The sequence below is a fragment of the Lepidochelys olivacea genome, assembly GCF_965140295.1.
Source record: "Lepidochelys olivacea isolate rLepOli2 genome assembly, chromosome: 21".
Taxonomy (NCBI): Eukaryota; Metazoa; Chordata; order Testudines; family Cheloniidae; genus Lepidochelys; species Lepidochelys olivacea.
In genome coordinates, this window is record NC_140431.1 from 13,141,139 (window position 1) to 13,212,865 (window position 71,727).

Here is a 71,727-nt window from a genome sequence, read left to right on the forward strand (position 1 = left end):
GCACGAAATTATGGCCACACTGTATCTAACCCAGAAGATTGCAAGGGAGAGGTACCCCTTGCCTGTGGTTGCTGAGTCATGTGACCTTACCTTGGAAAAGCCCCACGGGTGGCCTAGGGGAGAAGGCCCGATTTTTAGCACAGGGATAGGGAATCGGGTGTCATGGGTTCGATTCCCAGCAGTGCCACTGGTTCACATGGTAACCAAGGCCCAGTCTGTGCCTCAGTTTCCCCACCTGTAAAATGGCTACTCCGGGGCTCAATTAATGTCCTTGAAGTGCTTCCAGACCCTTGGATGACAGGTGCAATAGAAGGGCCAAGGGTTATTATTTAAAGGCTCACAGGTTGCATGAGGGAAGTCTCAAAAGAGATGGACCTATGGGTGGAAACAGTGCTAATGGAAACGAACGAAGCAGTGAAAAGCTCCGGGGCTTTTCACCCGTCCTTCAGTCTTCCCGTGTTTACCCAAGAGGGGATTGACTCTCAGCAGAGGGGAAAGCAAAGGATGAGAGGGGAGAAGGTCTCCCAGCCCTTGCAAGGACAAGGGGAGATCAGCCTGGCCTATGCGCTGGCATGAAATACCATCGAGCTGGCGCTAAGTACAACAGGCATAAGGAAAGGCAGGTTAAAAATGGACTAAGGTCTTTAAGATCTCAGTGAACTGGTTGGATGCCAGCAGTTTGCGAGCTGAAGAGACAGCAGCTTCACCTGTCCCAGAGGGAAACTGGAAACAGGATCAATAAAACTCGCTGCCCCATTGAGACCCACAAATGGATGTGGGTAATGACTCTCTCTGCTCCCAAGGAGACCCTGCCCATCAGGAGAGGCCCTCCCTGCCCCCAGATAGATCCTAACCTCCCTCAGATGGATGGGAGAGACCCACAATTACTGCCCCTATCCAAGCCCTAAGTCTCACAGATGGGTGTGACAGACAGGGATTCGCCACCAGAAATGCCAAGACCTGCCACTAACCTACAGGAGACTCCGTAACACAGAGTACACAGCTCAGCTGCTGCAAACTCGGCATGGAGCCTCTGAGCCAACTACACCCCTGCTGGAGGCCACTGACGTCTACGGAGATACACCGGGGAGGAATTTGGAGCCTTGCTGGTAGATGCATGGAAGAAACACACACAGTCAGCTTCCGTTACACCCAGATGACACCACTCTAAAGAAGGGCGGAATTTAGATCATGGAGGTCTATTTCCTCCAGAAGCTAGCCCAAGATTGTAATCCGAATCCAATAACCCCAGCTTCTCTCTACTCATCTCTGTGTCTAGGAGGGCTAGAGTATACCATTCACCAGGCCAGGGGGTTTCTTTCACACAGTGCATTGAAAATGAAAATCCTGGGGCTGGAGCTTGCTCACAGTTACCCAGCTGCAAATCAGGAACGACTCCAGGGGTCACTCCTGATCTACACCCGTGTAACCCTGCTCAAATTCTGGCCTATGGGCATGGCACATGCTCACACACCTGAAATCGTGGTTGCACCGGAGGTCCGGTGCCACTTGGGATGGAGTAACACTGTATAATAAGTGGGTGTGCTCATTGCAGCTCAGTTTAGAATGAGATCCCGCCCCGCCCCGCCCCGCCCCGACTCATGGGCATATTCCCCATGTGCGTCGAACCAACATCTATAGTAACACAACAGATACCAAAGGGTCAGCTCCTCGCTGCCGCTCACTGTAAAGCGTTGTCCACTCAAGATGCGTCTCCGCTGGGTAAGAAATGTCCACTAAAGCTGAGCTCTTTGGGTGTCTCCAGAGCTACAAAACCAAAGGACGTGCCACATTCACCACCCCAGCGGACACCCCATCAGGAGATGGCTGTCCATCGGGCTATGAACATGGGTGGTCCAATGTGATCAGTGGAGTAAGAGCCATCTCTTCTCCTAACTAGAGGAAAACGAGAGGAGGGGGAATAACTCCAGGTTATAAGAGGAAACGTCTTTGGCTGTCACCCCATTTTGTATCCCTTCTCTGAACTCCCGATGCTTGGAAACCAGGAGATGCTTGGTTTGGTCTCCAATTTTCTCTGTCTGGAACCACACCGATCAAATTTATTGCAGTGTCTTGTTTCTTGTTTTGGTTTTTGTTTTTGTTTTTCACAAGGGCAGCTGACAAGGGGTCCTGCCTTTTTGATTGGAGATTGCCGAGAGGGAAATCCGACGCCCTCCCACAACCCCTTTTTCCCAACCTTGGCAGGGAAATGGCTGCTTACTTGCTAACATTCTAGGAAGGGTTTCTTCTTTTTTTCTTTTTGCTCCACAAACGGACACGATCCATTCCCCAGTTGCCTCCTTTCCTAGGCGCTGGGGGTGGGGGTGGGCCGAGCGCTGGTGGGTGGCCATCACAGTTCAGATTCAGGGGTGCTGGCCAAGTGGTACCCACTCCCATAGCGTCCGTTGGGTGCACTGCTCATCTCCATTGGGGAAGCATTTCCCGGGCCCAGGTAGGAACGGTGCGTGGGCATCGGGGATGGGGTCTCGCTGGGCACTTTGCTCAAGATGAAGCGAGTCTCGTCATTGTCCTCCAGGTTGGAGATGTCCTTCATCATCCGGCCCTTCTTGTAGGTGACGGAGAGGGCGTTGGAGCCATCGGACACCAGGTGGAACTGACGGAGGATGAAGACCACGGGCAGTGGGAGGGTGGCCAGGATGATGAGAGAGATGAGGATGGCTACAGCCCACACTGGGTAATAGAGGAACTTCTCCGCAGCCTGGAAGAGAAACGGGCAGCATCACTACAGTGGACGTGAGTGGAGGCATAGAGGCACATAGGCAGATGACAGGAAGTTATCACTATGAAGTTAAGTCAGGCTCATAGAGGTCTTGGTCCTCCAGGTCCTAGAGAGGACCAGGACATGGTGTCTCGGGGAACTTAATAAAGGGAAGCAGGAGGCCACTGTCTAGCTCTCTGCCGATTCACCTGATGTCTGAGGGAAGGGGGTACAGAGAGATCCATCTACTGTAGGTGTGTTTATCACAAAGGAAAACTTTCCCAGAGTCTGGTTGTCCCTCACCCATCGTCTCCTGCCAACTGTGTGGTCTACACACGAAGGAAAGGGCAGTTCAGAGCTTCAGGGACAGAGGTGGAGGTAGCCAAGAAGTCAATTCCAAACACAGTGGAAGCGGAGAATTCCCAACTGCTAACCTGGAACCAAACCGTCACTCATTGTTTACCCAGGCATTACGCAGGCAGACTTCCCACGAGGAAGGTGAGGACCAAGTGCAAACTGAGTAAGGGCCTCAGGTTTGGAACTGTGGAAGAGGGGACTCACTAAGCGCTGGCGTTCCTGTACTCACCTCCTCTCTGATCCAAGCACTGTAGCCCGGTGGGTTGACTCCGAGCTGGATGATGCTGGCTGTCATTAGCACAGCCATGCAGAGGGGAGAGATGTACTTCCAGGTGTAGAAGTAGAAGATGTATGGCCGGAAGCCCAGCATTTCTGTCAGTTCCTGCATGAATCTGGAGAGAAGGGAGAGGAAACCCAAATGGATGGAGCACAAGAGTCCTGCCTTCTCCTTTCCCACCACTTCAGGTGGAAAACTCCTACCCAGTAACCTCCTTGGTGAACTAAGCATTGGGTGACCCTAGAAAAGGTCAGAAGTCAGCGGTCAGCTTAGGTCCAGAGATCCAAAAGCTTTCTTAGCTTTTTGAAGCTCTTGAGGCTGCAGAGCTGGCCTGGGAAAAGTCCACACAAGGGAAGCTGGCCTGGGAAAAGTCCACACAAGGGACTCCTGGCCAGTCCCCAGTCGCTCCCAGGAACAGCCACTTTGGGACTGCAGCGTTCCTGATTCTGGACCCGCCTCGAATCCTCAAGTGAAGGGAAACGAAAAGCAATGAAGACAAGTGGAACCAAACATTTCAGACAGGGTTTGGTTCCAGGGCGGGGGTTACGTTTTCCCAATTATTTTAGCCGTCGGTACACTTAGACCAAGTTCTAGATCCCCTCTTTATATCCGGGTGAAATGCTATGGCTTGCCTTATGTACAGGAGGTCAGAGCCCATGATCCTAATGGCCCCTTTCTGGCCTATGGGCCAGATTCTCAGTTGCCCTATGCCTTATGTACTGTTGTACACGAAGCTGCAGTGGGTGCAATGCACGACCATCCCGATCTGTACTTCTTTTGCATGGGTGAAGATGACTCTACCAATTGCAGGATCAGGTTGAATCTGGCCCTATGAGCTAGTGACTATCTGTCGACCCCTCCAGGGTTAGAACTCCTTGACGGGACCTCTACAAATGCCTTCAGGATTAGCCCATGCTCTGGTCCTAGCCCTGGAATTTGAGAGGGGGGTGGGAAATGTTGATCCCTGCCTCAAGCTTGCCTATCATTGCTCCTAACCTTGAGGTGCCACTTTGGGACAGAGATGGGTGGCTTGGAACTAACCCCTGTGCCGTTACAAATTTGGAGCAAGAGGTTAAAGGAGAAAGTTTAGGAATCCAGCCAGGCTAATAGAGGCAACGGTGAGATTATTGCCGTTGCATGAGTTCTTACTTCTTGGTGCCATAAATCCAAGCCACGGCAATGTTCTCCAGGATCACCACGACCATGAGCGGCAGCGTGGCGGAGTAATCATCAAACATGGTGACGAAGTAATTCCCCGAGTGCTGCACGAAGATCAAGCCTATCAGGAAGGCGAAGATGCAACAGCCAACTGCAAAGAGCACATGGTCACTGTCAGCATAGCTCCTGCAGGGGAACGCAGAACTCAGGGAGGGGGAACAACGGGGTTCTAACAACTCCCCCAGGCTAAATTCATGCAGCCTCAAACCTGCTGATGGAATAGTAAATAATAACAACAAGCATTACTTAGCATTGGTGAGTCTGGCAACCACCTGTGACTGGCCACAAACCCATGCTAATGCACCGGTCTCTACTGTTGCCTTGTCCTCCCATGGTTTGCCTCTTTTGTCACCTGGGCCCCTATCCTGAAAAGTCTTATGCACATGCTTAACTTTCAGCTCTGAGACCAGTCCCATTGCAATCAGTTGCAGGAGGAGGAAGGATGGTTCTGTGGTTCTCAGATAAAGATAGGAAGTTGATTATTATTATAATGATTTGCATTACAGCAGCACGTAGGAGCCCCGGCCATGATCAAGGTCCCCTTGTGCGAGGCACTGCACATACATATTGTTAGACAGCCCTGCCCTGAAGAATTTCTCAAAGACAAAGGGCAGAAAGGAAACTGAGGCACAGAGCAGTGACATGACTTGCCCAAGTGGCAAGAGCTAGTCAGTGGCAGAGCCAGGAATAGAACCCAGGTCTCCTATGCCCACTCTAGTGCCCTCCCCACAATTCATCTCCCTGTGCTTTGGGATTGCTAGGAACAGCAGGTGCTGTGTTAATATTAAATCATTAAATGCACTGAGGAGAGCTAGGGATGAAGGTGTATGTGACTTTGGTAGAAGGCACAGTGCGTGTGTCCAAAACACTCCGAAATGTTGAGGCCACTAAAGGTGCAGATCTAGATCTGGAACACCTCCAAAGTTTTGTGTCTGCAATTTCGGGTTCAGGCCCATCTTTGGTTATGACGTGACGCTTCAATGTTGTTTTGCAGTCATGGAGCCACAGCCTGGCCCTCCCAAGAGCAGAGGGAAGCAGGGTTCTTCCCACCTTCCATCATCTTTCCAACCCGCTCCCAACAACTGAACAGCCAATCCAGTGCCTAGGTAACCCTGGGCCTCACTAGATCCAGAGTTCCCTTCCTCCCCTCACCTCCCTCCCACCTTCAGCCCCCTCCACAACCAGGTTTTGCTCAGGATCCCTCTGGGAGCAAGCTCTGCTCCCCTGGTCCTGCTAACCTTGGGCCCTTCCTATAATGCAGACAGAGAGCTGAGGTACTGTGCACACTCCTAGGACATCCTAAGGTTCAACCCTGCTGGTGGAGAACCTGCGTCGAGCCTCCTGTGTGGGATCCGACCGGGCCTCACAAGCCAGCAGACACTGCAGTCTCCAACCCACCTTCTCAAGTCACCATGCCCACCCCAAGGAAATGGAGAACCCCCTGCCCCCAAGGCAGAGTAGCCGGAAAGAACCTCACCTGTGAAAACTTCCTTCCGCACCTTGAAGGTGTCAATGATAGGGGTGGTGATACCTGCCATGGTCCCAATCATGCTGCCAAGCCCCAGGTTTATCAGCATCAGGAAGAACATCACAGACCAGAAAGGAGAAGCTGGGAAATGGGTCATGGCTTCGGTGAAGGCGATGAAGGCCAGGCCGGTTCCCTGCACTGACTGCATGGGTGGGAGAAGAGGGACAGCTGTGTCAGACTTGGGAGAGAAATACACTGGGGACATGTGCATAAAAACAGAGACGCCTCTGCAGGCCCAACAGCCACACCTACACCTGACCCCCCACCCCTTGAGCTACCCCTGGCTCTGAAGCGAATGCAAAAGACCGTCCCCAGGCACCTTGTTGAGCTCATCCTCTAGCAGGCAGGCATCCAAGCCCAGCTCCTTGAAGTGATTCTCCTTCACCGTCGTGATCACTTGGTACATCTCGCTGTAGTCCTTGGCCGTGAGATGGGAGAAGTTCACGTGGGGCGGGATGAGGTCGTGGCTCAGGACGTGGCTGTTCAGGTATCCCAGGATCTTCTCAGTGTTCCTATGGGGAGCAAAGCCAGAGTCACCAAGGGAGCCCCCACCCTGCAACGGAGATGAGGTGGGATGTGATTGCCCCCTATGGGCCAGGCAGGGCACTGCGTGTGGAGGCGGGACGCTGGGAGCAAGGGGGAGCATCATCTGCAACATTCCCCCACAATGTAGGTGCACTGGGAGGCAACCCTGCCATCAAATGCACTGAGGGTGGTACACTCCCTGTCCTCCTGCAGCTGGCGCTAGCCTCCGGCTCTGCAGCACTCGCCGTGAGTACAGGGAGAAAAGCTATCTTGGCTACCAACTGTAGACCACAAAAAGAACAGGAGGACTTGTGGCACCTTGGAGACTAACATATTTCTTTGAGCATAAGCTTTCGTGGGCTACAGCTCACTTCATCGGATGCATTCCGTGGAAAATACAGTGGGGAGATTTTATATACACAGAGACCATGAAACAATGGGTGTTACCATAAACACTGTAACGAGAGCGATCAGGTAAGGTGAGCTATTCCCAGCAGGAGAGAAAAAAAACGTTTTGTTGTGATAATCAAGGTGGGCCATGTCCAGCAGTTGACAAGAATGTGTGAGGAACAGTACGGGGGGGAAATAAACAAGGGGAAATAGTTTTACTTTGTGTAAAGACCCATCCACTCCCAGGCTTTATCCAGTTTGCAAATTAATTCCAATTCAGCAGTCTCTCATTGGAGTCTGTTTCTGAAGTTTTTTTGTTGAAGAATTGCCACGTTTAGGTCTGTAATCAAGTGACCAGAGAGATTGAAGTGTTCTCCGACTGGGTTTTGAATGTTATAATTCTTGACATCTGATTTGTGTCCATTTATTCTTTTATGTAGAGACTGTCCAGTTTGGCCAATGTACATGGCAGAGGGGCATTACATGCATCCGATGAAGTGAGCTGTAGCTCACGAAAGCTTACGCTCAGATAAATTGGTTAGTCTCTAAGGTGCCACAAGTCCTCCTTTTCTTTTTGCGGATACAGACTGACACGGCTGCTACTCAAACTGTAGACCATGCCCTCTCCCCCACCCAGTGAGGGGCTGTAATCCTAGCCCCATCTCCAAGGCTCCAGCTCTGGGATCAACAAGAGTCAAACCAGCCTGTGCAGCAGTCCCCAGATGCCAGCACTGGTCCAACGCTTGCCACTCAGGTGCTCATCCAGAGATCCAAAAGCGCTGTGCACATTTTAGAAACTCGGTATCGAGCTCGCTTCACCCCACGCTGAAACTCAGCCACTTTTGTGGTCGAGCGCGGCAGCTCTTTAACATCACATAACTACGCACCAGTTGAGGACAGGACGTGAAAGAGAATCCCGTCTCCAGCTGAAATTGGAGGAGGAATTTAGAATGTAATTAGTCACGTTGGATTTGCCCACGACTGTCAGGTCAATACCTCAGCTTTAAGCTTGGATTTCCAACGGGACCTAAGGTCTTATTAGAAGCTGGTGGGAGATGGGCACTTAGGTCATGACTCAGAGAGAAAGAGCACCCTGCAGTGTGTCACCAGCAATACCCTAGACCAGGTTTCATTTATCCCCGTAACAATCTTTTCATCCCCATTGGGTCATGAGTGGAGACAGAACTGGGAGCTCCTGGACCTAAAAGCATGAGCTTTTAATGCATGCGCTAAAGGAATAGGGCCCAGATCCTCAGTGGCATTTAGGCACCTAACTCCCATTGAAATCAACCTTTGAGGACCTGGGCCTAGAAGATACTGAATATGCATCCCCATTTGTGGGGGTTCACCCCCTGGGCAGGAGACCAAGGTCAGGAGAAGGGCCCTGGGAAGTGAGAGAAATCCACACGTACTCCACCACACATTTCTCATTCATGATGTTGGCCTTGAACCCCAGCACGGCGAAGACCACCAGGGTGGCCAACACGGAGGTGAAGAAGTTGATGAAGGAGACGAGGGTGGCATCGAAGTGGCAGTTATTGTCCTGCTTGTTGTAGCTGGAGAAAGCGATGACACCTCCAAAGCCCAGGCCCAAGGCGAAGAAGACCTGAGTGGCCGCCTCTCGCCACACCTGGGGGTCCAGCATCTTGTCAAGCTGGGAGGGGAGAGAAAGGAGGAGGAGCCTGGTGAGTCTCCCTGTCTCCCTGTTCGTTCAGCCTGGCGGGTCCAGGGAAACCCAGCACACCCATCACTGGCTCCAAGCCAGTGACGTCCCTTATGATAATGAAGGCTCTATATGTAGAATCTTGGGCTCCATGTGCTAGCCAGGGCCGTGGGCTCATACCCACTGCACCCTGGACTGACCCTTGACCAGGGTTTTCGCATATGCATATGGACTTGGAGAAGCAAAGAATATAATTCCCTCCCAAACAAACACCCCTTCTAACGAGAGTAATGAGTCCATCGTGTTTATGTAGCCTATTCCACCCGCAGATCTCTAAGAGTTAGGGGGTCACCATCTCTAATTTACAGATGGGGAAACTGAGGCACCGAGAAGGGGGAATCGCCACACAGTGACACAGCTGGGAATAAGACCCCAGCTTGCTTGATGCCCGAGCCTGTCCGTGCTCCAACCACTAGACCCTTGTGCTTTTCATGGATTTCAAAGCCCCTTCAAAGCAAGTGTGGTTAGCTTCCTTTCGGAGATGGGGAAGCGACTGGCCCAGGGTCACTCATTGAGTCCGCAGAGCTGGGAAGAGCACCCAGATCTCCTGACGTTCACTCAGATCCCCCATCCACTAGACCGTCCTCTCTATGAGCTCCCTGTCTTTAATACCTTCCCTCCCCGTTACTATATAGTTAGACCCAGGCGCTCGCTTTCCGTGCATTCTGCAGCAAGCTCCAATCTTCCCATCAAGACCACTGGCTGCTGACTTGCCCCTTGACGACTATGCCATGTTTGCTACCATGGGACCTGGAGTGCTGCAGGTCCCCGCACTGTGTGGAGCGGGAGCTGGATGCTGAATTGCGGTGTGTTCATATCTGCAAAGCCGCCGGAAGATGCACAGAGCCATCTCTCTCTAGCTATTTAGAGCACACGTCTCCCCACGGTGCCTGAGTACCTTAGGAGTGCCCTAAGCATTAACATTAATTGAGAGCTAGTTGCCTGTGTGATTAGCCCAGTTTGTTTTCAATTCTCCCCCCATCACAGCTTCCCCTTTGTAATAAAAGCCAGAGCTGTAGGACTGGAGTGTCCGGGTATCTCTCATCAAGCTATCATCGTTAATATCTTGCATCCGCTTTGTGGGATGAGCTGATTTATCTACATCTCAGCTTCATTAATTCATTAGCTAGTGAATTACTCGATAGGTAAGACTGATGGCTGCCTAGGTTTGTAATTGTGGAGGTTTGTCTGCCAGCCAGCATCTGTCACAGGGGCAGCCCCATGAAGCCTTAAAATGTAGCCCATGTCAACAAGCAGAGAGACTGCAGGTGCCAACCAGCAATGCCCCACCTTGAGCTAAGAGACCTGCCCCCCAAAGCATTGCAGGCTGGGAGCTGTAGTTTCCTCGAGCTGCTGCCTCACTTGTGCAAGTTAGGTGTGGTCTTGGGGTTCCTGACTGTTTCAGTGGCACTGGGTTTAGGCACCCCGCTCTCCAGTAGGGGGCGTGTGTAGCACCGATTGTATGTGCATAGAGGGTTGTGTCAGGCTGTGTGCAGCTGCATTGCATGCATCTGTTTACTAGTGCGACGAGGCTGTATGTGTGTGATGGGGGAGGGGGAATCTGTTTCCTAGTGTGAACCAACTATATGTGTAAATGGGACTGGGTGCACAGGGCTGACTGCATGTGTGTAGATGTAATTGTATGTGTGTAGATGTGATTTTGTGTGTGTGTTGTATCAGTGTGCACCTGCCTCTGGTTGATAGAGGAAGCAGCCTGCTCCTTCCAGGGAAATGAAGGAGCAAGCCAGAAGGAATGGGAGCCTGTATCGTGATCATGGATCTCTGCCCCTATCGCCCATCCAAACTCATCATGAAATCAGCAGGGCAAGCAGCCGTGGGAAATGGCCCTGTCCCTCTCTGATCAGGCAGAGGGGCTGTACAGCGAGTGATGGTCACTTACCTTAGGAGTGAACATGTGCAGGATCCCATCTATCGCTCCCCTCAGGAGCAGCCCCCGCACCAGGAAGCAAAGGAGCACCACATACGGGAAGAGGGAGCTGAAGTACATCACCTGGGAGAGAGAAGACCCAATGTGACAAGGACCTGTGCATAGCTACCGCCTCCCACCCTGGCACTCAGGCAGGGCTCTTCCTCCGTTCCCCTCTGCACACAATCCCCCGACAGAAAAGGAGCAAGAGGGGGAGAGAATGCTACTCTGAAAGAGAAATATTGAGCCTCTATAAGTCAGCATGAAACACGTTGCAGCATTAAGGGGCATTGTGCTGCTGGAATATTGCCCTTCAGCACCTAAATGCCAGTTCTATCTGCCATGGCACCAGGGGGCACTGTGCTGCTCGGGATGCTGTCCTCCATAGCCTGAACCTATCCCCTTTATACCGTAGCATGATGTAACAAGCCCCGCACCCCCCGTACGGTCTCTCAAAAAGATTTGAACCTGCCACCTTTATCACTGACCTTGACCACTGGAACAGCCTCCATTGGGTTGTAGCAGTAGTAGGCTGTTATCCTCCATATGACCCGGCCACTAGGAAAGGGCGGGGATGCAACGCATACTTTACTAGTGCGCTCTAGTGGCACGAGGGGGCCCTCTGCGGCTAATGCCGACTCCCTGTGTAACCGGGGCCTATTTCACACTTAATCTGAGCAGGGAAGTTTGGCTGTTAACGCTCGGCTTTTGTTCTCCGCTTGCTGCAGAGCATCTGGTGCCTCTTTGTATTGCGGGGGTGGCTGCCAGGGGACCCACAGTCCTGTCTCACCTGTTGACATGCCAGAGGCTTCTACAGCAGAGTTATGGAGACACAGTGTGTTCCGGCATCTCCGCTGGGATTTTACCCTTCAGAACTCCCTTGCCTTGCTCAGCGAGGAGACGCAGCCTCCTTCACAGCGCCAGATGTGAACATCCTCTCAATGCTCATCGCAGCCTTCTCCCCAGGCCTCTGATCCAGCCCTGGTTGTCTCTGGTGCCTACCAATTCCCACTGGCGCTGCCTGCCAACCCAGGAAGACAAGCTGGGCGTTGTGGCAGCTTCCTTGGAGCAGAGTTTCCTCAGCAAAGCCAAGGGCAACGAACACAAAAGGCCAAACCTCGCTCTGGGCCCAAATCATCACACGTGGGTGCCCAATGTTTCACAGCCAGGTGCCTGGCCTGATTTTCACAGATGCAGAACACGCACAAGCCCCCCTGAAGTCACAGGGACACAGCCCTGGAAAGGACTTCCCAGGGCATCCATGCTATCATAGGCAACCCCATTCGTAAAGCTCCATCTTAAAACCAGCACAGGTGTTTGCCCCGCAATTCCTATTGGAAGCCTATTCTGAAACCTCACTCCTCCGATGGTTCTAATTCTAATCGCCAGCCTGTCCTTTTGCTTAAATAGCTCTTCTCCCTCTCGGGTGTGTACTCACCTGATGTGTTTAGAAAGAGCAGACAGAACCCCTCTAAGCTTTCTTTTACAAGGTCACACAAGTCAAGCTCTTTCAGTTTCCTCTCATGAGATCTGCTCCTGATTCCTCTGCTCGTCCTAGCAACCCTTCTCTGCACCTGCTCCCGTTTGAATTCATCTTTACTGAACAGGGGTGACGGGAATTAGACATAGTATTGAAGAGGTCTCACCAGTGCCTTGTACAGTGACGTTCATCCTTCCCTGTCTCGACTGGAAATACCTTGCCTGGTACATCCTGTGTTCGCCTTTTTCACAGCTGGTCAATGGGGAGTTGCTGGTGGCCAGAAACTCAGAACATGAGCTCATTTCCATTAGGGGACCTACAGGCTGAGGTCTTGACATGCTTGCAGAAGTTAATACCCTGTCACATACCAGGGGTATCTGCGAAGGCCAGTCATGATGGTTACATCAACAAGGCCACATTCCCAGCAAGAATAAACTCACCAGCCGTAGAAACCTCCTACCTCAAGGCACAAGCAGCAGCAAACATTCCTACCTTCTCGGACACTTCACAGCTACACTGCTACCCAGCTGCTCTTTTGCAGACACTCCCCAGCAGTGGTCGCATTTACTCCTACTATCCTTGGTGCACATAACATCACTTCAGCCACTGGCAGGAAACAAGACTTGTTGTGGCTCTGGCCACTGCGGACTCTCACCTTCCCTGAGGACTGAATTCCTTTGATCACGGCCAATCCCACGATGCTCCAGGCCGTCAGCAGGCACAGGGTCATCTTCCAGTTGAGCCCTCCGCTCTCTGAGATGGAGCTGGAAATCTCCAGAGCCTCGCAGTACCAGAAGTAGGTGGTTGCGGAGCTCTTCTCACATTCTGCCTCCACCACTGAAACAAACAAGGGTCACGAGAGTTTGGGTTGCTGGAAAGCACCCCCATCCCGTGAGGGTAACGTGTCATTAAGGACCTGCCTAAGTCCCAGGGCAGCCAGCCGTTTTACAAATGTCTGTACGGCACTTGGGGGATTGGACCTTGGTTCATTTTTAATAGCAAAGATGGGATAGAAAGATGCTAACAAATGAAAATAAGATGTTAAATAAATAAAATAAAATAAAATAAATAAATAAATAAAATAAAATGTTAAATGGTGCAATTTACACCTGCCATAAAATATTCCCAAGTGTACCAGGGAGATGTTTATATGCTACTAAATGCTCTATTAACTTAAACACGCTCTGTAATGGGCTCTCAGGAACCAGCTAGAGGAGCTCTCCAAATGCACTTACCAGCTGCCAACTCCATCTGCAATCCTGATAGCAGGCATGCCACAGTGGCTGTCCCCTTAGAGCAACCAGGCAATTCTGCCAAACATGTCCCAATACAACGCCATGTCCCACCAGTGGGGAAATACCCACAAAGAGGCAGCAATTGTCCCATACTCTGCCACATCCCAGCATCCCCTAACCACAAGCATCCCCATCCAGTGACAACTATCAGCAATGGAAACTACCCACAATCCCAGAAGCACCTCCCCAGATCCAATGCCGTGTCCCAGTAGCTGGAACCATTTTCAACCCTAATAGCTCTTGTCCACGTCCCGTCTCCCAGCACCTGCCGAGTTGGAGAGACAACGAAATCACTCACCGGCCATTGTGCCATTTTTAACAATGGGGCACTCGCTCCAGGGGAGCGGATACTGGAAGGATTTAAAAAAGTAAAAGATGCTCCAGCCGATGATCACGTTATAATAGAGACCGACAAAGAAGCAGACCTAGGGGAGGGAAAATAACACAGTGTTTAGTCCCTCACACAGACCTAACACTGACCAGGAAACCTTGGGACAACAAGGCACCTGGGGTGATGAGACGTGGTAATCTGGACCTGATCCCAAAGTCTAGTGATGTGACTGGAAAAACTCCCATTGACTACAATGGGCCAATGGATCAGACCTTTAGACTGTTCACTTCCAACAACCATGAGAGACCCAGAACTTTACTATGATGGACCTTCAGAAAAAGCTAATTTTAAGCTTGAATTCCAGTTCTTCAATCTCATTCTTCAATCCAAGGTCTAACATGGTCCACTGACTGGGAGCTGAAGCTAGACAAATTCAGACTAGAAACAAGATTCACAGGTTTAACAGTGAGGGGAATTAACGACTGGAACAACTTGCCAAGAGCTGTGGTGAATTCTCCAGCCCTGGCCATTTTGGAATCAGGATTGGATGTTTTTCTAAAAGATCTGCTCAAATTCAAACCGGAATTAATCCAGGGAAGTCTGACGGCCTGTATTATGCAGGCGGTCAGACCAGATGATTACAGTGGTCTCTTCTGGCTAGATAATCTATTCATTGCATCTTCCCCGAAGCGTTTGAAGTTTGTGCTGTGCAAGCTTATTAAATACGTGTTGTTGTCTTTTGCTCTTTATGCAACAGAAACAACGTGGAAAAACCACACAGGCACAGCTGGGTCCCAAATAACTGTGTTTACTAACTATACACATATAGAACAGGCCTGATCACAGACACATTGCTGCTTGTTTCTGGCACGTTCTAAGACACAGAACACATTGAGTGTCACTAGACAGTTGGCAAACCGTTTAAAGGGACACTACCTTATTTTCTGTATGCTACAATATGTGATCCAACCAGGGAACAGGCCCAACCCCACCCAACCCATGTAACTAACAGACACACAGCAATCCTTGGTGAAAATTCTTGCTGCATTATCCTCAGTTCAAGAATTAGTCAGAGAAGGAATTAGCAGAGAATTTCATCTAAACCGGTGTAATCACTTTGCTGTCTGCTCGCAAACTGGAAGCAAAGATGACATTGGCTGAATGAAAGATTCATCATGAATGAGTCGCTCGGCTGTAATTACATTCCAAACTTAATTCTGAATTGCCTGTGTAACCCACTGATCAGGATGTGTTGTGGGTGTCGTCCTCTGCACCTGATCTGTAGAGGACATGAGTCTGATACAGCCCTAATTTGAGAGGCTGGCTTTTTAGCTCACGCTGTAAAGACTCATGTTTTCAGCTCCCAGTTCAATCAATCAACGTGGCAGCTGTCTCATGTGTTTTTCAGTGAAGTTGCTTTTGACACGTAGTAGCCAAAGCTAAGAAATGAAAAGTTAAAGAAGAAGCCAACAGCTCGGGGCTGCATGTCTGGGGCTGTGCCTGGATTAACACAGTCTATAGTGGTATAATGAACATCACACCCTGATCTCAAACTCCTGCAAAACCCACGGGGAATTGCTAGGGATGGTAGTGCTGCGTGCTCTGGGAAAACCTGGAGCCGGGAGATCATGAGGCTAGAATGGGAGCCATTTATTACCTAGGCACCACTTTACAATTGCACCTGCTGCAATGCACCACAGCCAAATGCTCGGAACTCACCTGCAAGGGACTATCTCTGCTAGGGCAATCCAGGATGAACCCCCTCACCCCATCATGCCCTGGAACTAAGGTAAGAATCTCTATCCGTTCAGAGACTATCCAAGGGACTGATTCTGTGAGGGGCTGAGCATCTCCTAAGGTCCACAGGCTCCATTGAGGGCACTCAGTAGCTCCCAGGAGATGCCCAGTCCCTGGCTGGATGGGTCCCTGCTTGTACTGAACTTTTCCTCTTAGAAGCCCAGGTGAGACTTCCATGTTGAGCCCAGGTGGGACTTCCACGTTGAGCCCAGGTGGGACTTCCACGCTGAGCTCAGACTGAGGTGGAGTGCTGCACCCCAACACTCACCAGATTAATTCTGCAAATGACAACGCACTTGAATTTCTATGTATAGGAACGACCTCCCCTGCTACCAAAGTGCAGCCACCGCTGGGGTGGGACGTGGCAGCTGTTTAACGGCACTCATCACTGCCCAACAGGCCAGAGGTGAAGAAGACGATATCCATTAGCTAGGTAGTGGCCCACCCTGGCGTGTGACCAGGACATTGGGGCTAACACCCTGACTCTTGCAATAAGTGCCATGGGATTTTGGTGACCACAAGCGGGTACAACCCTGGTTTTACATCTCAACATCCTCAGACAAGTACCACTTCCCAGGCTCCAAGATGACTGAGGATGCCGCCAGGGCAGCTGGAAGTCTGTGTTGCTGTTGCTCCAGTTACCATAGCTAGGAAACCAGCTGTTTGTGGCTTGCAGTGCCCTCCCTGTGCCTGGACAAAGAGATCAACCCTCCTCCCCCTGCAGCCACATGTGGCACCGGGTGACACTCGTCTGAGCACTCACGAGACAGCTGGCGTATCCAATGCCCCCCAGGCGGGGGGAGATGTAATTCCACACGCCGATGCTGCCCCGGCGGATTCTCTGACCCACGGCCAGCTCCAGGAAGAAGAGAGGGAGCCCGATGATGATGAGCAGCACCAGGTACGGGACCAGGTAGGCACCTGGCAGGAGAAAGAAGGGCCATTACAGATCCCACCTGCGACTGCACGGTGAAAGCCGGGGTTCTTCCCAGTGGTGGGACGGACATGGAGGGGGAGAGGGAGGAGGACAAGGGGGAGGAGAGAGAACAGTCTCAATCGTGATGTCTCACCAGCCGCCTGATCATTATAACCCAGAACCATCGGAGTCATCCTCTGCGCCTGTTGTTTTTCTTACACGCTGACATAAACCTAGGATACTCGTGTGCAGAGGAAACAGACAAAGAGACACACAGATGCTTCCAGGGACACACCTCCAGCCACACCCCCACACATGATGGGCTGACTGACACAGTGACACATGGACACAGGAGTGTACACACGCACAGAGGCTAGTCTGGCACCTACAGACACTTGACCTATACATCTGCTTTCACACTTGTGCTTGGCACAATGCTAGCTGCTGCCCTCGAGTGAGTAGCTCCCAAGAGGGCTAAATGGCAACCCCATTAATCTCTGTCGAACTGGGGAGACTGGAGCCAGGACTGGCTCTAGGCCCCCCACAAAGCAGGCACATGCTGGGGGCGACATTCCGGCCACCCCCCACTTTTTTTTTTTTTTGCTTGGACAGTTGCACTCCTGGAGCTTGGGGCGGCAACAAACCTTGCCTGGCTCCCATCATTGTTAACGGATTGAACCTCACAACACTCTTGTGAGGCTATTACCCCCTTGTGCAGATGGGGAGCGGAGGCACAGAGAGACACTAAGTGATTGACCCAAGGCCACGCAGGAAGTCCACAGCAGAGCAGGGATTTGAATCCAGGCCTTCCACTAACCACTGGACCATCCTTCCTCTCTAGGGGACAGAATGTATAAATATGTGAAGGGAGGGGTTGGAAGAGGGGTAGGGAAAATTGGGATGACTGACAGAACCACAGACAGCGGATATGGGAGTAAGGAGAAATGACAGCAAAGATATCGGTGGGGACAGGATGAGACAAGGTGAGGATGGGGATGTGAATGGGCCATGGGCCAGATATTCAGCTGGTGTAAAATTAGGGAAACATTAATTCATTAGGGAGCCCCCCCCAAACTGCTGTGAGATGGGTCAGTGTTATTATACTCATTGTGCCAATGGGGAAACTGAGGCACAACATGGTTACGTGACTTGCTTTAGATAATGTGGCCAGGAAATGGCAGTTCTTGGAATACAACCAGGAATCCTGACCCCCGCACAAGTCACGGCTCACTCTCTGAGCCTGGTTCTGATCTCCCTTACACTGGTGTAAATCGAGAGGTCCGCCATGGAAGTCACAGGGCCAGATCCTCAGCTGGTATAGATCAGCATAGCTCCATTGGAATCAATGAGAATGGAGAATCTGGACCAATAATTGCATTCAACCTCCTCCTTGTTACTGGTACAAACCCACTCAATGCAATCAATGCATATCACTGCATCATGCAGCGCATGCATCTGAGTGGGTACACAATGTAATCCGTGCATGCAATGCAACTGTTGCATGCCTCTCAGTGCAGACGCAATGCAGCCAGCGCACACGTATCAGGGCATTCGCACTGCAACGCAAGCCAGGCATGTCTATCAGAGCATTCTCTCCTTGACCCAAACTAGGTCACTGTTCGCTATGCGTGTGAGATCACAAGGGGAATAGCTGGCACACTGGAGCTGGCCTGAGGTGCGCTCCATCCAATTTGGGATCGAAAGGTGAGGGGCGCGTGAGCAGGCCCGGAGTGTGAAGCGTTCACTGTACAGGTTCAGCCCGAAGGATGACTCATCCCCGAGATGGCACTAGACACATTTTAATTATTGAGATTACTGCAGCCTTCGCAGCTGAGGAGATGCTGAATTATGCAGCGCTGGGAATATGGACAACAGGGAGGAGGGGAGGCATCAGAATAGGCTCCCCAGATTGGGGATTTGCAAGCGGGGTGGGTAAACTTCTGACTGGAAATCTGAATCTGGGTCCTGCTGACTGAATTGCACACCGGAGAATTTAGCTCTGACGGAGGATCTGAATGTGAGCTCTGAGATGGGTTCGTGGCATTCTGCTGCAGCTTCCTTCCGCACCCTGAAAGGTGAGCACTGCAGCACAGAGACACTGAATGCCTGATCTTCCAAGGTGCTCTGCAACCTCTGCTTTTACAGGAGAGCCTCAGAGCTGCGAACATCAGAGTGACGAACTGACCCGTCAACCACGCCCCTCCTTTGGAGCCGTACGAGATCAGGCAGCTGCAGACACCAGAAAAACCCCCAACAATGCAGTGCAGTCCTGCGTGAAACGTGAACTACTACAAAAATCAAGGGAAAGCAGCATTTTCCCTCTGTACAGTTAAGTTTCAAAGCTCTATTAAGTCAATGTTCAGTTGTAAACTTTTGAATGCACAACCAGACCATTTTGTTCAGAGTTACGAACAACCTCCATTCCCGAGGTGTTTGTAACTCTGAGGTTCTACTGTATGGACTTCGTGAGGTGCTGTGGGTGGGCCCTAAGGGCTAACCCAACGGGCTCGATCCTGCCCTTTGACATTAGTGGGGATTGTGCGGGGTTATCTGAGAGCAGAATCTGGTCTGCGTGATTAGGGGCAGGGGCTGGGTGGAGGGGGTTGGGCTGGGGAGGGTGAGGCCTGTCTAAATGATGGATATATTTTGCCTGTCAATATATAAAATTGTAGCAATTATCAACCGAGGATCTCAAAGCACTTTAGAAACATTAGCTAATCAAGCATCGTCACAGGGTCCTCTGAGACAGGTCACTCTTATGATCCCCATTTTGCAAAGTGGGAAAACTGAGGCACAGAGTGGTTAGGTGACTTGCCCAAGGTCACAGAGCAAGGCAATGGCGGAGCTGGGGGTAGCAGCTAGCAGCTGTCTCCCCGTTACTGCTCCATTCACTAGACCACATTCTCTAAGCCAGATTCTGATTTTATGTGCGCTGGTGTAAATCAGGAGTAACTCCACAAAAGAAATGCAGTGGTGCTGGTGTAAAACCAGCCTCAGAGGAAAGTCAATTCTCCCAATTGCATAAAAACAAAATTCAGGTGTCTGTTTCCTTGTACAGAAGTCATCATTAAAATGCCAGCATTCACCTACATTGTGATGGCTGACGTCACTGCAATGAGGCCTTGTTCTACTCCTGCAAAGAAAAATGGCACAATAATGTGCTCATAACTGTGAATAAATGTTGATACTCTCTAATGGGGATAGATAGATAGATATAGATAGATAGATGGGGTGGATGGGGATGGATAGATGGATAGATAGATAGATAGATATTCACTTGGTGTTGATTTCAATGGATCTATCTAGGCTGGTTTACACCATTTAAGGAGCTGATCCCATAGGTTGACCTGGTTCAAAAATCTAATGCAATTTGCTTTCCTATAATATGGTATGGACAGATGACCATAGAATCACAGAATCACAGAATATCAGGGTTAGAAGGGACCTCAGGAGGTCATCTAGTCCAACCCCCTGCTCAAAGCAGGACCAATCCCCAATTTTTGCTCCAGATCCTTAAATGGCCCCCTCAAGGATTGAACTCACAACCCTGGGTTTAGCAGGCCAATGCTCAAATATGATTGATTTTTTTGGTTCACTGGCAATTTTGGAGAAAAAAGTTTCATGTCAACCTGAAAACAAATATTTTCTAACTTTTCAGCAAATAGAACAGTCAAAAAATTTAATTTCAGGTCGAACAAAAGGTTTAGTTTCACTGTCATGTTTTTTATAATAAACTTAAAGAAAAGTTTGAAAGAAAAATATTGCTCCAACCTGGAAAAAAACAAACAAACATTTTTCGGTTTCTGGATATTTTTTCCCCCCAAACTATCCAGTCAGTAAAACGGACACAAATTCTGTATCACTGAATCCGACTTCTCCACCCCCCCTCCCCCCTTGAAAAACAGTTTCAGACAAATAATGGTACGGCCTCCTCCTTGGAGTCCAGGGGAGGCGATCAGCTCAGCTAAATCTGCACGGCAATAAAAAAACCTGCAGCACCGAGTCTGAGAGCCCCAGGCAGCTGATTCGGGCTCACAGGGCCGGGGCTGTGGGGCTATAAAATTGCAGTGCAGGTGTTCAGACTCAGGCTGAAGCTCAGGCCCTGAGACCCTTCCCGATCGCGGGGTCTGAGAGCCCAGGCTCCAGCCCGAGCCTGGATGTCCACACTGCAATTTTATACCCCTACAAGCCTGAGCCCCTCTGAGTTAGCTGACCTGGGCCAACCACAGCTGTGCCACGGGTCTTTTCTCACAGCGTAGACATACCCCATATGCATTCCAAGAGCCCAGACAGTGCATGTGGGCTAATCCTGCCCTCGGTTATGCATTCCCACCTGCTACAGACTTCAGCAGGAGCTGGGTGCATGCAGGAATTGGCCCCCTCTCTCTATCCCAGTGGCGTTTTGTTGTACTGAGCCGGCTGTACCCACGCCCGTGGTCTCTTACCTCCTCCGTTTTTTTGACACAAGTATGGAAACCGCCAGACATTCCCCAGCCCCACCGAGTACCCGATCTGGGCCAGGATGTATTGCAGTTTGCTGTTCCACGCTGGCCGCTTCTCAGAGTCCAGATCTTCCTCCACATCCTTCTGCTTGTCCCAGGCCTCGCCCGTCATGTTCAAGACACTGCGCTTGTAGTCCACGGGCTCCTCGTGGGCCAGCAGGTCGGCCACCGATTCGGTGACATGCTCGCTGCTGTGCTCTCGCTGTGTCACTTTGCTGTTCTTAGGCATTGGGGGTTTGCTGGCTCTGCAGCCCCACGCGTCGGGAGGGGATGAGAGGGGGGCGGCAGGAGAGGCAGGCGCTGGCTTTGGAGATCAGCCCCCTCAGCTCCTGTTCATCCACGGGACCTGTAAAATAGACACACCAATGGGCAATGAAAGCAAATGGTCTGTTTGGCTTTGCTGTGATGGGAGATGCACACTTCACTCGGGGAGGGAGGGGGGTGCGGATCACCTAGTTTAGGGAGAGGCTTCACCTGGTTAGATGGGACTGCGGGTGGCCTCCGAGCTGGTGTAAGGGCCAGATGGGCTAGCCAGAGGCTTCAGGCATCTCACGGCATCAGGGACCTTCATCTGGTCCAGGTGGGCTGGCTAGGGTCTTCAGTGCTAGTGGGGACCTGCACCTACTCTAGGTTGCACTGAGATATGACCCACCCCATCCTCCATTTATCTCTCCCCGGACTCCTGCTCCGATTCCACGATATTCGGTCTGCAGCCACCGCCTGCCTCCTGCAAGGCCTGACGGGCATATCCAAGGGTGGCACAATCCCTGCTCTCCTCCAGTGTCCCCCATTCCCTGGACAGCACCTTCCACATCCTGCTTGGGTTAGAGCCAAGGATGGGCACTGAAAATATTGTCCAAGACAAGAACAGGCATCAGCTGCGTTCGTGTGACAACGGCAACAGCCAGAGTTCTCTCTCTCTGCTGATGTTATCAGAGCAATTGAAATAGCCAGGAAGCCTGTAGCTAATTCTTCCAAGGCAGTTTTACAGCAGAGAATGTCTACAGATCATCGGCAGGGTGTACAGAGGCATCGATTGTGCCTTCTCTTGGCATTGCAAAGCTGCTGCTGCTTATCATAGGATCACATCCTCAGCTACTGCAAATCAGCACAGTCCTGTTGACTTGGATGGTACTCCAGCGATCGACATCCGCTGGGAATCTGGCCCATAACGTTTCAAAGATCTATGGCGTCTGCTTAGTTTGAAATTGTTTCTTAATTAAAATGACGAGGGGGAAAGATTTTTCAAAGCAGTTTTCACCAGTGTATTTCCAGGACAGTAATGGCTGTCCGGTGTAATTGTATTGTTACAGGGAACTCCGTCTTTTGAACGAACCTGTATTCAGCAGACCTCATGTTCTGCATTGCACAGGGACCTGACCCCATACTGGTCATACATGGAAGATGGAGAAACTTAGAACCGGATACTTTCTTATTTGCATGACGAGAGCGTCTAGAAGCCCCGGCCAGGATCAGAGCCCATTGTGCTAGGTGCTGCATGGACACAAAGGGGGAGACAGGCCCTGCCCCCAGAAGCTCACAGTCCAAATAGACAAGGCAGACAAGAGGCAGAGAGAGAGTGGAAGTGACGTGTCCAAGGTCACCCAGCAGGTCAGCAACAAAGCCCGGAATAGCACCCAGGGCTCAAGTCTCACTCCAGTGCCCTAGCCTGAAGCAGAGCTAGGTTTTGCAGCTAGGGGTGGCGATGGGTCTGATAGTGTGGCTGATGTGATTAGGCCCTATGATGGTGTCCCCTGAATAGATATGTAGCCTAATCACATCATAGGGCCTAATCACATCAGCCACACTATCAGAGGCTCGTTCGCCTGCACATCTACCAATGTGATATATGCCATCATGTGCCAGCAATGCCCCTCTGCCATGTACATTGGTCAAACTGGACAGTCTCTAGGTAAAAGAATAAATGGACACAAATCAGATGTCAAGAATTATAACATTCAAAAACCAGTCGGAGAACACTTCAATCTCTCTGGTCACTCGATTACAGACCTAAAAGTGGCAATTCTTCAATAAAAAATCTTCAAAAACAGACTCCAAGGAGAGACTGCTGAATTGGAATTAATTAGATGCATGCATTTCATAGAATCATAGAAGATTAGGGTTGGAAGAGACCTCAGGAGGTCATCTCGTCCAACCCCCTGCTCAAAACAGGACCAACACCAACTAAATCATCTGAGCTAGGGCTTTGTCAAGCCGGGACTTAAAATCCTTTAAGGAAGGAGATTCCACCACCTCCCAAGGTAACGCATTCCAGTGCTTCACCACCCTCCTAGTGAAACAGTGTTTCCTAATATCCAACCTAGTCCTCCCCCACTGCACTTACAAATGCTGGTTTGAGGGTGGAGGCTGACAGCTCGTAACCCCCACGTCATAACCTCACGACCTCCAGTTTGAGAATCCCAGATCTAGTCTGACCTCTTGTCCAGCACAGGTCATTTCCCCCAGTTACCCCTGTACTGAGCCCAGTACTTGTGTTTGGCTAAAGCATCTCTTCCAGAAAGACATCCAAGCTTGGTCTGAAGATATTAGGAGATGGAAATTCCACCTGGGGATCTTATTCTAATAGTTAATCACCCCCACTGTTAAAAATCTGTGCTTTGTTTCCAGATGGATTTTGTCTGATTCAGCATCCAGCCGCTGGTTCTTTCTCACTGTACTATCCAGCTCCCCTGCCGGCATAACTGGGTCAGGCAGCAACCCCTCTGGGCGGGCACAGTTAAAAATCAGGGCCTCCCTCCCCTGGGTGACATAACCAACCTCCAGTTCAGTTCCCGTGTGCGGCTCCTGCTCTTCCTGAGCATGCACTGTACAATGAGCAGGTCCCTTTAAAAGTGGGCCCTGAAGTAAGGTCATTGGCTCATAGAGCAATCAGGGATTTGTAGCAGCCTCCATGCTACTGAGTCCGCAGAAAGATTTAATCAGATCAATCAGCAATGCATTAGACCCGACTTATAATTCATTACCCAACAACTGGGGGTGGGGGGATCAGACACCTGGACGAACCTGGACGTAAAGCCTGCTGTATTTCTCATAAGCTGGGACAACGGCTGGCAAAATGAACAGCCCAAGCTCCTGCCGGGCTGTTAAAATCCAAAAATAAGATGGCAAATAACCCCCGAGGGAGGTCTAGCAAACAGGCTACTCAATGGGGCAGTAAGAGATCTGGGTTCTAATCCTAGCTCTGTCACTGACTCTCTGTGTGATGTCGGGCAAGTTACTTTGGGGCAGATTTTAAAGGTGTTTTGGTGCCTACCTTTAAAAAGTGAAACCTGTCCTCACTCTGTGCCTCAGTTTCCCCCCCCTCAAATTTTGTCTGGCTTATCTATTTAGACTATAAACTCTCCAGAGCAGGGCCTGTCTCTTACTATGTGTGTATACAGTTTCTAGCACAATGCTCTTAGTTGGGGCCTTCAGGTTCTACTGTTCTAACATCATTCAGAATAAAGCCTGGGACATGCAGCTAGTTCTTTGTGTGAACACGGGATGACACAGATATGCCTGTGAGATTAGAAGGCGATGCAGAAGAAACAGCTTTACTGCCCTGCTGGTGGGAATGAGGGACTGGTTAGCTCCCGGTAGACAGTAAATAACGCCCACCAGGACATTGGGTGACCTCAGCAGAGAGTCTCAGGGTTGAACGGGTATGGGCTACCTCTGCCCTGGTTTTGCCAGGGCCTCCATCACTGTAGTATCTGGGCACCGCTCACTCATTAATGAGAGAGATCTAGGCCAAGATTTTCCAGAGTGACCTTGGGGGGGGGGGGTGTCAGCCTGAGACATCGAATGGCGCCTGGTTTTCTGAGGGCAGACACTCAGCACTGTTTGAAAACCAGGCCCCTTTGACGTGTCTCAAGTCAGGCACCCAAAATCACCAGGTCCTTGGGAAAATCTTGGCCAAGGTGACTTGCTTGAGGTCACACAAGCCATGCTTGGAGCCTAGATCTCCTGAGTCCCAGCTCAGTGCCTTAACTGCAAGCCCATCCATCTTACAACACTGCTCAAGGACTGAGAGGAAAGGATTGTTGGCCTGACTCCGGTTGCTATGGGGCAGCGAAGTGTCCACCCCTCACAAACACCATCACACCACCTGGGATCTTTACCAAAGAGACCAAAGACAGGGTGGCCCAGGGTTTCTGACCCTTCTTCTCACCCTCTGGAGGATGGTTCCCTCCAGGCAGGGCTGAGGCACATGGGCAGGAGCGGGAGGAAGCTTGTACTGCTGGGACTCCATGTTCTGTGGATAAACGGGAGGGTTGATTCTCCAGAACTGTTAACCTGGCCCCTTTCACAAGCACTAAATGATCCATCACATCAGTCTTGCAAAACTTGGACATCACCTGTTCCTTTCAATGAGCCTGCTGTCTCATTTCTATGGTGTCCCCCTCTCTTTAGGAATTCAAGGCAGGAACTACTAGGATTTTTCCCTCCCCTCCTCTTTCCTGCTGCTTCATTCACAAGCAATTTGGAGATAGAAATTCTGGGAAACTCCTTCTACCAGCCCTCCAATCAGAGCTATGCCCTGGAGCCCTGGCAGTTGCTGCCTGAAATTGACAGCCAGGAAAGCTAGCCGTTTCTTGGATTGGTTTCTGCCATCTGGCTATGGTGAGGGAAAATAATCAGAAGAGCTCTGTGGTCTGCCGGGTAACTCACACAAATATAAGTGAATGTTCTTATCAGCTGCATGCGCCAGAAAGTGATGCCATTAAACAAAGAGGGACAAATCCACCGACTGTAGCTGAGTTACTCCCGGGACATTTGGCCCAGAGTTTTCAAGTGATCACCTCCCAGGGCTGTGCAACTTCAGAGAACCTGGTGAACCTGGGTGCCTAAGGAAGGCTGCTTAGTTCTACATCTGGATGCCACACCAGGGCGCCAACTGGTGAAGCTGGGTGCCCTAAATTATACACCAACTTGGGCAGCAAGCTGGGCTCTGCTATGCTGCTTTGTTGCTGCAAAGAAACCGTAAACCCAGCTTTGAGGATTTCATGGCATATTCCCTCTTGCGAGAGAATCCTCCGTAAGGGCAGGGCCACCACAGAAGCTCCTGAGTCATCCCCCAGTTCTGGCCCATGGCTCAGAGGACACAGCTGATAGAAAGGGACGGTCTCTATGCCTAGTGGATAGAGCACCAAACTGGTACTCAACAGACCTGTGTTCCATTCCTGGCTCTGCCACTAGCCTGTTGGGTGACCTTGCGCAAGTCACCTCCCCTCTCTGTGCCTCAGTTTCTCCATCTGTCAAATGGAGATAATGAGACTGATCTTCTTTGTCAAGAGCTTTGATATCTGCTGATGAAAAGTGCTAGATAAGAGTATTATCATTATTTATTATGCCCTGGTGATCCCTAGGCATCCAAATAGCCCCTTAAGGGTATAAAAGACACAAGGTGGGTGAGGTAATCTCTTTTACTGGACCAACTTCTGTTGGTGAAAGAGACACATTTTTGAGTTACACAGTGACCTGAAGAAGAGCTCTGTGTAGCTCAAAAACTTGTCTCTTTCACCAACAGGAGTTGGTCCAATAAAAGAGATTACCTCACCCACCTTGTCTCACTAATGTCCTGGGACCAACACAGTTACAAGAACACTGCAAACAAGCTTCAGGCTATAGGCAGCTGGAATAAGTTAGAGTAGCCTTCGGGCTGTTCTGAAACGCGCAGGGCGTGGAGAGAAGAGTGCTTGATCTGGCAGTTGGCAGATCCTGGAATCAAATGCGAGAAAAGATAGCATAAAACCCCTCCCCGCCTGGGCAGCTGCAGAAAGGCAGAACTCCAAGCCCTGGATGTATGGTGGGGTCCACCATCGTATTGTTCTATGCACAAAGCTCCCCACACTGCTGCTTGCTGCCACTCCCATCCCCTCCTTACCTTGCCCCATCTTTCAGGCTCAGATACAGTCACATAAAACAAAGCCTGTTGAGATCAATGGAAAGATACCGAAGGATTTCACTGGGCTTTAGAATCAGGCTCCTATCTATTCTTTCAACGCTGTAGATAGAGGAAATGTTTCTACCTGACCCTGTGTTAATCATGATGAGTGCCATGTGCCTAAGGGTTCATGGCACTCGTCTCAGCATAGGATGCTCCTTTTGCAGGCAATTTTTCAGCTGTAGTAACTGCCATGGGGTTGAGAGATATTGGCATGAATGGCGCATTATTATACAATTAAACTATTGTATCAATCTTGACAGAATATTTAAACGGCTTCACAGTATCATTTTAGGAGACTCCTGATCCACCAGAGCCTGGAGATCTGACACTGTAGCCTAGCAACGGATGCAGAGTGCAGCTTAAAATAGCTTTTCTAATAGAAGCAGGAACAGAGCCGGTGAACTGTGAGCTTTCTTAAGGGGGAGAAATAATGAGGTGAAAGGAAACAAAACTGTCGGAAAATTGCTCCTTGCCAAGGGCCTATTCCCCCACCATGCTGCTCTTTAACCCTTTCAGCAAGTCTTTGGCAGCTCTTCAGGAGTTTGGCCACTGTCTGACCTGTCGTCCTCGGCTTCTAAGTCATCTTGGGTCAAATGATGAGATCTTTGCTCTGCCCTCAGTCAGGGAAAATCTGTGCCATTTTCAGTGGACATTTGTCTAAATAAAGAGACGTTTGCCTGAAAACTACATAATGACTTCCTATTAAAATATATGACGTGGTTCTCCTTTCACTCACCCTGATGCAAATGAGGAGCGACTCCATTGGGCCAACTTCCTGCCTCGCTCACGCCAGTGTAAATCAGGAGCAACGCCACTGAAATCAATCGAGTTACACTGGTGTAAGCAAGAGGAGAATCAGACCTGTGAAGTAGAAAGGGCTGACCAGGAAGTCATACAGGAGTGGATGGCAGGGCTGTCCTTGGTGCTGAAATGTGCCCATGGGCTCCAGCGTTAGCTGCAGAACAGGGAGGGAGCCTGAAAAGTGAGATCCTTTCATACAGGGCTAACCAAATTTTGCCTGACTGAATGGCCTGTTGGGAGAACCCTGAGGGCAGCACCTAACCCACACAGATTTCAGCCGTCCTCTTTAACATGAAATTCCCCAGCTCTTTGCTTCCAGTCTTGCCATATTCGACTAGAAGCACTTCTGGGTGGCACTGCTTTCCGATTTTAAAAACGGGTGTCATAAATCAGGGACCTGGATCTGATTTCACCCACACCAGTGTAAATCAGAAAGAGCTGTATTAAAGTCAACATGGCTACGTGGGCCAAATTCTCCGCTCAGTTACACTACTGCAACCCCACGGACATCAAGGGAGCATAGCAGAGAAGAGAATTTGGCCAAACACCATTGTGAGATCAGGATCAGGCCTAAAGTGCCCCCCATCCATTCCCAGCATGCTCAGCATCCCAAAGGGCCGGATCCAAGGCCTACTGACGCCAGCCGGATCCTTTCCATTGACTCCAGGCTCAAAGACCAGACTCCCTTAATTTGAAAGTGCATTTCAATTCCAGCATTGCCACCACTGTTGATTGAAAAGGGATTTAATCAAAAATTCATCTTCCAAAACAAACAAACAAACAGATAAAGACAAATCTGATCAGCTGACAAACATGAGCCTTTCTGTTCTGATTTGCTATAGAAAGCCCACGTTACTGACAGATGGGGACTTTGTTTACTCAGGCCTTGCAGCATTAATTTTCTTAAAATGTGCACGTTCTCTCTCTTTAGAAGAAAGATGAGGGCATTTCTAGCTCTCGGGTTGCAGTAATCGCACTTGAATGGCTCAGTGCTTGCCGCATATTTGCAGTAATATTTCACACATAACGGTTGTGCTGGTTTTTCTGTCATCTGCCTGTGGAAATGGACCTATTTGGAGACAGGACAGTAGAATTCCCCGTGGCAAGGCTGAGAGAATTTGCCAGCTAAAGGCGGTTCCGGTGCCATGGGCAGAATCCCTAAAGGACTCATCAGAGAGCATATTCTCATTGCATATCCATGTCACATGATTAAAGATTGCTGGGCCAGATCCATCAACAGTGTAACCTCACTGAAGTAGATGGAATTATGCTTGGGATGAATTTGCATGTGTATCATACAGGCCCACCTACCTTTGTCCCTTGGATCTGCTCTATCCACGTGAGTCTGCTAAGTTACTTGTTGCTTAGTATTATTAGACACCTGTACTGTTCGATATTATGCACACCCAGTTATATGTTATGGCTGCCTTTGTGCTGATAGTTTTACTCCAATAAATTGTACATGGTGCTGGAGCTGAAAAAAGCATTTTTACCATCCAGAAATATAGATAATGGAACAATGTGTAACTCCTATTGTATACCCCTCTCTAGCATCCTCCCTGCAAAAGGGGCAGCCTGGAGTCCAGTTCCCGTTGGAAGACCATAGGAATTGGGCACCTACCTCCCATTTGTGCCTTTGAAAATCTCCCTCCAGGACTGTAAATAAAGCATAGCTATGCAAATAATGTAGCCCACAACATATGTATATTCAAACAGGAACACAGGGGCCATCATGCCAGAACAGACCCGGGGGGCCTGTATCTCATCTCTAGCAGTGACCAGTATCAAATGCTTCGGAGCAAGGTGGAAGAAACCCTGCAGAAGCAGTGATGGGATCCTCTGTCCCCAGGAAAAGTGTCTTCCTAACCCTAATATCCAATATATCTAATATCTAATAGTCTGATTAAAGCCTCCAAGCAAAGAAATTCAGAACATAAAAGTGAAGATAGGGTCAGCAGTGACTTTGGAAACATGGCACCTTCTCACTCAAGGGATCTGCTCCCTGATGGGATTCAGTCTATTCCAATGGACTGGAAAGAAATTCAGCTTGACTGTCAGAGTCCAGCTGGGACTCTGAAGGCCTAACAGTTAGAAAAGTGACCTTATTTCTAATAATAACTTTCAGTAGGAGTTAGGCAACTAACTACCTTTGAGGATCTGGACCATAGAGCTTAAGCAGTGCATCAGTATTATGCTGGCCCTCCAAACAGGGGTGAATTTCACCCTCTGTGAGTATGTTTGGTATAGAATTAAATAACATGAGCCATTTTCATAGTTAACACCCAGAACGGACCTGTCTTTTAAGAAACTGAAATCCCACCTTCAACCAGGAAATTGCAGTATAGGGGCCTGATCCAAAACTCATTGAAAAAATCCCACTGACTTCATGGCGGTTGGATCAGGCCCTAAAGGCACAGGATGCAGGGTTACCTGGTGTCTGAGGACTCCTGGGGTACCTAGGTGCTGACAGCGAGCAGGAGCGGCTTACACTGTCCTAGCTCTATGGACAGCCAGAGGGTACCAGTATCTATGGGTATGTCCACCCTGCCACTAAATACCCACAGAGTCAGCTGATTTGGGATTACAGGTCTCGGGCTAAGGGGCGGTTTAATTGAGGCGTAGACGTCCAGGCTAAGGCTGGAGTCTGAGCTCTCGGACCTTCCCCCAGCACGGAGTTCCAGATCCCACGCTCCGGCCTGAGCATCTACACTGCAATTAAACAGCCCCTTAGCCCTGTCCAGCTGCGGGTGTTTAACTGCACTGTAGACATACCCAATGGGACCCACTCTGGTGCCTTCCATCCGCCTGAAATGCGAACGTTTACAACGGAACGTGCTCCCCAAAAAAAGCTGCCCAAGGACTAGAGGCTTCTGGGCAAGGCACTAAGGGCTTTGAACTGTTCTCACAACACTGACGCCGCGTGTACCAGTTTAACGAGCCCCATTAAGCCAGGCTTCCTGCTCGGTTATGAATTGTTTAGTAGACGAGGGAGTTGCTGTGCTGTGTGTTGCCTCCCTGGGTTTCTCCGGGCAGTTGCCAGAGATCTATGTAATGTTGGCTCAGCGTTCTGACAACAGCCGCATGTTGGGATGGGCCACTGCCTGATGGGATAATGCGGCCCACCTGACATGGGAGGCGGCACGGATTACAGCTGCCCCTCCGACCTGCGCATGGGCGAGTTATTGGAAACAAATTAAAACCTTGGGCCCGGAAAACTCCTCTGGCATTGCTGTGGAGTAGGCCACTTTTCTCCAAACCCTTTCCAGACCCTTCTGCTTCAGCATGCTACTAATAATACTGAGCCCCTTATCCACTGCAGATCTCCAAAGCATTTTACAAAGGAAAGTATCACGGGCTCCATTCTACATGTGGGGAAACTGAGGCATGGAGGAAGGTCACATGGTGAATTTGTGGCAGAGCTGGGAATGACAGCAAGGTTGCGTGACTCCCAGGCTACTGCCTTGCCCCTCAAACCACCTGCCTACTCCATGCTGCCTCCTCTCCTCATCCCACCTTGCCCCAGTGGCAGCCTCATTCCTCCCAGGTTCCAGAAGCCTCGGAGATGACCAGGGAGAGGACATCTGTCCCTGGGGAGTATCCTGCCTCTGCCAGGCAAAGTGTTCAGCTATCGAGGCCTAGAAATCCAGCATGCCTGTGCACCCATAGAAAGGAGTCTTGTAACCAGCTGTGCATTGACAATCGCTAGCATTTGAATAAGCCCATGGTGTGTTCCCGGACAGCCTCTAGGGGCAAGAGATATTTCAAAATAGGAGGAGAATAACTATATTTAGCACCTATCATCAGTATGGACAGGGCCCCCAGCATCCCTGCTTAATGTGTTTCTATTCCCAACACCCCAGGGAGATACAGCATGGCTATTATCCCCACTATCCAGAGGGAGGAAACTGAGGCACAGAGATACCAAGGGACCCACCCACTGTCACACAGGGAGCCAGTGACAGAGCTGGGGTTTGAATCCAGGTCTTCCATATCCCAGGTTAGCACTCTAACAACTGGACCATCCTTCCTCTCTTACCCAGCCCCATCTTCAAAGCTCTATATGGACACATATGGATTCACCCTCCCAGCGCCCCTGTGAGCTTGGCAAGCCAGAGTCATTATTCCCACTTTGCAGATGGAGGAAACAGAGGCCCAGAGACCCGCTCAATGTTACAGAGAGGAGCCAGCATCAGAGCTGAGCTTAGATTGTAGGAGTGTGATAGGAATTGAACAAGGAGTCGAGGAATTAGACTCATGAAAGTTCCAGGAGTGTGTGTCCCCTGTTAGGGAACCAACCCAGGAGTTCTTTACTCAGTCCACACTCAGGCAAAACTCTCATTGACTATAATGGGAGTTTGCCTGAATAAGAGGCTGATTAAAAACTTCTGGGCACAGTCACCTTCTCCTAAATGAAAACCAGCTGGAGGAAGCAAAGGGGAAGGAAATCGCTGTGAGACATCTCCCCCCCGCCCCGTTGTTTTTGTCATGGGTTCCCCCTCCACAGAGCAGGCTGCAGGGGATCTGCACAGATTCTGGGGACCAGTAGAAAGCCAGACCCATTGGCATGGAAGGCCCCACACTTCAGCTTCATGTCCCACTCCACTCTGCTTCCTAGTAGCATGGCTCCATTGCGTGTGCCCATAACTCAGATCAGTCACTGACCTTATTCGGAAGGGAGGCAAGCCATTTTTCAAGATCAGGAAGAACTGAGCGACGCGATTTTTTGCCAGGCAGATTTTATTTGGGGCCCACTGGGCTTTGACGCTGCCTCTTTAAGCCTGTGACTCCTGCTGGGCACAAGCCAGCATGCAAACTTGTTCCCAGCTCTCTCGGAGAATGATAGGCACTGCCAGAAAATGTCAGCCCCAAGCTAGGCTGAAGGGAAACAGATCAAAGCAGCAAAAGGCATTTTTAATAAGGACATTAGGGCCTGACCCTTTGGTGCTTTGCCATTGAGTTGCACGGCTGCAGGATCAGGCCCTAAATGCTGATTGAATGGGTTTATCAAGGTTTAAAGAGGAAGCCATTGATGCAGAGGGGAGTTTTAATTGGCCTTGCTCCCTTTGTACCAAGGGGCTACATTTCCAGAATGTCGGCCTCCTTTTTGGCACCTGCCAAAATGTGCATTTTATGCTCCCAGATGCTACAGCAATGGGCAGCAACGTAAAACCCAAAGCTAGATTTTTGCCTCCAAGTTGAACTCTGGGTGCAAATATGAGTGGTCTCCCCTCTACGAATTGTGCACGAAGATGGGCTGGTCAGAGATGCAAATGCTTAGACTTGCGCCCACCATTTATGGTGCAGGGACATGTGCTCGAGTGGCATGCGTACCCACAAAAAGAGAAGCCAGGCCTCAACTCTTTTACAAAATGTCCCCCTTATGTCTTGTAGCGACTACTGCCCACATCTGTCCTCTCTCGCTTCACCGTGCGGAGCTGTCCGGTACCTCTCCTTGTGATACCAGAGTCTGGTTTCTCAGCTGGCATAAATAAAATGAATGCAGTGGTGATAAGCTAATTTATATCAGTGGAGGCTCTGGCCCCAGGATATTTAATGCACTAAGAAACAGCTTTTATTTTTCAGAATTTCCCATTGCAACGCTGAGTGCCTCAAGCACCTTTCCTCAGAGGATCTCAAAGGGTGGGGTACGTGCTATTGGAAATACCCACGTTCATTTCCTTCGCTCCCCGTACAAATGTTGCTAGGGGATAGGAAACATTCACATACTAACAGTCCCATTCTCTATTGGGGAAACTGAGGCACAGAGCAGTGAGGTGACTTGCTCAGGGTCATGCAGTGAGTCAGGGACAGGGTAGAGAAGAGACCCCAGGAGGCCTGTCTCCTCACAGACCTCTGCTGTAATCGCTAAACCACGTTCATTTGGCTCCCAGATGAATGCTGTGCAGCTCCAGGGTTCAGCTCTCCAAAGGCTGGATCCAGAGGCCAGAAGGTGACCATGAAAACCCAAGAGTCACTTTATCAAGGCAGCAGGAAAGGGAAGATCAAGGACACAAGGGACCAGGGAGTGTCCGCACTGGGTAAGGCCCCGGTTATCTGTGGTGGATATGGACCCCACTCCCTCCTTATCCACCCCAGCTCTCCCTATCTATTGTTTGTACTGCAGCAGCACCTAGAGGCTCCAACCAAGATCAGCGCCGCATGGTGCCAGGCAGGCGCAAGAGAAGAGAGAGTACCTGCCCCGAAGAGCTTCCGCTCTAAATAGAGGAGAGAAAGGGTGACTGACCCCAGTTTCACAGATGGGAAATTGAAGCAAAGAGATTAAATCAATGTTGTCAGGAGCCTAAATATCTTTGAGGAGCTGGGCCTGAGTGACTTGTGCAAGGTCACACAGAGAGTCTATGGCAGTGTAGCAAACTGAACCTCAGTTCCACGAGTGCTAATCACAAGCTCTGCCTCCCTCTCAAAAAGCAAACACTATGGGCTAGGTCATGAGACTAGCACTGCAAAGTCATGTGTTCAAGTCCCAACTGTGCCACAGACTCAGCGGGTGACCTTGGGCAAATCACTTAATCTTCCCGGTGCCGTAGCTTCCCAGCCATGGAATGCAGCTAATCCTTCCTTTCTTCACGGGGGAGGGAGGTCACGAGGACAAAATCCATTGCTGATTCGAAGGTGCCCAGATACTACAGTGATGAGAGCTAGATGGGGGCGGGGTCATTGTGCGCACACAGGTACAGGGGATTGTTGCATCCAAACTGCACCATGCGGTCCCGAGAGGAGAATTTCACCCGGATTGTGGAAGTGAATCATCTCCTGGCACTGCTTTTACTGCACATCCCCTGGTCTCCTCTCTCTCAGAGCAACCGTGCGTACAATCCAAGCCACATCACTTCTCCAACCAGACAACGAGAAAGGCTGCTGCTCTCAGGGATGCCAGGCTCCAGATCTGAGCTTCCCTCCTAGCTGGCCCTGTTGGAACACTTTGCCATGTGGATTCATTAGGGTTTCTCCCCTCACCCCCAGACCATCTGTGCTAATTAGTTACATTTAACCACAGGACAACAAAAATGACACACCGACTTCTAGTGTGACTCAATTGAAACAAATGGCGGGCACACTCTGTCCCCCATTGCGGGGTGAGTGTGTTAGTTGATTTACACTGACTCACCAGGAAAGCCAGGGCTCCAGGCAGGCTTGCCAGCTTTAGCAGCGGCAGGGGATGGCTTAGCTACCATCAGGTGCAACTAAGCCACTAGGCTGAAACTGGGAGCTCAAATCTCAAGAGGAACAAACCATCCTTCTGAGGTGGATCAGCTGTGTACCTGGTGGGCAGGGTGGGGGGCTGGGGTTTCCAAAGAGAATTAGGCACTCAGAGCCTGATTCTTTCTTGCCCAGTCACTTGCCCCAGGGCAGAGGGGGGATAAAATGTTACCATTCTGATTGGATAGCAGCTTACATTCACTTTGCCCTGAGGCATCCGACCTTCATATATGACAGGCCTATAAATACCTGGAGAGATTTAAACAATGAAATCCTGTGTACTCTGTGTGGATGTTCCTAATGATGCTATGGCACTTTAGCTAACAGTTGGGGCTTGGTCAGCAAAACCTTCCCACATGCTTTGAGTTCCTGCTTCACTAGCCAGGTGGCTGCATTTCATTGCATATGCCCTGATTTGGGATGCAAGGTGCTACCATGTAAAATAATATTCTTAGCTCTTTACCAAGAGTCCATTGAATTAAGTCCTCAGGAGCCCAGAAGGGGAAGTTATAAAGGAGTATCTCAATGTTTAACATCCCATAACAACATTCGGAGAAGGGGAATTTTCATACTTCATTAGTCAGGAAGCGTCTGGACAAGTTTAATCATCTGATTTGGTCTCCTTTCTTCTCTCATTTGGTAATATGCAAACATACATCAGCTGCAACAATGTGACACTGAATTTGAAGCCAGTTAGAGCCAATGATCACATGATTCCTTGCACACGGCAAGCTTTATTACTCTCACAAGATGATATTTTTCCAGCTGGAGCAGAGGAGCACTCCCTCCCCAGTTAACAGCACTAACTTCAGATTAATGAACCTACCCTGACAGCAAACTCCTCCTGGAAAACAGCATGTGAACGGAGTTCTAACACAGCTAATGCATCTCAAATCACAGCTTCCTCATTTCAGATCATCTTCGCCTATTGTAACACAATGAACCTCTTCATGTGTAAACAGTAATGGCCAGACTGATCTAACTCACACTGGAGTAATTTCAGAGCATCTCCACTGAACTCAATAGAATTACCGCGGATTTATGAAGGTCTACCTGATTGCAATAGGCCAGATTCTGACCTTACAATGGGTTTACATTGATGTGACCCCGGTGGAGCAAATTCTCCTCTCAGACTGGTATAAGTCTAGAATGACCCTGGAGTTAATGGTATATTCCAGATTTACACCAGGAAAGGTGAAAGCAGCCTTTGGGCTACTGACATCAGTGAAACTGCTCCTGATTTACACTGGAGCATGGTCGATCAGAACCAGGCCCAGCAGTTTGGTCTCCTTTCAGTCAATGACCTTACAGTTCTCAGAGACTTTAAGGCCAGAAGGGACCAACATGATCATCCAGTCTGACCTCCTGCACATTGCAGGCCACAGAGCCTCATCCACCCACTCCTGTAATAGACCCAGTTAAACCAGAGTCCAGCATTCCTGACCTATTCACACCATGTTCCGCGAGATACTTTCCAAGCCACACCTAAGCCAAGTGATTTTTTAAATCACAGAACCATAGAAACGTAGGACTGGAAGGAACTTTGAGAGGATATTAAGTCCAGCCCCCTGGGCCAAGGAAGGATCAAATAAACCTAGATCATCCCTGACATCCATCCTGCTCTTAAAAACCTCCAATAAAGGGGTTTCCACAACCTCCCTTGGAAGCCTTCAACTGCCTTTATAGTTAGAAAGGTTTTCCTAAAATCTAACCTAAATCTCCCTTGCTGCAGATTACACCCGTTACTTCTTGAATTTCTACTTTCACCATGTCTGTGTAAACTCAAATGCTCGTCTCTCTCACCAACAGAAGCTGGTCCAATACATGATACCACCTCACCTGCCTTAGCCACTCCCAACCGTCAATTCCCGGACCCAGGTGGGTTAGCCGGGGTGTGGAAGCAAGCATCAGATCTTCAGCTTTTAAGCAGGGCCGCGCTCTTCAGCGGGTGCAAGCCATTGTAGCTTAACCCAAGGCAATGGCGCTCTGCTGATTTACAGCAGCTGAGGATCTGGCCCAGGATGTGAGACCCAGAGGAACATGTGTCCTTGGGAGTGCCCAGTGATTTACTGAAAAGCACAAATGCAGGAGGGGAAATGAGCCATCCCTGCACCTCCTGGCATCTTTAATCCGACAAACACACACATATTACTGCCAATTTTCTGGCCCCCCTCCCCAATAAGACTCCTGCTCTGAATGCACAGCATGCATATAAATAACTAAATACAACTCAGGGGCTGGAAATTAAATATTCATTATGGTAGCGTGTGCTTTCTGCCTGCCTTCTCAATGTTACAGTCAAGGTCACACTGGCAAGCCTGGAGCCTGTATGTAGTTCAGCAGAGGCATTTAGGAATTTGCAGGGTTGTTTCCTGATGCTGAGTTGTGGATTCCACTCAGACCCACCAGAGGTACCAGCCAGCTTGCCCCAGCTACTGAAAAAAAGATTTACTCTTTTACATCACTCTTTCTTTCTGACTTTTTCAACCATTCCTTCCTGGGTAACTGCTCAGAGCCTTGTCCTTTGTGGATATTTTTAGATTCCAGCTGACCCTTATTTCCTTTCTCTCCCTCCCCACCCCCTTAAACCATCCCCTCCCTGATTTCCTTCTCCCCAAAGAGGTCAGATCCCCACTTCAGCACCGTAGCCTAGCAACTGGGGTGGAGGCGGGTTGTAATGGTGGAATAAAACAGGCGATCGCCTGTCTGAAGAGATGCTCCCTGGGAACGGGGGAGAGGAAACCTACCAAGGGGAAGTTGCAGCGATACAGGTCATGGTAAGAGACAAAAGCCCAGGCACTTACTGATCTTGTAGTATAAGGAGGAGGTGAGTCTTACCTCTCTCCCCCGGATGCTGCCCAGCTGTTGCGGGGTGAGCAGAGAGCTCCTCGGGGATGCGGGCAGGCGATCAGAGTGGGAGATCTTAGCTGGGCTCTCCCACGCCCTGGCGCCCACACTGGCCCAGCACCGGTGCAACTGACCAGCTCCTGAGCTTGGAAATTGACCTGCAGCGCGGCGCGTTCTGACGCACGGATGAAACTCCCCAGATCTCGGCGCGGGGCTTGGACCCAACCTCGCTCCTCCCGGGGCGGCAGCTGGTCCACGCCGTTACCTTCCCCGCTGCAGGAAGCTGGACGGCTCCGGTCCGCGGCGGCTCGGTGGAAAATGCGAGCAGATCCCGCTCCGCTCTGCTCAGCCCGCGTGGAGACACCTCCACATCCCCGCCTCCGCTCCGCGGATGCTCAGCGCCCTGTGCAAGGTCGGTCACATCCCCCCTGGGTCTCAGAGCGACTTGCCGGAGAGCCAGCTACCTCTCTGCCTGCGCCCGGATCTGCTCCTGCCCCGAGACGACCAGCCACAGGCTGGGTGAGCGCTGCTTTCTCTCTCAAGGAAAGGGGGGGGACACAATCTTTTAGCTGGGAGGGGGTGACGCAGGCTTGAGTCACTTGGAGATGCACGTCAGTGAGAAGCGCTGGGCTAGCGGACAAGATCGGCTGAGAAGTGGGCTGGAGACACCAGTGCGTGGGAGCGAAATCCACCCTTCTGGGATCAAGGAGGCGTCCCGCTGGAGCTCTTTGGCTTGTTCATAAATAGCCCCCCCCCCCCCCCCCCCCGAGTCCAAAACGATTTGGCTGGGCTGTTGCACAAGAACATGAATTTGCGGCGCCAGAGCTTTGAGCCTGGTATCCTGCCTTCAGCTGAGGTCAACGCCTGATGCTTCCCAGAAAGGCAGAACCTTCCCCTCCTGCATTGGGGCAGCTTTGCACATGGAGCCCTTCCTGATCACTGTGGGAACAAACAGTTTCTGCCCTGAAACATCAGGCTAGATTGCCACTAGCTTGTCATGATGACAATGTTGCGGGGCTCTAGGGCCTTTTACCTGAAAATAACCATGTGCTTTATGAACCTCACTGAACTCAGAGTCATGGAGTTTAAGGCCAGAAGGAGTGCAGGATCATCTGGTCTGACCTGCTGTATATCACAGGCCCCCAACACCACCCAGCAGCTGCACAGCACTCCTGGGAGGCAAGTTATTATTCGCATACCCAAATGGGGAAACTGAGGCACAAACAGGGAACGCAAGCTGGGAATAGAACTCAGGGGACAAAAATCTATTCTCAGGAATATCAATGTAAACCTTGCCTTGAAAGTCGATGGAGTTAGGGCATGGATCCAAAGCTAATGAGCTTTGAATCCAGACCCAACCCTGCATTTATACCGGTCCCACGGCAGAATTTGACACCACATCTCCTGACTTCCACAAGGGCCCTCTACCTCAGCTACAGATGTCCATACAGATCACAAAGTTATCCAGGTAAATGGTTCTGTTGAAAGCTTCTGATCAACCACTGATGGGTTATAATGAGGCCTCCAGCTGTTTATACACACAAACACACACACACACAAAGTCACAGCTGAGCATTTGATGTCAGCTCTTTAGTCCAGGCAACCCCTGAATCTGGCTGCTCATGTTGGACTAACTTGTCACTCAGCTACTTTTGCTGCTCCAATCCACGTATTATTATTTCTATAAGAGTATAAAGATCAGAGCCCCCTTGTGCTAGGCGCTGTACATACACATAGCGAGACAGAGTCCCTGCCCCAAGGGATTACAATCGAAATAGACAGCCAAAGGAAGTATTACCATCTCCTTTTTACAGACAGGGAAATGATGCTCACGGAGACTAAGGATGGACCCAGCTCTGGTTTAAATCTGCCCTTCTGAAAAGACCAGGTTGTATGACTTGTCCAAGGTCACACAGAGAGTCTGTGGCAGAGCTGGAAATTGACCCAGATCTCTCCAGTCCCAGCCCAGTGCCCTAATCACAAAACCAGCCTTCTTCTCTAACAGAGGTTCATGGGAAACCTGCCAGTTGCTAGTATGTGGAACATAACTGTCCAGAGTCCTTCTCTACCCAGGTCACTCTGAGCTTATAGTCATGAGAAGAGGGGAAAGCAGAGCGAGGCTGACCAGCTTCTGAGTTCATGGGCCATATGAACGATCCAAGTTTCTTGTTCCAGACACCTCTCTAACTCTGCAGCAGAGCGTTTCTATTTCGTTATTGACACACATTTTCAGCTCTATAGGCACAAAATGATTGATTCTTCCCCCCAGACGCACTTACATGGGGAGAACGCTCAAATCCATCAAATACGAGAGGCCTTGAGCCTCATTTCCCTCTCTCTGACCCAGGGGAGAAACTCCACTAACCCTGGTGTAGATCAAGAGTAACCCCCCGGGGCCAGATTCTCCTCTTACTCGTCCCAGCTTAAATCCGGAGTCACAGAACTGGAGTCCATGGAGTAAAACCAACACAAATGAGATGCAATGTGTGCTGCTGGCATGAGGGTTCAACCACCGTTGCTGCTTTCCAAGCAAAATTATCTTGGCTCCTGGGTCTGCCACCACGGCCAGAGCAGGCTACACCAGGAATACCACCATTGAACTCCAAGGAGTCACACTGATGTAAGTCGGATGTGAAAGCAAAATTGTACCCAGCATGTCTCATCATATGTTATATAAAGTTCTGCTTCACACAGCGGACACGGCCCCCAGCGGACACGGCCAGTGTGGGCGCCAGGGCGTGGGAGAGCCCAGCTAGGATCTCCCACTCTGATCGCCTGTCCGCATCCTGGAGGAGCTCTCTGCTCACCCCGCAACAGTTGGGCAGCATCCGAGGGAGAGAGGTAAGACGAGCCTGCGCTGGCTCCTGGTTATTCTCCAGATGGGAGTCAGGCGGTTGCTTTGCATTCTGACTGATAAAGCAGCAAACAATTTGGATCCTGGCGCCCTGGTCGCCTCTCTCTACGCATGAGATCAGAGGTGGTGCACGTATTGTTGGACCTTTGCAGCTGGAGCCAAAGGCCACTGAAGTTAATGAAGAGGATGGCAGGGTGACCACCTCCAGAGAACCCTCTCCTGGTCAGGGGCAACTCTGCAGCATCACTGCCTCGGTTTCTCTTTCGCAGGGCTCCTCAGAAACGCCACAGCATGGTTTGGCTACTGCTGCAACTTGGCCTCCTCCTAAGCCATTAACAAAATCCCCCCCCTTCCAGGGCATGCAAATCCTAACACAAAACCACACAGACTTCAAGCCAGTTTCAGACAGGGCCAAGCCCCTCCTTTCTGAGGGCCTGGTCTGTCTGCAATAGACACTCGTCAGCCCACCTTCTGTCTCGTCTTTCAGCCCTTCCCAGGAGTGTTCAGCCTCTCCACCTCAGCTCCTCCTAGCCTCCTTCACATTGCTTTTAAGTCAGCATCCACTCCTGTCAAGGTTCCTTCCCCACTCTGAACTCTAGGGTACAGATGTGGGGACCTGCATGAAAGACCCCCTAAGATTATTCTTACCAGCTTAGGTTAAAAACTTCCTCAAGGTACAAACTTTGCCTTGTCCTTTAACACGCTTGGTGGTGGCAGCATAGGGTTAAACAAAGAACAGGGAAAGAGCACCCTTGGAGACATCTTCCCACTAAAATATCCCCCCAAGCCCTATACCCCCTTTCCTGGGGAAGGCTTGATAAAAATCCTCACCAATTTGCATAGGTGAACACAGACCCAAATCCTTGGATCTTAAGAACAATGAAAAAGCAATCAGGATCTTAAAAGAAGAATTTTAATTAAATTCTGTAAAATCAGGATGGTAAATACTTTACAGGGTAATCAGATTCAGAACATAGAGAATCCCTCTAGGCAAAACCTTAAGTTACAAAAAGACACAAAAACAGGAATACACATTGCATTCAGCTCAGCTTATTTACCAGCCATTTAAACAAAAGGAAATCTAACGCATTTCTAGCTAGATTGCTTACTAACAAGTTCTAATACTCCATTCCTGTTCTGTTCCCAGCAAAAGCCTCAGACAGACAGACAGACCCTTTGTTCCCCCCGCTCCAGCTTTGAAAGTAACTTGTCTCCTCATTGGTCATTTTGGTCAGATGCCAGCGAGGTTATCCTAGCTTCTTAACCCTTTACAGATGAAAGGGTTTTGCCTCTGGCCAGGAGGGATTTTATAGTTCTCGTATACAGAAAGGTGGTTACCCTTCCCTTTATATTTATGACACCCATAACTTGCTTCATAGAATCAGAGAGTTAGAAGGGACAATAAGGGACCTCTAGTCTAAACCCCTGCCACGATGCAGGACTTGTGTCTAACCCATCCCAGACAGAGGGCTCCAGCCTCCTTCCGAAAGCCTCCAGTGAAGGAGCTTCCACAAGCTCCCAAGGCGTCTGTCCCATTGTCCTGCTGTTCTGACCGATAGGAAGCTTTTCCTGAGGTTTAATCTAAATCGGCTCTGCTGTAGTTTGACCCCAATCACCTCTTGTCCTGCCCTCTGTGGCCAGAGAGAACAACTTTTCTCCATCTTTTTCATGGCAGCCTTTCAAGTATCTGAAACCGCTATCATGTCCCCCCTTAATCTCCTCTTTTCCAAACTAAACAGCCAGTTCCTTCAGCCTTTTCCTCATATTGTTGGATCATATTAAAGAAGTTGGGCTTGTGGCACCTTGGAGACTAGCCAGTTTGTTTGAGCGTGAGCTTTCGTGGGCACAGCTCGCTTCGTCGGATGCATACAGTGTGGTTTTTTTTCCACGGCATGCATCCGATGAGGTGAGCTGTAGCTCGCGAGGGCTCGTGCTCGGGTGAATTGGTTGGTCTCTAAGGTGCCACGAGTCCTCCTTTTCTTTTTGCGAATACAGACTAACACGGCTGCTACTCTGAAACCTGTCATTAAAGAAGTTCTGTATTAAAATCACAAATGAGTTTGATTCCCCAGAGTTTCAATTCCAGGGTATTACTAATGAAGAGGTCTCTTGGTTTTTGGTGCTGTTTCTCTCCCTCTATGTGTGAAACTTGCAAGCTGCTAACTGTGTTAGTACATTCTAAGACAGAATCTGTTCTCAAAGCAATTCACAGAGAGAGAGACTCAAAGCAATACTCGAACAACAGAAACAGCACCCAGAGACTCCCCGCCCTTTTGTTGTATTAACAATTGTGATTAAAATAGAGATAGAGGATGTATGTGGATGGATGCTTGGTGTGGATAATAACTGAATGATCAGGGAGGTGCCAGCCTAAGAATCCAGTGTCCATCGGCTGAAGAAGGCGTCAAGTGGAAATAACCAGACGACCCCCCCGGAGGGCAGACTGGAATCCACCCAACAGCCTCAAGAATGGGAGAACCAAAGAACAAGATAACATCTTGGAGCCGTCAGGAATGTGCTATCTGCTGATTGATTCAGCAACAGCATGATGAAGCAATTCCCATAGACTGGCATAGGAAGAAATTCCTATAAAAATAGACTCTAGAAAGTGAGAACTTTGGGGTCTGATTCTGCAAACCAACTTCCAGAAGCATCAGATGAGCATCTGACAAGGCCCTGCTCCCTCCTCATGTCCAGGCCACCTGGCCAGTGGCTTGGCATGAGCAACTCTAAGGCTGGTAACTATGATAACAACCTTGCAGAACCTGTGTGTGTGTGTTTGTATGAATGAATATGTGAATAAATATGAGATTGAATGGCATGTTATAGCTATAACTAACTGCTTACTAGGATTCTTTCTGTATTCACAATAAATGTGGTATTTTGCCTTTTTCCCTTTAATAAGATCCTGCTGGTTTTTATTTTATTGGTACAACAATATGGCTGCATTCCATCCCTCTGATCATATTTGTTGCTCACTTTAGGATCCTTTCCAGTTTCTCTACATCTTTTCCATACATTGGTGACCAAAATTAGACACCGTCCTCCCGCCGAGGTCTCACCAGCGCCGAGCAGAGCCGTACTATCACCTCCTGCGACTTGCGTTCTATGCCTCTGTTAATGCAACCTAAAATTGCATTTGCTTTTTTGCAACAGCATGGCATTGTTGACTGATGTTAAGGTTGTGATCCACCACAGCTCCCAGATCCTTCTCGGCTGTGTTGCTGCCAAGCCAGTCATCCCCCGGTCTGTATCTGTGCATTTGGTTTTTCTACCCTATCTCACATTTGTCTTTGTTGAATTTCAGTTTGTTGTCTATAGCCCAGTTCTCCAGTTTATCCAGATCCCTCTGAATCTTAGCTCTGTCCTCCAAAGTGTTGGCAATGCTCCCAGCTTTGTGTCATCTGCGCATCTTTTCAGCATGCTCTCTCTTCCTACATCCAGGTCATTAGTAAAGGCATTAAACAACACCAGACCTAGACCAGACCCCTGTGGAACCCCACTGGAGACCTCCCTCCAATCTGACATCAGGCCATTCATAGTTACTCTTTGGTTGCGGTTGTTTAACCAATTATGTATCCACTTAATGGTCGTTCTGCCAAGTCTGCATTTCTCCAATTTACTTATCAGATTGTCATGTGGGATTTGTGCTTCCTTCTCTTCCTAGAGAGACCCCGCCCAAGGCCTCCTCCCCTATCTCCCCAGAGGTCCCATGAACTTCATTTTCCCCACCTGGGGAGAAGAGTTGGCTGTGTCACAGGAGGGACATAAAGACCAGCCACCCCGCGGCAGCCGGCTTGGATGCATGTGGGATCCAAAGTTCTAACAGACTGGGTGAGCACCCACTGGGGGACTCAGTCAGCACTGTGACAACCTGATCATAGCCGGATCTAGTTCACCATCTGACCATGCACCGTAGTTCCGTTAGGGCCCACTCCAAAACACACTGAAGGCAGCGGAAAGAGTCCCATTGACTTTGGATCAGGCTAGCGAATGCTCTGCCTGAGCTGAACTAGCCTTTCGTGTCACTGAGCCAACTGCTGTTGGGTGCCGATTAGAAGCGAGACAGTGACAGCTCAGGTCAAATGTGTCCCTGCTGTAACTCCCCTGAAGCTAGGGGAATTATGTTCGAGATGGAGTTGGCCCCGTTACATCTCTGGCTCTTCTGCCCAGGAAGGCTGTCGTGCAATCAGGGTTTGTCATCTGAAACCGAAGTCATAACCAGCACACCGGAGAGAAGCCAGGATGCATTTACGGCTCAGACTGGGACGCATTACGATGCACTGAGGAATTTCTATTTCTGTGCAATTAAATCAAAGTCAGAGTCAGCAATATCCAAACCAACTCCGGAACAGGAGCTCAGCTCAAATTCAGTAGCCTTGCGCAAAGTCCCGTCAGCCCCACCCAGGTGACTGACAAGCATCACGTTATTTGGTTTGTATCCTTTTGCAGGGTGATGTCAGTGGTTTTTTTCTGCAGTGGGGGGTGAAACATGCCAGCCTATTTAAATCCTGGGGTGGTGGGTGGAGCCCACCAAAGGGACAAAAGGCTCACCCCCACAGATGAGGTTTGGGGGCCCAGCACCTAGAAATATTGGGTTGCCATCCCTGGAGACTGAATCCTTTGTGCATCCACAGTGCAGGCAATGACAGGTTACCCTGCTGTGAACCCGCACTTACCTCATTACCCTACCGTGCGCCTCCACTCTCTCTCGGACGGGTAAGAAAGAAGTCCACATGCATAGCCTTCAGTGTGCATTCAGGCCTCCATTTTGCAGCAGGAACATGACACCCAGACTGTGTCTGGGAAGCTGAAGTGGGGCCATCAACCCTGAATTGTTGAACAATGGGGTTTCTACCCCTGACTTCTAATGACTCTCTGCCCACCGGCTCTGTCCATGTCTGTTCTTAAACTCTTGGGGAGAGCCGGCTCTTAAACTGATTCTGATCTCCCAGTTAAAATCAGTGGGATTGCACTGGGGCAGATGGTGCCACTGAAATCAGAATCTCTGCCCATTGGGGTGACAGTGGGTGGTTGTGGGGATGCTTGCGTGATGTAGACACGTTTTCTTAAAATAAAGGATCCATGCTTTCCCTTCACTATAATAAGCCAGATCTTCAGCTGGTATAAATTGGCATCACTCCAATATGCCAGTTTACAGCAGCTGAGCATCTGGCCCATTTGTGTGAGGGAGACAAGGGAGCTGGAGGGGCATTGGAGAGGGATGTGGTGAATGAAGTGGTTAATCAGCTATTTAGGGCCTGACTCTTGGTATGCCAGAAAAAAAAGCAGCAATGGGCCAATGTGCAGGGGATGGATTCAGATACACCCATGTGGGACACCACCCCCGGGACCTCTGACACACTCCACTAGGTTTGAATGTACGAACCATGTTGGCAGCATCTGCCCAAGAGAGACATGGGATCAAAAGATCTGTCCCCCGGCAGCCCCAGCTCCTTTCTGTGCTGCCCTGACAGGCTGTCCCCAACCAGAGAAACCCACTGGTGGGTAGCTTGCACTGCCGAGACACCCACACCAGCCACCACTCCAGCCAGATGTTCCATCAGCAGAATCTTGGCCCCCTAATGTTGAAAGTCTGGAGGATGCTCAGGTCATGGAGGTGATTCACCCTGGCCTTTTTGGTGATGGTCCCATTATTATAATTAGGGAAAACAAATAAATACAGTAGCTTTGGCTTTGCATTTCTATAGCCTCCTTCATCGGAGGATTTCAAAGCACGGATATTATTTAACTAACACCCCTTTTTTGCAGCTGATTGGGTCCATGTGACAGCTAGGTAAACTGAGGTGCAGAGCGGTTATGTGATTTAGCCAGAGTTAAACACTGAGTGATAGTTAGAGCTGGGGATAGAAGCTGGGCTAAACCAGGGCTAAACCCAGGAGCGCTACTTCCCATAACCTGTTCTAACCCCCGACAGAGGCCTATCAGCCAGACCAAAGAAACAGGCTATGATGAAGACAGTGATACCAGTGAGGGAAGCAAAAGGTGCAAAAATCGGGCAAAAGGCTTTGCATAGACGGTGAACATTTCATTTTTGTAAAAGGACAACTATAAGGAATTTGGCTTTGATTAGTCTGGCTGGAATAGGTTAAAGACAGGCTGAAACAGAGAAAATTACAGCGAGCCTTGTACTTTTCCAATGTACGTCACCAAGAACCCTCTGAATTAATTCAGAGAGTCCATGTGAGTAATGCCTCTCCTTAAAGACTGGTACCGTGGAGGCACAGCAAAGACTGAATACAATAGTCTAATATAGACGCATTTCCATAAATGCACAAACAGCAGCCTAGAAATAACTCGCCGAGTTTACAGCTGCTCTCATGTGATCCTGATCCCTGTATCTTCTGCTGCCATCTATCACCATGGTGACAGCATCACGTGGCCACCAGCCATTCATTCACGGCAATTTCAAGCTGTCACAGGGAAGAGGGGGCGAAAATAATGAATGATTTTAAAAGATCAAGTTTCCGATCTTTGGGAGGAAAATACAAAGTGCTGGTTTGATTGGGAATGTGTGACGGGAGAATGACGGATCCTACTCAGAAAGGAGGCTGGAGAAGCAGTGTGTTGATGGGCACTATCTCAGTATGATAGGGGACAGACTTGGAGAAGGAAGACAGACAGAACCTGTTCCAGAGTTTAGCTTCCCTTATATGTAATTTGTAGCTTTTCCCAATATCTAACCTAAATCTCCCTTGCCAGTCCTTGTCCTCCGCTTGGTAGACAGGAAGAATTGGTCACCATCTTCTTTATAGGAACCTTTTCCATATATGAAGACTTATCAATCCACTCTTTTCTAGACTAAACGTGCCCAGTCCTAGACTCTCTCCAATTTGTTTACATCTTGGAGTTAAGTGCCCAAAACTGGACTCAGTTCTCCAGGAGAGGCCTCCCTAGCGCCGAGCAGAGCAGGGCACCTACCTCCTGTGTCTCCCATTCTCGGTTAATACACCCCAGAATGACATTTGCCTTTTCAACAACAGCATCGCATTGTTGACTCATAATTAATTTGTGAAACAGACTCCAAGGAGAAACTGCTGAGCTTGAATTAATGTGCAAACTAGATACCATTAACTTGGGTTTGAATCAAGACTGGGAGTGGCTGGGTCATTACACTAATTGAATCCATTTCCCCATGTTAAGTATCCTCACACCTTCTTGTCAACTGTCTAAATGGGCCATCTTGATAATCACTACAAAAGTTTTTTCTCCTGCTGATAATAGCTCATCTTAATTAATTAGCCTCTTACAGTTTGTATGGCAACTTCCACCTTCGCTGTATGTATATATATCTTCTTACTCTATGTTCCATTCTGTGCATCTGATGAAGTGGACTGTAGCCCACGAAAGCTTATGCTCTAATAAATTTGTTAGTCTCTAAGGTGCCACATGTACTCCTGTTCTTATAACCTCCAGGTCCTCTTCTGCAGCACTACTGCCTAGCCAGTCATTCCCCATTAGCACTTTTCATCTATGGAGCTTAACTAACAAAGGGGGCCAGTGTCATTAACCTCTTTTTACAGATGGGGAAACTGAGGCACAAGGAGGTGAAATGGCTCACTCAAGATTATTCTGTGTGCCAATGGCAGAGCTGGGAGTAGAACCCAGGTCTGCTAAATCTCTGATCAGAATGTTCCCAGGGCCCCTTCTCAAAAGAGAGGGAGTCTTTGGGGGAAAATGGGGTCACGTTATTTTAGAAGAGGCTGAGGGCCAAATTCTGATTTCACTTACAGGGGTGACAATCAATACTTACTTCCCTGAAGTCACTGGTTGACATCCTAGCTCCCTTGAAATCAATGGCAAAACTCCCATTGACTTCAGAGAAGCCAGGATTTCACCCCTTACTATAATAATCAGCTCTTTTATACCAACACTTTTCAATAGTAGATCTCAAAGTACTTAACAAAATAGATAGTTATAGTTATCCCCATAAAGAACAGGAGGACTTGTGGCACCTTAGAGACTAACCAATTTATTTGAGCATGAGCTTTCGTGAGCTCCAGCTCACAGCTGGGGAAACTGAGGGACAGAGCAGTGAAGAAGTTAAGCCACCAGGCTATTAGCAGAGCTAGGAACGGAACTCACGTCTCCCAGTCCCACCGCAGTGCTCCATCCACTAGGCTACACTGCTTCCCCAGCCTAGCCTCTCTATTAAGGTATTTATTCTGTACGCCACTCCATTATCAGCTTACCGGAGAGCAGAATTTGGCAGTGCGGCTTTAAGGGACTTAAGTTACAGCAAGGCAACACAGCTGCTCCGTTGAATTAAGAGATAACTGGCGACAGGAGAACCTGTAAGAACCTGATACAGTTGGGACAAGGACTTAGACCTTGAACGTTCACAGGAACCTGATTGGAACTATGTGAATTTCAACACCACCACCACGCTTAGACAGCGAGGGTCCATAGCGCCGAACAGCCACATCGCGTGGCTTCGCTCCAGGCGTATAAAAGCTCCACAGGGTTATTACCGAGCTGGGGCAGCCAGGTTAATCGTGGACCATCATGTGGCCACTGCCAGTCCATAGCCAGGCAAATCCCCTGTTGACTTCAAGTCCAATCTTCAGGCCCCAATGAGCGGTGACTATCACCAAGGTGGGTATCTGACCATAAAGCACGAGCCAGCAATGACCAGTGAGGACTTCAATCCTCTCCAGGCCACATCTCAATAATGTATCCCTATTACTGCTAAAAATCAAACCATCTTCTGCTCAGTAGCTGCTGCTGGCAACACACATTAAAGGCCTCCCGCTGTCTTCTGGAAGCAGCATCCCTGTTTCAGAGCCGTATAAGAGGATTGGAAGTACACAAGTTTGACAAATCAGTCAAATTGCCTTCTTTTGAACCTCCCGGGGCTTCAAAACTGGGCTGAAAGCTTTGTGAGACGAGTCTTTTCCCCAGTGGGGATTTCAGACAAGTGTCCTGGCAACAGGCCATCTCAGGGGAATTCAGCCTTTTGCATCAGGACAGGCAGGTGGAAAAAAATGGATCTTTAAAGGAAATTGATGTGAATTTTTCCAAACTTCAAAAAAAAAAAAAAAATCCAGTTTGAGTTCAGACTGAGGTTTGTATCAGTTCCTGATCTTCCAGACAGTAGGTAGGGGCCATGAGCAGTTTCCTTACCCTACCCTCCATCCCCTTGGCGATAACAGCAAACCATGCAGACAGCTACAGCTAACTCGGGCCCATAATCACGATTCTTAATCCGCTAATTGTGCACAGAGACTTGGCTCTGAGTTTTGATTGCTAACCAGCCAAGCTGGCCAAACACGACCCTGCAGCTGCTCACTGGTCATAGCTACTTTAACAGATGTCACCCAGGAACAGCTGGAGGCTTGTTAACCAGCTAGCCTAGTTAGCAAGGGACAGATGACGGCTAACCCATCAGTGCAGCTCAGAGAGGAAGCACAGGGAAACCGCTCGCTGCTGGTTAGCTAGGTGCTGCCAGGTTCTTGGGAAAGGGAACAGGGAAGATGCAGAAGCAGAACTGAGGAGAAAAAGGCCCTAGCTTTGGCTGGTGGATGTTTATCACCCTTCCCCAAAGCTGTCTGCCTGGCTCAAAAAGACCGCTCATATTTCACAGCTGTCATGTGATTTTTCCAGGGGATATTTTAAGCCTCATCTTGACGTCACACCTTCTTCTCCATCTCCCTGGGATTCTGCTCTGTATATTTCCAGGAGAGCAGGGTCCAGAGCCTCACCTTCAACTCTATCCTCTTTTCTGGCTGGCAAGGCGCTGGCTAACCTGGCCACAAAACAACAACAAGGATTCCCAGAAGGGCTTTTTCCTTCCCTTTTATGGGTATTGTCCACCCTGCAAACCACAAAACCCCAGGCCGAAACAAAACACAGCTGCAGCTCTTAGCCCCAGGCTCCGCAGACTGCGGCTCACGCTCTGGCATTAAAAATAGCAGCACAGACATGCCCACTGGGCTGGAGCTGGGGCCCTTAGATTCACCCCCTTGCCAGGTTTCAGAGCCCCAGCCGTCAGCTACGGAGCTATTTTTAGCACTGTAACATGAGCCTGAATCTGTAGATCGGGGCTGAGAGACTCACTGCTGCGGGAGGTGGGTGGTGTTTTGGGTTGGTTTTTTGCAGTATAGACTTGTCCCTCAGTCACTCCTGCAGTAGCTTTTCCCCTGGGGCATAGCAATCAGACCCTTGGTTCTCCTCAGCCACGGCACAGAAAGCCTTATGTTTCAGCAGCCGAACAGAGTGTGTGCCGTCTAACTCGACGGGGGGGGGGGGGGGGAGAGAACTGAGGCACCGAGAGACTAAGTGACTCGACTAAGTGACTCGCACATGGTCACACAGGCTGCCTGGAGTAGACCCAGGGTCTGAAGGCAGAACGACCGAATTGCAGTCTGGTGCCTTAAGCCCAGATCCGGCTCAATCCTGCAAATCCACAGATCTCTGGCGAAGCCCCACAAGCAGCCCCTGGCGGGGTCAGGGCGTGCCCCCCTTTGTGCATCGCTGGAGAGTTTGAGAGCCCGGCGCGCTGCTGTGGTTTTGTCCGTCCTGGCAACGTGGCTACAGAGCACGCCACATCGTTTTTGAATAAAATGAGCAGCTGAAGGCAGGCCAGACCTTGTGCAAAATGTCACAATCTCACAAACTCCACTATACCAGGCCTGGTGCAAGGCCATCACCCCGGTCGCTCCGGCTGGCGCGGCAGTCCTTAGCAGACTCTGCGTGTTGGATGATTCGAGGCCTTAGCCCCAAGCCCACCCTTACTCTGTGAAGAGTGAAGCAGCACGATTAGTTTGGGTGGTGAATTTAGCGCCATGGAAAGGAGCTATGGAAAGAACTCTGCTTATCCCCAGCATGGCAGCAGTAGGGTGTGCGTACAAACCCAACCTGTTAGCGATACTGAGCCCCCGACATGCAGTCTGCTTCTAAGCAGAAGGCAGCTCACTCCTCATGTCCATTCCATCCTCGATCACTGGCCTGCCTGATCCGAGGGTGCTGGTGAATGCCAGGTGTGGGGCTGCAGTTCTGTGATGGGGACACCCGGGGCCCAACTCTCCTTTCATGTGCACCAGTGTCACCCAGGCGTCCACAAAGTGAATGGAGTTCGCAGTCGACGTACATGAGATCAGACGGATTGAACTGAGACCACAGATTCATTTCACACAGGCCCCTCCACAGCCATCGGTTGGTGGTGGTTTGGCTGTCTACTGTCCTGGGTCAGTAGAACAAGCTCCTCCAATGTCCCAAAGCGTTTAAGGACAGGTCACTGGGTCAGAGCACAGATTTAGTCCCGTGACGTCAGCTCTGAGTCTGGCTGCCAGCTCCTGGCTGAGGATCCTCTTCATGCAGTTGCTAGCACAGCTGGAAGAGATGAAGTCTCATCAGCTCTGTTGGCTTTTCCCCGCTGAGGATCTGGCCCACAACATGCAATATCTTGCACTGAACCCCTTGGAAAACACATGCTACATGAACATGGGTGGCAGGAGATGAGCCTGGACAGCTGTTCAAGATTAGCTTCTGCTCATGATCACGTTGAACCGGACTTTCCTACACAACGAATCCTATTTATTTCATTGGGGCAAATCACAGAGGGAGGGTCCAATCCCACCCCCTCAGGTCCTGGATGCTGAAGCCACAGCAGCACCAGCTTCAGCCTGGCGTAGGCCTGCCCGAGGAATTACCCAGGGCTCCGGACGGGGCTGTACAGCCCACCGTAAAGCCCATGCTGCCGCAGCTGTGCAGCGGTGATGCTCGGGACCAGGCTAGCTTGGGTATGTCAACTGAAGCTGCATTGACACCCCATGACTGCAGTCTAGCCAGACCTCCTCCCTAGGGCCTCACGCTCCCTTGCTGCTTAAAAGCCCTCTCTTCCTGGCCAGTCCTTGAGTTTTACACGGGGGGATCGCCTTAGTCCAAGGCTGCCCGCAATGGCCTAGAGAGGGTGAGCCTCAGTGGCCACCCTCCTTTTTGTGCAGCTCTTCTGTAACACAAAAGCAGGTTGGAAAGGTCAGGGCTTTAACCCACCTATAGGGCTCCGGATGCAATTTCTAAAGGGCGTCTTTAGCTCTCTCTGTGGGGAGTTTCACCCCAAGTGCTTATGTAACACAGACAGACCGCAATTGGCGGCAAGCAGGATTGAACCTGGGACCTCCGGAGTTTCATGCATGAGCCTCTACTGCATGAGCTAAAAGCCAACTGGCTGTTAACCAAGGCTGTAGAGCAGACTCAATCTCTCTCTCAGTGCCACTAGATGGGACAGAACACCACACGCAGTAGGTGTGTGGGTTACACTTACATATCAGCTCACGCTGGGCAAGCCAAGAGCACCTTTCAGCATCACCCCCGCCTGCAGGTTTGTTCTGAGGATCCGAGCTTTTGCTGTAGATCTCACACCAAAGCTGTTCCAGGTCTACTCAGAGGATTCCAGGATCACCTGACTAGAGTTATCCTGGGCTCATTCAAAGGACAAAGTGGCTGGTAAAGCACATCCCAGCTCTCGGCCTGGAAATAATCATTTACAACCAGGCAAAAGCATTCAGAAGGGAGAGAGGATGGAAGGAACTTGAACTCAGAAGGAGATTTTGCTATATTAAGGGCTTTCCCCAGTCTAGTCTAGGATAGGTTGGGGACAGTGGCACTGAGGTGCTTGAAACACTGATGTATGGGTCTGCGTTGTGTCCCCTTTGCCAGTCCACACTGCAAGTCATCTGACTGTAAGGCTGCATCTACAATGAGGAGTTTCTGACATTGCTAGCACTCGTGTAGACCAGCGGTGGTGTTTTTACCTTTGTGCCATCTAACCTTGCCCAAAGCAGGCCCAGCTAATGGTTCAAAACCAAACAAACAAACAAACAAACCACACCAACCCGTGTCCTGTCCACACTAGTGTTCCCATCATTGCTAGAACTGCACCAGCAAAGACAAAGTCCCCAGGCCTGATTCTCCTCTGATGCCAGAGTGGATCACCAGCAGAGCAGCTTGGGAATTTTTCGACAAAGTGGGTTTTTGTCAGAAAATGCAGATTTGTCAAAACTAAAAACGTTGTGGGAAAATATCTGTTTTGGTGAAACTTTAGCCCAGGAAGGTTTCTCAGGCCAAGCATGAAATCTCTGGTGAAAATAAAAGAGAGACAGACAGACAACCCAGAGTGGGCAATTGGTTAGGGCACCCATAGGGGAAACGCAGGTTCAAGGCCCTCGTCTGAATCAGGCAGGACAGGAACTAGAATCTGAGTTTCTAAGTGAGTCCCCTTACCATTGGGATATTGAGTGGTGGGTCTGTCTGTCTGTCTCCCCCCACCCCTCCAATGCAGGATGGCAAAAATATTTGGAATCTCAAATATTCACAAGGTCAGAAAAAAAATGTCCTGCCCAGCTCTAACAAGAAGTGTTTCTACTGAAGTCAACAGAGTTATACAGAGGTTTAAGCGAGAGCAAAATCAGGTTCAAAATACAATTTGAGCTTGATTGTGGCCAGAGAGGGTCTAAACATGCTTTGACGGATCAGGGTAGACTGAGCCAAATTGTGCTGGAACAACCAGCTGTAGCGGAGGCTAGTTCTGCGCATTCTTCTACCATGGATTGGCCCTATTAGTTCTAGCCACCCGAAGTTCAGTCCGCGTTTGAGTGTGATTTTTAAATACAGTTGTTTAGCCAGTATAAATGGGGAAATTACTGATTGCTAGATCCTCCTGTCCCACTGTGTTAGGCACAGTATAAATGCATAACCAAGACGTAGCCCAGATCCTCAAAAGGTGCTTAGGCACCTAACTCCTATTGCTTTCAGTGGGAGTTAGGTACCTGTGCATCTTGGAGGATTTGGGCTATAATCCCTTCAGTCTAACCTCCAGTCTTTCTAATGGCTTTAGACCTTGCAATGGGGAGCGGCATTCCACCCCAGCAGAGACATTCTTCCTTGTAAGAACATGCTTGAGCTCAACAATTCCTTTCTTTGAGATGCAGCGGCTGCACTCAGACCTGTATAAGACATATCTCCCGCCTTCCACTAATCACTTTCCGGTCCCCTTTCTATCCCCAACCTCAGCAACAAGGAAAAAACCCTCTGTACCCATCTCAGAAATCTGCAAAAACAACACTAAATCCCCTCCTTCCTTCTGTTCCATTTGGATTTCTTTGTAGACGTCTCACAGGGTGCTTCATAAAGAACATTCTTCATTCCCTACCAGCTCTGCCTCCCCATTCCAGGGTCACCTCCAACGGGAGACCTCCAAGGAGCGCTTACCTAAGCACTGGAGAAAGCAGTCTTCATCATCCAGTATGTGGCACTCTCCCCACTGAACCATCGCCCCAGGATGGTGCGAGGGGCACCGTGCTGCAGGAGGTCGTGTGAGGAGACGTAGAACAGTGGCTTGACTCCTGACCGCCTGTGGATATGAAAGGTCTCAGGGTACTGTCCACAAGAGGAGATATCAGCAATCCCATTGTCCCCGCCAAATTCTTACATCCCACCTCCCTGCTATTCTTCATTTCCCCTCCCATTTCACAGCAGCACAGGCTTGCCGCTGCGTCCCACCCCCAGGTGCCTCCCCCCATTCCTTTTGCTGCCCCTTTAGTTAGTGCAAGGGCTGCAATTATGCATGGTCCCGCCATTGAGGACTTCTTAGTCCCACGCCCTCCTGTGCATCCACTCAGGTGCCAGGCACAATCAGGCCCTCAATGATCTTCCCTGTTGCAGGGACTGAAGCTAAACCAGGAGTGGTGTCTTAGGCAACAGGTTTCAATTCCTTCCCACCCACCCCAAATGGGGCCACAAGCTCAAGCCCCAGCAGGGCGTTTCCCCTTTTGAATGGGGCCTTACAAACCGTTAGAGACCACGAGGTTCTTTCCACAAGAACAGGGCCTCTCCCCCTTGGACTGGTCTGAAAGCTCACCCATTCACATGATGGATGACTGTTTTGTGCATCAGTTGTCCACCTGGCTGCTGCCCTCTCCCCCAAAGGTGGCCGCATTGCAGGGGCTCTCAGTGGATATTGACGCACGTCAAGCGTTGCACGGGGCAGCATGGCTGAAAAAATTGGTGACCCACGTCAGGACCGAGTGAAGAGGCTCCCCAGGCAGGCGCAAAGCAAGGATGCATGGAAAACCTGTAGGTGCAAGAAAGAATCTGGAGCAGGGCAATGGCAGCCCCTGCTCAGATGGATCCAATCCCATAGTTCCCTAGTTGGGGAGCTTGACCTCGGCTGATTGACACTGACTTTGATTAAGGGCCATGCCTGTCCGTAAAGGAATTTAACTGTGCCAGGCTTCCCCAAGGAGGGAAAAATCCACTGTCTAGAGCAGGGCTGCTGATTGCACTTAAGAAGCGAATGGAGTGCACTTTAGATCAGTGGGAGCCCTGTATCAGTGAGCACTTTATGGCTCATGCCAGACCATCATTACCAGGGAATTTATTGCCTCCTAGACAAGACCAGTTAGGGAGGGTGGCAAAGGGTCTGTTTAAATCACCCTGATGGGGGCAGCGGGCAGTTGGGACTACAGAGGAACCATTTCGACAGGATGATTTCAAGGTCCCTGTCAACCTTTCCTTGAAGCTTCTCCCATTACAGCTTCATTAGCTGTGATTTACAGCCTTTCCCAGCCAGTGCTCAAAGCCGGAGCGGGCAGCAGTAGGCTCAGGGATAGCTGCTGGGAAAGCATTGGGGAGGTTTGGAACAGGGATACATGAGCAGAGCAAAGATCACGGTTCTCATTCCCAGGGAGGTAGCATGATTCAGTGGCCAGTAGACTCAGGTCGCCGGGGTTCTGCTCCCAACTCAGCCACTGTCCTGCTGTGTGCATCTTTAGACAAGCTGCATCCCTGCTCTGTGCCTCAATTTCCCCAGCCTCTTTAACCCTGCTACCATCTACTGACAGCCACTCCAAGCCCCAAAGAGGTTTGCCCCAGCACACACCGCAGGCAGGTTGCTTATAGATCCCAACCCCTTCCAGGGCCATAAAGAGACCAGTAAATCTAATGCCCTTAAGCCAGACCTTCAGCTCCATGCAGGGATCAATAATTCTTTTCTCCCCTTACATCAGGGTTGAGGGGGAGGGAAGCTTGCAGCCCACCCTTTGGGGTCAGTGGGGAAACCCAAGCCCTCCCTCTCCTCTGGGTTCCTGCTCAGAGATCCTGGATTAAGTAACTTGGGTCTGCTCCCCCAGACTTGCTGCTACTTCCATGGGCCACTTCCTACCTTCATCTGCCTCCCAGCCCCTTTCACAGAACAGAGCCAGGGCTGGCGGCTCCAGCTCCCGGTGCAGCGTTGCCTCAGTTTCCCTAGTCAGCTCCAAGTGTTCCCTTCTCTCCTACTACCCTCCCCCTGCAAGAGCAGTCCCAATGCTCCTACTCCAGCTTGCCTCAACTCCCTGCAGTCCTTCCTTTATAGGAACTATCCAGGCTGGTTCTCCCCAGCTGGGTGTAATCCTTAATCTGTCACCAGGTGCCACAGAACAGGCTAACTGATCTCACTAGCTCCCCTTAACCCTGTCATTGCCAGTGTGGGGGTTTATATACCCCATCGCAGGCAGGTTAATATGGGCAATGAGAGACCAAGAGTTTTTTCTGGGAGAAGGGCAGTTGGGAGAGACTGAGTGATGGTGGGAGAAAACGAAGGTGGAAGAAGAACAGTGGAGATTAAAGGAATGAGGAAGAGGAAAGGGAAAAAGAACAGGGCTAAAATGCACTGGTGAGACAGCGATTCAGCGGAAGTTAGGAGCCTAAATACCTTTCCGGATCTGGGCCAAAGAGATGGTTAGAAAATGCCATTTTTGTCAACATAAAAAATTTTCTACAGGAACGTGTCAATTTCGACAACATTTTACTTTAAAAAAAATTGAAAGGAAGCACTTTGACAATGTCAAAAATTTGCACCCATGTGGCTTAGCACACGGGGCTCTGTTCCCCGCATGGCCACTGATCTGTTCCATCCCCCGGCTGTTCCATTTTGACAGTTTGGGAACGGAATGTTTCGATTTGGGGGTTTGAAATGAGTTTTTGCTGCAAAAAAAAATTATTTTGTTATTAAAAAAGTGTTAACATTTTAAAAATTGTAACCTAACCTTTGGCTTTTATTGAAATGAAACCCTTTGATTGACCCAAAACAACATTTCCCTTTATGGGGAAGTTTGAAATTTGACATTTTTTTTTCTGATTTGGAATGAAAATAAATGAGGAAATCATGGAACTTCCTGCAGAATGGAAATTCTGGTTCCCACGCAGCTCCCAGCCTGGCCAAGTCCCCAGGTCTGTCCTTCCAGCAGCTCAAACTTCATAAAACAAACAAATGCACAGAGATGAGATAGGAAGGGGGGGAAAGAGGGAGTGAAAAGTGTGTGGGGAGAGCTGAAATGAGAAAAAGAAATGAGAGAAAAAGCCTAGAGAAGGAGACATGAAAGAAAAGAAAGGAAAGGGGAAGTAAATGAAAAAGATCAGGGAAAGGGAAAGGAAGAGGATGCGGGGTAGGGAGGGAACGCAAGCTGCTGGAGCCATCTGTCCTGGGCTATTGGATTCTTTGCGTGTGTCTCAGTTCTGTTGCCTGGGCTTTGCTGTGAGAGCTCCCACTGGCTGCCAGCTGGCTCTGGGAGCCAACCTGCAGTCACGCGTTCTACCATGCGTGCGCACGCAGACTGCAGGGGGGGGGGGACTGCAGAATGAAATTGACCGTGATGGAGGTTGAGCCAAGCAGCACTGCTGCCCTGTGACCCTCCATGGAAGGTGAGGGGGCTGATTTCCCCGTGCTGCCCGACACCGGCTCTTCCTCCCACACAGGATGGGAGTGAGACCAGCTGGTGGGCGATGGAGCTCCTCCCTCCCGTGCCATGTGTGAGCTGACTCAGCGAGTGTCCCATTATGCCTCTGGTTTGTTGGCAATGCAAGGAGGTAGGGTCGAGGGACTAGTGTTTGGATCTGGGGCCTGCAAAGAGCTTAATCCATGTGCTATGAGGAGATGGCACGAAATAGTCTGTGTCTTCTTCTAGGACTCATGCCAGATATCACAGAGGACTCCATCACGCCTCTGATAGAACTGGCTGATGGCCCTACATTGCCACTAACCAGTCCAGTTCCTGCCCCTTCCACGCCCACTCCTCTAGCTACCTCGTGATCCTGCTTCAACAATCACTTCGGGGGGGGGGAGCTAATGATAGGGGGGCTGGAACCTTCTTGATCACGCCAGAGGGTAGAGCTAGAACTCCTGGGTCCTATTCCCAGCCCTCACTGTGTGACCTTGGGCAGGCCCCTTTGTACTGAGTCTGTCCCCTTCTCTGGCCAGTGTCCCCTTTGACAGCTTAAAGTGTTCGGGGCAGATCCTGTCCCCTGCTGTGGCCCCTTTGAACTGCCGTGGCGGCACAAAGGTGCTAGAAAGCTGGCCTAACCAGACACTTGAGGATTCCCCTAGTGCTAGGAAATCCATGGTTCATATAGCTGGCCCCATGCCAGCCCCATTATATCTCCTCCTGTAGGAGGCGTGGCTGAGCACAGCAGCACTCTGATGATCCCTGGCTACTGTGCCACCCCCCCCCCCCGGGACCCAGGACTAGCTGGCATAATGTAGAGCAGCCCCAAGGATGCTTTAAGTTGCACCAGGGACAGAATCAGCTCTGGGACTGAGGGAAGTGAGGCAGAAAAGTGGTAAAAAGCTACCTCCACCCCCTCCCTGAGGCCTCTGCCAAGCACAGCTCAACCAGAGCCCAGGATTGGGGCCTCGGTGTCTTGGCTTCAGCACCTGCAGAATGAACGTAGCAGTTAGCCCTGAGTGAAATATAGGATGCAAAAAGCAAAGAGATTCAGAAGCATTGTGAGGGTTATTGCACTTTGAGCCCTCCCAGTGGAAGGGGCTAGCGAAGGGCAAAGAACCAGGATTACGCCTCGTCCTGGCCCACTCCTTGTTCCTCCTCATTAGTATTTATATTCCAGTAGTTTGACCATTGTCCCATTGTGTGAGGTGGTGCACAGACACACAACGAGAGACAGCCCTGCCCTCCAGAGCCTAGAGTCCGAAGAAAGGGGTCAGACCAAGTAAGAGAGTCCCTGCTCTACATAGAATTAGACAAGACATACCTTGAAAGGAGGATTATCCCCAATTTACAGACTGCAATCTGAGGGTAAGCTTTAAAGGGCCAGATCCTTGAAGGCAGTTAAGCACCTAACTCGCATAGATTCCAATGGGAGTTAGGCACCTAAATAGCTTTTGAAGGTCTGGGCCCTAACTCCCTTAGGCTGTTTGGAAAATCCCAACCTGTGTGATTTACCCACAGTCATACAGGGAGTCAGTGGCAAAGATGGGAATTGAGCTCGCAGCTGTTCAGTCCTTGCCTAACCACAAAACGAGCTGTTTTCATCTGGGCCAGCCTCCCTCAGCCACTTCAATAGCTATTCCAGAGACATACACCCGTTCCCCCCCCACCCCCCCATGATTCTTACAACCCCTCTTGCTCTCTCACTAGCAACACACACACACGTCCACCCCCTCTCCTCCCACTCACTTAAACTGAACAGTCCTGGGTTCACCCCTGACTTCCCCCTCCCCCTCTCCATTCCGCAAGCCATTGGATTCCCTCCTATAAAGCCGGTCTTGTTTTGACAATGATCCACTTTGTCTGCAGTGCTCGTGTATTTTCCGGGGAGGGAATGTTAACTTGCCGAAGAGAACAGATCGTCTAAACAGTTGCTGGGCCGCACATCAAAGCATGGGAGAGTGTGAAAAATCACTGGGCTGTCAGGGAAAAAAAAACAAAACGGTTTGCCGAGAAGATGCGGCGGCGTGGGACTCCGGAATGAAGCTGCAGCTCCAGCCTCAATGACCAGGCACGTCCCAGGGGACCAGCTAACACATCCAAGACACGCACTACAGTGGCCTAATCATAGATCTGTATGGGCTCATGAAATAGACAAAATAACCCATCTGGCTGCTGTGTAATAGCTCCTCTGAGCTTACACTAGCTACAACTTGTGGAGAAGTAAAGGGTGGTTTTGTGAGTAAGACACTGGACTAAGGAAATCTAGGCTCTGTCTCTACCCTCTGTCTGTGACCTTGGCCAAGTCCTTCAAAAGGGACTGTCTCTTACTGTATGTTTATGCAGGGCTTAGTACATGAGCTATTGAGGTCCCTAGCTGCTACCATAATATGCATAAACTGTTAAGATATGCACAGTGAGCAATGTATTCAGCGAATTAGCCCTTTCTTTCTCTGGAGTTGTGGGGTTTTGCTACTTTTTTTCCGCCATTCACAATTGCCCAATGAACACGTTATCCAAATCAACATCAGCCTCCTGGCTATTCCGCACGACTCCAGCCATGTAGTTGGTCACGAAGATCACATGAGATTGCATCCACGCTACTTGGATAGCCGGCACTTTGAGCGTTTGTGGCGGGAACATGTGGTCTCGCACAAACACGCTCGTTTGTCTAGGAGGGTGTTGGTCGACATGAGCGCATCTGGATGAACACGGGCTTCCCCCAGTATTCCCGTCAGCTAAACCTCACCCGAGTAAACCTTCACAAGCAGGGAAGAAAAGGTCGCCAATACCACAGAGTTGAATTTACCGGTTTGAGTCAGACAGATATTGGTGGATCCATTTTTATGAATTTATTATTTCTATTACTGTATTGCCTAGGAGTTCCAGTCATGGACCAGGCACCCACTGTGCTAGGTGCATACAAACACAGAACAAAAAGAACAGCCTCGACCCCAAAGATGTTACAATCTAAGTATCAGGCAAGAGACATCAGAGTCACAAATACACATGAGATATACGCGTGGCCTGGATCATCAATCTTCAGGAAAGATCCCATGGCACTTCCCACAAATGTCCGGGTGTTAATTCCACCATCTTGGCCCAATTACAAATTTCATTCATTCTATTTTGCCTCACAAAATTTCCCCCATCTGAGACGTTCAGACACTACACCAGTGGAGGACTGCATAAATCTTGGTATAGACTGTTTCAGTTGGATATTCAATTCTCCATTTCCTTAGCTGACGTGTTTTGTTGCAATGCTCTGTTAATAGTTGCAATGTTCCACCCCAGAGGTGGCCGATGCAAATTCCATCCTATTTCTAATGTCTGTGAAAGGTGTTGCAAAATATAAGAGATTTGTTAGTTATAACAATCTACAACTCTTAATCTGAACTGGATGATGCACCCAAAATCTACTGATGGAAAGTGCTATGAAAGAGCTAGGTATTAATCAATTATTATTGTTATAGGACTGTATCTTTCCACTCATAAAACCCAGGGCATCCTGTGCGTCAGCTTTTCGTCATGATATTAAAATTCTGAACAAGGATTCAGTCATGATGGAAAAACCCAAGTGCATCGTTCTCCCTGTTATCTAAAGGATTTGCTACATCCCCTTCATTCTCTGATCACTTTGGTTATATTTGCCTTGCTTGTATCTGCGGATTTTTTTAGGAGTCAGAGTGAAAGCAAAGTAGGTCAGTGAGAACCATATGACTGTCAGGGAGATTGTTGTGGGAACAAAGAGGCAGAGCAGAGAACAAGAGGAGTAGTGGGGAGTCACAGCCTGTGAATATTCTAGATGAGGGGGAGATCCAAATGAAACAGAGGAGGTGGTGGGTGCCCGTTAATAAATTTTCATCCAGTAAGTAGGCATCAGAGCAGGACAAGCGAGAGGGGGGCCTGTGTTTTATCACCCCCAACGTTGCAGAGCATCTTGAACAAAAAACAGGGCTGGGCCCAAGGTGGAAAGTTCAGATCCAGAGCCAAATACCCTCCAAAAAGGGGAGTGTTTGGATAGGTGGAGGGATTGATAAAGGCCTATCATACACACAGAACATAATGCCTACATACTGCACCAATGGGCACACTAAATATGAGAGAGAGAGAGGAAAAAAAATTCCTTTAAACCTTCTGATATGTTCTCAGGGATTAAACTATGAGAGTTGTGTATAGCACCTAAATCCTCGGGAATACAGGAGCTAGTCTCTCTCTTGGGCACAGTGTTTACAAATCAGATTATTGCCACCTGCTAATTAAGTGCTCTGCTGTTGGGCATTAAATTTCATTCCTTGGGAAAGTTCAGGGTTTAGAGGGGAATTTAGCAGGACAGCACTGGTCCCTTCACCTTGCAGGCTCGGAAGTTAGGAAGTTGCCTGGCTGGATATGATGAGTTTGTCAGTTTCCCCAAGCGGTGTTCTTTGGTCATGTCAGCACTGATGGGTGACATGTTCACTGCAAAGCCTGTGTAAAACTCACCTGGTTCGGGGATTTCGTTACATACCTGGAGCTCTGAATGGGTTTGTGAAGGTTCTGGGGCTTCCTTCTCCTCTTCCCTGCTGGGGGAGCCGGGTGTCTGGCATGTCCCGGGTGAGGAGCCGCTGGGTACACAGGAGAGCAGGGAGGCCCTGGACCAGCACAGAGATGGAGCTTCTGGGCAGATGGGAGCTGGATTTTTAGTTTCTCAGGAAATTCCATGGTTGACATTTTTTTCAGTTCTGAAATGAAAACAAAAAGTTTCAAAATTTCCTGAGAAAGGAAATTCTGGAGGTGGCTGCGGGGTGGAGGAGATCATTTCAAGTCAATCAAACATATTTCATTCCGATTCTGACTTGAAAATGTTGTATTCTATTATAAAATACAAGCTTTAAAAAAATAGAAAAGGAAAATCGTTCTGAAATGACCAGTCAGAATGTTCGGTGACCAGAAGAACGCTTTGACCATCTCACATTTGGGTTTTCATTTTTCTGTTGAAACGAAAGCAACACCTTTCCGCTAAACGTTTTGCTTTTGAGAAATTGGCATTTTCTAATGGGAGGAAACTGTTCTGTCAGAAAATGTCCATCCAGCTCCACTCAGGCGAATGCAATCTGGCTCTCCGGCTCACTCCCATGGCTGCGCCACAGAAAGACGTTTATGAGATGACTACCACCTTTAAACAAACCCAGCTGTTCCTGGAGCTCAGGCAGTAGAGGGGTGTACTTTTAGACCCACAGGAGATTGGTTCAGTCCCCACCAGGCCTGATCAGGGGTGCCCTTATAGAACTGCTTACTAGTGGACAGGGAATGGATCACTTGATTCCCTGTGCTGTTCATTCCCTCTGGGTCACCCAGCATTGGCCACTGTCAGAAGACAGGATACTGGGCTGGATGGATCTTTGGTCTGACCCTTTGTGGCCGTTCTTATGACAAGTGCACCACTTTCCCTTCAATGTAACAATCCATAGAAAACTCCCCATAGGGGATCCCCAGAGCCCCCCTCTCCTGTGGGTTTGGTGAAGGTAACCTAGGCCCATCAAAAGAACCTGACGTATGTTTGGTGTCTGGGATGTTTTCCCATCATCTTTCCCCTGGCGAGAACTCAACAGTCCAACGTTTCCTCTACCAATGGAACCTCACCTGCTCCAGGATTCCTGAGAGTCCCCTTCCAGACAGGTTTCAGAGTACCAGCCATGTTAGTCTGTATTCGCAAAAAGAAAAGGAGTACTTGTGGCACCTTAGAGACTAACGGTTACCCGAAGGGAATGCTGTGACAAATTGGGAAGATACATCACACTGATCATTTACTGAGCAGCTTAATGAAATCAGCTTAGCGCACAAACGTGAAAAAAGCAGGAGTGAGGTAAAATCAGGCCCCGAATCCTGTGACAAGTTCTGCCACCAAACTGCAGGCAGGGTTGGGCTGATGTCTCTGCTGGAGTCGCCCTCCCCCCGGGATTTGGTTTAACTGTCTCCTTCCGGAGGGCAGTTCCCCCGAGCGCAAAGTCACTTACAGCCCCTCTCCAACAGGACCCCAACCCAATGTGCCCCCTTCTCTTCAGAGCCCAGCAACCCCCTCTGAACCTTCCTAGCCCGTTCCACACCTCTCCAGCAGGTCCACCTCCCCAGTGACACCCTTTTCCCTGAGACACCAGCCACATGCTCTCCACATGAATACCAGGACATTAAGCGGTCTCCTGAGAGGGAAGCAGGGGTTTTCTGGTAGCCTGCAGAACCCATCATCCTCACTCCTACCCTCCCACTCAGCTCCAGATAGGGGGATTGTGGTCACCCTTGTTCCGGGGAACCAACAGGCTCAGTCTGAATCGCCTGCTTCTTCCTCATCTCAGGCCCATGTGGGATTAAGGTCTTGGGACACCCTCCCAGCTCCTAGTTTTCCCAGTCCATCACTGAGCTAGCCTGGGCCTCCTCAAGGTGCAGGAGATACATGGCAGAGATGGCAACGTGGTGCAGGCCCAGAGCAAGGAGGTCTCTGCTCTTGCTCTGGGGCTTTCCCTGCAATGGCTGCACTGACGCGTTTCTCCAGGACGGTCGATCCCGCAGCGTAGGGGGCCGCCCGGGGAGCCTTATGAGGGGCTCCTTGGCACCAGCTTGCTCAGGGGCCTTGGCAGCTGGGTAGGCTCAGCCTCAGGCCTGATGTAAAGACCGAGTGAAACCTAAGGATTTGGCTCTGCTATTTGTAAATCATTTTGAGATCCTAAGATGGAAACTGCCATATGCGGAGGATGATTAGATATAGACGGAGAGCTGAGGAATTAGTACTTGCATTACGACATAAAAATACTACATTGAAAACAAATCCAGGTGGTCATGTCACTGCACATTAAACAGACGGTAGAGCATGTTCTGAAAGAGAAATCTCCCACCTAGCCTCCTGTCCAAAGGATATAGCGCTGAGGGTGGAAAGCAATTGAGGGGACAGAACTGCCATTGTGCTGGGGTAGGGGACCTGACTGACTTCACCACAGGCTTACATGGTTGTAACTATTGACTTCAGTGGAGTTGCTTCTGATTTACACCAGGGTGAGTGGGGGGGGGGCCCTCAGGCCCCATGGAGTTACTCCTGATTTACACCATTTCAAAAATGCCTTTTTTTCTGTAATTACAAATATTTTTAAATGGTTAACATCAAAAAATGAAACATTTTGTTGGACCCAAAATGAATTTTTCTTCAACTTTTCAAGTCACTGAAAAATTCTGAAATGTTTCATTTTTGGTCTGACTCAAAAAAACAAATCAACTTTTTGAAACTGCAAATGAACCAAAAAAATCCATTATTTGCCCATCTCGATTCCTGATTTACACCAGAGTGAAAGGGTAATCAGGCCTCATGGAATTACTCTTAATTTACACCAGAGTGCATGAACTGGGCTCACAGCATGGCAGGTGTTTTGGGGAAATAGAATTGTCTTGCTTTCATAGAATATCAGGGTTGGAAGAGACCTCAGGAGGTCATCTAGTCCAACCCCCTGCTCAAAGCAGTACCAATCCCCAATTTTTGCCCCAGATCCCTGAATGGCCCCCTCAAGGATTGAACTCACAACCCTAGGTTTAGCAGGCCAATGCTCAAACCACTGAACTATCCCTTTCTTATTCTTTCCATGGCTATTGCAGTCTCTAAATAGGGATTGAGTGCCTCAATTTTCTTGGTTTAGGTAGCTAAGGTTTATGGGATGGAATAACTTTCCATATAGCATTTTACCATGTAATTGCCTTGCTCAATTACCCAAGTAATGTAAGCAAAGGTAATTGCCAAAATGAGGAGTGTAATCACACAGTGATTGCAATAATTGGGCTGGGAAATTGACAAGTGAAACATGTTCTGAAACTTTGGGAGATAACTGCGCCCAGGGAGAAGACTGTGTTTCAAAAGGTGCTTGTATGTGTAATATACTTTCATTGAAACCAGACAAAGCGATTATTTCCATCCAGGCCTTTCCTACATCAGAAAGCCAAACTTTGTTTAGATTAGAGTGGGAGCTCTTTGACAGGGACCGACTTTTTGTTCTGGGTTTGTACAGCTCCTAGCGCAATGGGCCAGGATTGTAGAATTGCCAACCCCAACCATTCACCAAATGATGAATCAGCCCCCGCCCCCACAAAAGAAATCATGAAATTGGCTTTAAAAATCCTGAGATTTAATAAACAGTAGATGTGGAGCTCTTTTTATCTGCCTGGTGGTGTTGACGCATTAAGGGGTCATGTTTTCACGGATTTCTCTGCAACCAGGAATGCTAGAAATTTTTTTTTTTTTTTAATGAAAGCTGAGATTCTTATGTGATCACAGGATTCCAGCAGTTGCAGATTTAATTGTCAAACAAACATTGTGATACTCATGAGAACTGGCTGCACTGTGACTGGGGTACCTCGGCACTACCAGAACAATACCTAGCCCTTATATAGCACTTTTAATCTGTAGATCCCAAAGCGCTTTACAAAGGATGTCAGTATTATTTCAGTTTTACAGATGTGGAAACTGAGGCATGGAGGAAGTGACTGGCCCAGGTCACCCAGCAGCCCAGTGGCTGAACCAGGAATAGAACCCTGTCTCCTGAGTCCCAAGCCGCTGATTTATCCACTGGGCAACACTCCCTGTCAATCAAAATAATAATAATCAAAATGGTGTGGTTTTAAACCAGTTTAGTTACACTGGTTCAAAGCCCTGAGTGGACGCTCCTGTTTCAGTTTGAACCCGGCTTATTTCAATCTAATAATCAATGAGGAATTAAAGCAAAATAAGCCACAGTAAAGCCAAAATATAAGTGCCCTTACAGAGTCTGAAAATCAGTTTTACTGGTGCTGCCTGACCCAATATGGCTATTCATGGTCAAGTGACCCAGGAGAAGACATTTGCAAAACTGGGTGAGAGAGATTTTTTCCACCAAATTTTAAAGTAATTTCAAAACAAAAAGTCAAAACATTTTGTTACAAAACATATGTGGTATCACCTCTACTCTGACTGAAATTCATTCTGGGGCAGAGAACCAGCACAAGCCCCATGCACCACAGAGGTCCCACTGACATCATAGAATATCAGGGTTGGAAGGGACCTCAGGAGTCTAGTCCAAAGCCCTGCTCAAAGCAGGACCAATCCCCAGTTTTTGCTCTGGATCCCTAAATGTCCCCCTCAAAGATTGAACTCACAACCCTGAGTTTAGCAGGCCAAAGCACAAACCACTGAGCTATCCCTCCCCCCCAACACATCCTTAAGCGTTGCCTAGCTCTTGCTAGTTCTCTGCATAGGAATTAATTCCAACCCTATAAGCCCGATTGAGCTAGAGGGCCAGATGCTGAGCTGGAGTAAATCAGCATAGCTCCACTAAAGCTCTTCCCAATTTACACCAGCCAAGGATCCGGCCTTGGAATAGCTAGCCTGGCTGAATGGCTGCCAGGGTGAGGAAAGCCCAGGTCAAAAACTGTACAGAATGTACCATTGGTGTAAATCCACTATTGGCTTCAGTGGAACACCACCAATTGATACCAGCTGAGCACCTGACCCAGTACGGCCATTCCTGGTCAAGTGATCCAGGAGAAGACATTTGCAAAACTGGGTGGGAGGGATTTTTTCCATCAATTTCAAAACAAAAAGTCAAAACATTTCATTATGAAAAATGTTTAAATGGAACTTTTTGTCTTTTTGGAAATCGTTCTTAACCACAACAATTTGCAGAATGTTTTAGTTGACCTGAATATGCATTTTTAACCCCCTCCCCCACCCCCGTCCCCTCCCTCAAAAAAGTTCTGGGCAAAAATGTTCACACCTAGTTCTGCCCAAGCCTCCCCCTCCCTTCAGCCCCCTGGGGAAGGCAGCGGTTTGAATGCCCCAACACAGCCCTGGGTCTGCAGCTGCTGGGACTCCATCTAAGAACAAGGAGCAGGCTCCAGACCTGGATCAATGCACGGCAGCTTTTGGCTGGGGTCAGCTGTCAGCTTCAATCCAGAGCAAAAGGGAAGCAGGGCGGAGGCAGGGAGAAAGAGACACAGGGAAATTTGTGGCCCGCCTGTCTTGGCCAGGGATACTTTATGAGCGGCCTCTGGGGGGACGTTAATGGCTCCATTGAAAGATAAATTATAGGGACTGACCGGGCTGCTAACAGTTTGGGATTATTACAAGTTAATTACGTTAAAGGGGCAGTAAATAATTTCCCTGCACCGATGAGAAAAGGGAGGGAGGAAGAGATTGAGAGAGAGTCAGACTGAGGCTGATGTTTTCAAGGTACCTAAGGGGATTAGGCACTCACCTTCAATGTAATTTGGGTACCTAATGCCCATAGGTTCCTTTGAAAAACCCATCTTAAATAAGTAAAAGGACTGATCAAGACCCCTTTTAAGTCAATAGAAGACCCCACTGACACCAATGGACTTTGAAACAGGCCCATAAGGAGAAAGCTCAGTGTGCCAAATCTCACAGGTTTAGCCCAAACCTCACAACTTCAAGCCCCAGCTCCTAGAGCCAGGTGATTTGGTGAGAATCTCAGCTTTTATTAATTGGGAATAAAAACACAGAAGTTTCTAGCGCTCCTGGACAAGCCTGAAAAAGTGTCTCCTAACAAAGACACCAAAGCCAGAAGGTGAATAAACAGAACCCAACACTGAACATTTTAAAAAATCTCCTGACTGTTGAAGCCAATCTCAGGATTTCTGGGGCCTGAATCATACTTTCTGAACACCTGTGTTTGGTGAGACTGCACTTATCCCCCATCCCCAGGCTCTTTCCCAGGGGAGTGGTCTGGTCAGAGGGAAATCATGAGCCAGGTGGGAGCAATGAACTTAGGGGCCATGTTTTTTCTCCAGAACCTCCAAACAGTTCTCCACCCCCAGCCTTGCTGCTTTCAGACAGTCAGTCACTGCAGGCTGATGAGGCATGAATCATAGAAGATCAGAGGTGGAAGGGACCTCAGGAGGTCACCTAGTCCCACCCCCTACTCAAAGCAGGACCAATCCCCAGGTTTTGCCCCAGATCCCTAAATGGCCCCCTCAAGGATTGAACTCACAACCCTGGGTTTAGCAGGCCAGTGCTCAAACCACTGAGCTATCCCAGTGAATGAATGGCTCCATCTTAACACCTGGCAGCCCAGCTACATCCCAGACACTCAAAACACCAGACACCTCTCCCCTCTCCCCGCTGAATATACAGGTAACTTCCCCAGTGACTACCATCTCCTAAACGGGTGAGGCTCAGGGCCCAGCTACAGAGCACAGCAGAAGGGCATTCACTCCTTCAGGCACCCCCTTCCATCAAGTCAGACTTTAGCCCAGAGGGGGGCAAACTGTGGCCCGCGGGCCACATCCGGCCTGCAGGAGCCTTCCCTTTGGCCCCCGAGCTCCTGCCAGCGAGCAGGATCAGGACAGGCTTGCAGAGGAGCCAGCCCAACCCCCTGGCAGCACGGTGAGTGGGGCAGAGCCTAGTCCCTGGCCCCTCCCCATCTGCTCCCCTCCCACCCTGCCTCCCTCACAGTGACAGGTCCCCCAGTGCCTGGGCAGCGGGGCTGCAGCTCCGACCGGGCAGCACGGCTATAGTGCGGCCAGACCAGGTGCTCCAGGGCGGCGTGGTCAGGGGGAGTTCCAAGGGGCAAGGAGCCAGAGGGTTGGAGGGGGGCAGTCAAGGGGTCTGGGACCTGCTGCTGGAGACAGGGGCAGAGCAAGTCAGGGCCTCCCTCCACTCCCAGCATGCTTGGCCCCTGTCCCCCGCAGCCAAGCCCAGACAAGGAGTGAGCCCTGCCCGACTGCCAGGGAGAGCAGCCAAACGAGCAGGGGACACACATAGTGAAAGGACTGAGCCCCCCTTTCCCCCATCCCACAGGTAACATGGGGCAGGGAGAGCAGGGAGGGTTGGATAGGGGGTGGGGGGGGCCCGCAGGGCAGTCAGGGGGTGGGGAGCAGGGGAGATTGGGAAGGGGCGGGGGACCCAGGGGGATGGTCAGGGGGCAGAGAGCAGGGGTGTTTGGATAGGATGTGGGAGTACTGGGGGGCAGTCAGGGGTGGGGAGCAGGTGGCGGGTTGGATGGGAGTGAGGGTTCCAGGGGGCTGGATAGGGGGCGGGGGCCAGGCCACGCCTCGCTGTTTGGGGAGGCCTAGCCTCCCCCAGCCTTCCCTACCCAGCCCTCCATACAGTTTCTGTACCCGATGTGGCCTAAAGTTTGCCCACCCCTGCTTTAGCCCTTTGCCCTGGAATTCTGTGCACTCATTTTCATCCTCATTCTCTGGTGTCTTTCTGCCACTAGATGTCACCCGTGGATCTCTGCACAGATCAATCAGTCCTCAAGGGAACACTCAGCCTGGACTTTTCCCACTGAAACATTATCTTCCCTGTTTCAATTCAGCTGATATTTCCAGGACGCAGCCTTCAGAAATCGGACCATTCCGCCACGGAGCTCGTGCGACCCTCCTGAGCCAGAATTGGAGATGACCCTGAGCCACCATGAATCGCTATTTGTATTGCAATAGTGCCTCGGGACCCTAATCGTGGAGCAGGACCCCACTGTGCTCGGGGCTGTACAAACACAGAGCAAAAAGATGCTCCCGGCCCTAAAGCGTTTACAATCCAAGCCATGACTTTTGTAGGAGAATCCAAACCTTCCCGGCGTTTGGGGGTGTTCGGATCCAGGGTGTCGATTCAGTTCAGCAGAGAGAAAAGGGACAGCCACAAACATCAGGCCAAGATTGAGATCCAGAATTCCCCGCTGTGTCTTTGGGCTGAGGATAAACAGGGGTCTTCAGCCTCTAAGGCCGCCAATCTGACAAATTCTGTGGCCCCCTCCCTCAGCGGAGGGGGGTGGCTCTTTTATTCCTGGGGCCTCCGCCCAGCTTCCCAGTCATCAGACAGGCTGGTGCATGCATTACAAATGCAAACATGGACAAAGAAAGAACTCCTTAGACTGTAAACTCGTTAGAGCAGGGACTTCCTATGTGAGGGCCAGTCAACAGCCAGAAATTGCACCCATTTAACTACCTCGAGCACCATCAGAAATGATTGGTCTCACTACAAGAATTACATTTTCTGGCATCAGTTATGTCAGGCTAGAGATGATCCTAATGGGCCCTTGTGGCCTTCGTATCTATAAATCTATTCTATTCTATTAACTAAATCAGTTTCGTTCCAATCCCTTGTGCGGACACAAATCAGTTTAGAAACCAGTTTAGATAAATCGGTGTCTCTTCCGAGCGTAGACTAGTTCTGATTGGACAGTGCTTAGCGCAAGAGGGTCCTGATTCTGACTGAGGTCTTGTGCACGGCTGCAAAAGAAAGAACTCTATCCTATGTGATTATCCTAGACACCCAGACGCAGCCTGTATCTTCACTCAGCCACTCCAACGCCTCTTAGAGCTCCTTGCATTATGTG

At 49.7% G+C, this 71,727-nt stretch overlaps 1 protein-coding gene across 1 annotated transcript; it reads right to left on the minus strand.

The window, feature by feature from the left end:
• Positions 1–1,599: 1,599 nt before the first annotated feature.
• On the minus strand, positions 1,600–38,387 carry SLC6A17 (solute carrier family 6 member 17). The gene is made up of 12 exons (XM_084611505.1): positions 37,796–38,387; positions 20,929–21,331; positions 16,331–16,488; positions 13,738–13,864; positions 12,800–12,981; positions 10,638–10,748; positions 8,427–8,668; positions 6,419–6,611; positions 6,049–6,241; positions 4,503–4,662; positions 3,306–3,468; positions 1,600–2,719 (listed from the first exon to the last, which is right to left on the minus strand). The coding sequence occupies exons 2-12, from the start codon at positions 21,212–21,214 to the stop codon at positions 2,351–2,353; spliced, it is 2,184 nt and encodes a 727-aa protein (XP_084467631.1). The 5' UTR covers positions 21,215–21,331; positions 37,796–38,387; the 3' UTR covers positions 1,600–2,350.
• Between the last annotated feature and the right edge of the window lie 33,340 nt (positions 38,388–71,727).

Bases quoted from the DNA above. Each gene is read 5' to 3' on its own strand.
- SLC6A17 (XM_084611505.1), bottom strand. From the start codon at position 21,214: ATGCCTAAGAACAGCAAAGTGACACAGCGAGAGCACAGCAGCGAGCAT. The intron at 16,489-20,928 runs GTAAGAGACCAC...TTCTCCTGCCAG, and splicing joins GTGTCAAAAAAACGGAGGAG to GTGCCTACCTGGTCCCGTAC. The intron at 13,865-16,330 runs GTGAGTGCTCAG...TCCCTCCCCTAG, and splicing joins TTGGATACGCCAGCTGTCTC to GTCTGCTTCTTTGTCGGTCT.